Raw genomic sequence first — 72089 nt, forward strand, 5'->3', positions numbered from 1 at the left:
GCATTTTGTACTTCTTAATTAAAAAATGCAGTCAAACAACAATAGTGTACTTATGGGAGGAGACATGGGATCTGTGTGTATGGTGTGCATGCACGCACTCACGCACCCAAGTATGGACCAAGCTAGATCCATGAGTAGGGTTAAAATGAAAATATATTATTGCATAAGTGCAAAAAAGTGCCAAAAAGCCTCAAAAAAGTGCTTGGGACTGCCAAGATAAGGAGGTAGCACCATAGCATGAAAGAAAAGGGGAAATAGGAGGCATCGGCAATGTATGGGTTAAACACCAAGTGGAAGAAATATAACCGAAAATTCTTCCATTAATAGCAATTATGTGAAAGTGCCTACATGGCTTAGGTTGAGGGATAGTTGATTGTATGTTGTGTGTTCAATGCTTGTTGTTAGAGCTTGAGCAAGCTTAGAGGCTACCCATGACTATGGGCATCTCCCTTTTTACATGGCAAATGACATCATCATCCACGTCACACTATGCCCCTTCCCGCACTTAGCAAGGCGCCAGTGTGTAACCGGCCTAAATCTCTAGGAAATCTATGGCTAGATTCACAAGGGTCAACTTATACAATAAATTATGTAGTCTATCACCACCAAGCAGTCCAATGGGGCTAGTGGGGCAAGGTTCAATACACAATCAAGGTAGCTCGCGGTGCATACCCCTTGATGTCGCCATCTTTTTTGAAAATAGCTAACCGTGATGTGTAAAGTCACATTCAAGCATTGGTACACATAGTATAGCATTCCTTCATGAGGCATCATTTCTACCCCTTGCAAACTCACCTTATCATTAGCTTAGTTGGTAGAGCCACAAGCATAGGGGAGGTTGAAGGCCTCAATTTGTGATGTTCCATAAAGCCAAGCATCCTCTAACCTCTATAAGACTCTAGTTATGGCCTTACTTAGGACCATTTAAAATGCCTACCATCCATTGATTCCCTCTCTGATAAGTAACATTCATGGAAAACCACTCAACTACACTACTATTCCAGAGTTACTTTGGGGACCTGTCCCTTTCCTCTTATGCCAACAAGGGGTTACCATGTTTTCATACCGCTCTACTCCACCACACATTTTCAATAGTCTAGCATCACCAAGAGGTCCACTTAAAGATAACATCCCCCCCCCCCCCCCCCCCACCCACCTTTTTCCATGCACTAACCATCCTACAGAGAGTAGACACCAACTCCCACAAACCACTTCAAGATCTTAGACCATGGGCTACACTAGCAAAGATCTTTGGACCTCCCCTCAACTCCTATAGCACATGGTAAACCCTCCTCTGCCCATAAGAGCTTTCATACAGGGGCCAAGTAAACCATGGCTGCAAAGAGCACATGTTGTATCACTAGCACAATGGCATTCTAGCCAAGTCTTGTGCCCTGCCACAATTCAAACGTTGACCAAGGATACTACCCGTGTCCACCTAATTACTCCAAGATTATCTACCCGCCAGCTACAGACTAGGCAAAACACAAAGCCATAATAAATGATTGCACTCCAAAAGGCAAAGCCATACTTTTGATTCTTCCTTCCTCCACACCAAGTTCAAAGTGTGCACAAGAGTAACCTTAATTTAACCTCTTTAGAAAAGGGTTGAGAAAGAGGACATTGAGAGGGAATGTACATTTGCATGCAAGTTTACATAAGGATATGAACAATGATGCTTTACAAGATTCTTAATAAACCTTTATGGATCATGAATAGGTCTCTATTGATTGCCACACATCTTCTCTCTCTCTCTCTCTCTCTCTCTCTCTCTCTCTCTCTCTCTCTCTCTCTCTCTCTCTCTCTCTCTCTATCTCTCTATCTCTATCTATCTATCTATCTCTTATTGGAATGTGCGCAACCATGGTTGCATGACGAAATAAGTTTTAAAAGGGAGAGGGCTTAGGATGACACTCACCTGGGAAGGAAATGTGTATAGAGAAATCCCATAATCAAGTGGAAGTATGGGAAGTATATAAGATAGTGTGGAGAGTGACATAAGTATCTAAAGTGATCACAACCCTTTCAAGTGGATGCATAGAGATCTTCTCCATGTTAATGGTGACCAATTACGAGGCACATGTGTGTGCACTTGGGTCATCACAAAACAAGGTTTGATTTGAAGGGAGATCTACCATGTGGCAACAACACAATAGAGATTGGGCAATAAATGTAGCACAAGTTGACATTTGGACACTTGAACTGATGCACAATTAGATGGTCCATCCCACAACCGAAACATAATGGTGCTTTCAAGTTAGTTGCAGATGTTCCAAGCATGAGTTGGTCATCCGTGTAGGGACAATCCTTAAGGAAGTGAGGCCGCTGGCACTTATAACAAGCTATGGGCTGATTGGCAACTACCTTGTAAGGACACTCACTTGCATGATGTGGGCCTTGACAAGTATAGCATTGGATAGCTGATCCAAGCAATTGAAAAAAGCCAAAGCCATTCAATTTGACTCAACTTATATCCTTTGTTGGATACATGATAAGGTGTTATAGAAGGTTTGTGAAAGAGTTTCCCAAGGTTTCAACAAAGTCGACCAAGCAAGATACCAAGCTTCAATGGATCAAGTTGTCATCTACATAATTCATGAATTGAAGAAACCAGCAACTGAGACATCGATTCTTTGACAACCCTGATTGGATTGTATTTTTCACGTCCATGTGAATGCATCAAGCTATGCAAAGGCTATGCAATTGACATTATTTTGGCATAGCTAGATGGTAGACTAGACTACATGATCTATGATGCCAGTTGGTTGATGATGCCACTCACGTGCTTATAGCACTAGTGAGCATCAAGCTCTTGGGATTATTTATAATGTCAAAAAATTTAGGCACTATTTGCTTGTTGGAAATCCATTCCTTTTCTATGTGGAGTACAAAGCTTAATTATATTTAATCAACAAATCAATTATTCAGTGATGTCTAGTGAGATGGGTGCTATTGCTACATTAGTTTAATTTCAAGATCATGCACAAGCCAAGAAATTCCTATGCAAGTGCAGACTGTTAATCATTGCTGCCTACCTCATATGAAAGCCAAGGAGTCACAACCAATCTCCCCATTGCCTGTGGTGGATGTTTTAAAGACCAAGTATGATGAGAGGATTCAATATTTGTCACAATGCACATTTCTTGAGAGCATGAGCCAAGACAAGTGTAGGCCATTGGTTTTAAAATCCTAGAAATATATTTTTCTTGGTGGCCAGCTATATTTCCAAGTTGTAGATGAGTGTTGCAATGTTCAATCCTCCCACATGAACTAACAATGGTACTAACTGCGACACATATTGGGCTTACAAGAGGACACTTCAGTGTGGTGAGCTAACAACTCAAAATATTCTACAAGTAGGCTTATATTGGAGTACTTAGCTGAAGGATACACATGCTCAATGTAATGAATGTGATGTTTGTTAATGGATAGGACAATTACTCCCACAACATCATATGCCATTGCAAAACCAAGCCAACCATGGGAAGCATTCTAGAGATAGGGCTTGGATTATATGGGTTATTTCAAAGATTTGGATCAGTATACAAAGAATAAGCACATTATTATTGCCACAAGCCAAGTACTTCCACAACATCATATGCGGCCATTGCAACCAAGCCAACCATGGGAATCATTCTAGAGATGGGGCTTGGATTATATGGGTTCTTTCAAAGATGTGGCTCAATATACACAAAATAAGTGCATTATTGTTACCACATGTTATGCTACAAAATGGGAAAAGGCTAAAGCATTGTGAGATAACTCAACTCGCAACACAACCATGTTCCTCTTTCAAAACATCATGTGCAAGTATAGCTTCCAATTAGGTTTGTCAGTGATCAAGGGACACAATTTATGAGTGAGGTTTTTTGGCCTCTAACTACCAATTCATGGTGATGCATTGAGTTTCCTCAACTTATTACCATGGTGCAATGGCAATCCAAGTCTAATATTACTATTCTCACAAATATAGTCAATACAAATCATCGAGATTGGGACACAAACTTCATGCTGCATTCTTGGGGTATTCGATAACTTGTAAGATAGCCACGAACCTCATACCTTCAAGAATGGTGTTTGGATTAGAGGTAGTGGTTACTTTGGATTAGCGGTAATGGTTTCTTTGGAATTTCTCATTTCGAGTCTTCGAGCAGCATCATCTTGGAACCTAAGGCAATCAAGGCGTGGTTGCATCAACTATCCTGCTAGGATAAGTTGTGCATCTAAGTAGCATGGTCAGATCAGGGAATTCAGAGAAGATGAAAAGCCTAGCATGACCGGTAGCATTTCTCAGGGGGGTCACTCATCATATGTAACCATGTCACGTGAGTTCAACAGAAGGTTATTTTTAATGCCTAAATTTTACAAAAGTTAATTTACATAAGGGATTATTTAGAGTAATTTTGGAAAAAAAGTACATATTTGTATAGAAAAAGGGTACCTTTTATTAAGAAAAATTCTACAAATAAGGGATTTTACAAACATGCCTTGAACGCACGTGATATAGAGGGTTTATACATAGTGACCCCCCCGAGTAGCATTTGAAGAAAGGTATGCTCATTTTATTATATAATTCCAAGTTAGAGCTATTCAAGACTAACTCAAACTCATGAATTGGAATGGGAGCTACAAGCTAACTAAGGTCTTTAGTAATAGTATAGTACAGCTTGCACACTTGCAAGGCCAAGTCATATTCGAGCTCTTCAATGAAAGTCTAGTGTAGCCATACCGAGCATTTTCTTGCTTGGAGATAATGTATAGACTGAAAATGCATGCAAAAGTGCCACATGAACAAAAGATCTCAAGGAGGCCTTAACTCATCATCATCATGAAGAGAACATTGATCTCACTCTAGTCTAAGTGTCACATGGAATAATTAGTTTGATGATGTATCTTTCAAAACCACGCATTGGCACAGGGGACTAGGAGAACACTTCAAAGGGTATTGCCTTACACTTTTTAGTATATTCTCTCCCAATTTACATCCTCCACTCCCTTATTGGCATCTCCAAAATTTTGTTGCCTATATCACTCTCATCTACCATTAGGGGAGATTTGGGGTCTTGAAAGGGCCTCATAAGGAATGGATTAGGAAAAGATTAGTCTCCCTAATACAATCCTACATGTAGGGGTCATAAAGGATGACAAGGTGGCTTTAGAAGACTGTACATGGTTTTGCCTTGCATTTATGCTCAAGGATCGACCAAATGAAGAAGCAGGGCTATTTTATATCTTGCATGGTAGGGAGAAGTGTCGCCATTGGCTTGGTAGCCTAGTGGTCAAGGCTCTTGAACAATGTACAGGAGGTTGTGGGTTCCATTCCTTGCAGGTGTGCCAGTCGCGTAATAAATTTTTGGTAGGCACCATGAGCGGGTGGTGGCGGGTTGTGCCATGTGGTAGCCACACAGGGCTACTTACTATTCTCATCCTTACTTTGGGAAGCGAAGTGCCACATGTCACTCTCATGGGTTTTCCTCCCTCCTCCCACTTGCAAGGCCACTTGCCATGTATTAAATATCTTTTTTGGACTTTTGTAGGGGCAAATTTCAAATTTTTGGTGCTCAAGGACACGTGGAAGCACACGCTTCTTCCTCCCCCAACTAGGTGGTTTTCTCCTCAAAATCCATGGTTTTCTTTCAGCACAAACCATGGGTTTTCCAATTGAAACCGCCTATTTCCTTTGGCATTTATTATGCACATGCCACCTCAACATGGCATTGCCCCACAAAAAGGAGCATTCCCATTGGTACATCTCAAATCCCTCACTAACCCCTTGAAATTAGGAAACACTAATTGGGGGCCGTTTGGAGACCCCAATTCTCCCCTAATGACTGTCACTATGGCCCATTAGGAAAAAAGGGAGCTCATTTTGGAGCCCTGTAAGAAATTCGCTATTTTCTCTTTTATCTCTCTTCTAAAATGTGGAAGAAGCAATAAAATACGAATATTTGTCAATTTACGAACACAAGTGTGTCAGTCCAGGGAGGAATAAAAAAGTCCTTACAAATAATTAAAAAGTCGTTGCATTAAACTCTCCATATAGATTCTCTCTCCATATAGATTCCGCATCTCTTTCGATGGTGGCCTCTCATAAAGAACCCATCACGCCATCACTAATCCATTTTTTTTCAAATATTTGAATGGTTACCTGCGAAAGATTAGATGAGTTTTATAAAAAGCAGACAAGATGAAGAACCAACCCTTACAAAATGGCTGCGTGCAACCATGCTATTAAAAAAGAACCTCAAAAGAAGCGACTACACCATTTGCACATTGATTTAAAAGAAAAATATGCGCCGCTATAGAAAAAAGGAAAGGTTCCGCTTGTGAATGCTGAGAAAAAGGAAAACATGAGAAGAGCAAGCTCCCAACATATTAACTTATGGTGCGAGGGACAAATTTACCCAAAATGTCCATTGAGAAATTCGAGCCCTCCATTTTCTAATCTAACAATGCTATTGAGGTTTGTGGGTAACAGGAAAAATGGAATGTATGGATACATTTCGACTCAACATTCAACTGCAAAAATGTACAAGACATTGTATGTCTGAGAAAAAATGGAGAAGGACCAAGAAACCTCGATAAATTCAAACTTGAAAGAGCAGCTGCAAAGGGAAATCAAAGAGAATTCAAAGATAAAGAATGAGCTAAGGAGAGCAAGAATGAAGAGAACCGTTCTTGGAGAGAGACAACGAAGCAAGAGAATTCGAAACATTACGGAGTTGAAAGCTCGCACTGGAGGATGTAAGCACAGAGTACAGAAAGCAAGGTAAGTGTACATATTGTTTAGCCATTGTATTTGTATATGTGTGTCTGTCTTGCAAGAAAATCTATAATATTGCAAAGTGTACTTGTTGCAGGGAAATTTTAGGACCTGAGAAAGAAAACCTTGATCCTAATTTAATTCTCGTCAAACAAATGAAGGGTTTAGTCTCCACTGTTGTTGCAAAAAACATGATGGAGGAAAATTTAATTCCCATCAAACAAATGAAGGGTTTAGTCTCCACTATTGTTGCAAAGAACATGATGGAGGAAAAGAAGTTTAAGAAAGTAAAAAATGAAGTGCTTGAAGACTTTATATCAGAAAGTAAAGCTGATGTCACGAAAATTCAAGAGGCTCTTGATGTGAGCGGAGTGAGCAAAAAGGGGTATGCTTCAATATTTAGCGTTGTGTCATCAACATTAAAATATCAACGAATAAAACGTGTATTGTTACCAACACCAGCACAAGTGTGGAAGGAACGAGGTCATCTCAACCAAGAAATTGATAAGTTTATTGGACAGTACTTTCATATCAAATGTGTATATGAAAGTGAAAAGGGAAGCACTACATATAATGCTTGGAATAATATTTTTGTAGATCTTAAACAATTGTAGAGACTTATGGTTGAGTTCTACATTATCACATTTGAAGAATGTAAAGGAGTTTTGAAGTTTGTTGTGAAGCTTGATGAATGTGAAATCGTCAAGGAAAAAAAGATAGAGAGAGTTTCTATCACTTTGATGAATTGAGCACTTGATCAATCGATCACAAAGTCCAGCTCAAAGTACTTCAGTGTCCAATCGGAAAAGCACGTATGGTGGTTGGGGGCATTTGAGGTATGTAAACTATCGCCTTCCAAATTAGTATTTACTCGAAATGTAATAAATTTTATATCATATATCTTGCAAACCTATGGTTTTAAATTACAGGTAAAGACTGAGGATACTTTATTGGGTATCAAACAAATATACCATCAATTATCAAGAGTCAAGTCCAAGGATGCCATCTTCATGTTCCAGGGAAGGGTGATTTTCAAATTGAATGGCATATGGCAGGTGACTTGAAGACACTGAAGTGTATGTTCAATATAAGCAAAGGGGGTAACTCAAAATCTCCTTGCTTGTACTGCAACGAACCACCGCATGTCCTAGATTCTAAATGGTGGAAAAGAGCACCCAACAGAGATAAAGTAGATAAAAATTTCAAAACAATTCTTGAGATCCCATTATGCAATGTTCACATTTGTACATTGCATGCATTATGTAGGACTATTGAGAAACTTGTTTTCCTATATATTGGATTTGCATGGAAACTTAACCCTGAGAGTAGAATAAAGGAGGTACTACAATCATTAGAAGCAGTGCTATCAGAAATTGGTCTCCATGGAGGAGATGTACATATTACAAAGGATCTTTAAAAATCTACAAATGGAAAAGATGTTCCTATCAAGCCATCTATTGGTGGAGTAAAGCCTAGAAGATTTCTATCTCATCCAAAGAAAAAATAAATAAATGGCAGTAAAACAATATACGTATCAAGGATAAAGTATAACTTGTGGAGAAAAGTACACAATGCTGTCAAAGATCATCAGGCAGATGGACTGGCAAGAGATGTCAAGGCATAAGTGTGGAAATGTTGGGGAAGAACTAAGCCCTTAACACTAATTACTAGGGTGGCTTGGTAGATAACCTAGGAGTAGTTGTGTTAGTAGTATCTTAGTATCACTCTAAATAAGTATTTTGATTGGTTTCAATGGTGCCAACACACATGCCTTGGGTGGAATGCCATGGTGCTCGTGATACACCCATGGTTTGAGACCTTAAAGGATCTAGTTTTGAGATTCTCTCAAGGATGGTTAATGCTTAGAGAAAGGTGGGGGGATGCTAGCTTGAAAAGATAGGAGTGGACTTCTCTCGATGGGTGCACTACTAAGAAATTGTATGTATCACATGTGTTCAAGGGGTATTAAATAAACCCCTCAACTAAATTTTTTCCCTAGATAAAAACACCCCTCTTTACTTATGAACTAAGTGATTTTTTTCTCAAGTTATATTTAAAAACCCCTCCTGTTATTGTAATCCTATTAAATTTTTACAAAAAGTTGAATTAAAACATCTCTCCTTTTGAATGCACTGTGGCACACTAAATGTTTTTTAGGTGAACCCCCCGAGGGACTTCCTCCTGGGGACACCAACCTACTTGAGAATGTGTCGTGGAGTAGAGCAGTAACCAAAATGGTAGTGTAGCCAAAATGGTAGTGTAGCTGCTTGTCTTTTGGCAGATGTTACTTATTGGAGAGAAAAACAAAGGATCATAGGTATTTAAGTGCTCCTAGGTAAGGCCATGGCCAGAGTATTCTACAAGTTAGAGGACGCCTAGCTAAGTGGCACATCACAAATTGAGCCTTCAACCTCCACCCCTACGTGAGTGGTGCTATCAACTAGGCCAACAAGAAAGAAAAAAGCATCTGAGAGAGGGAATGCCAAAGTAGTCTGTAATGCATCCTCAATCCATACTGTATATCATTTTTTACTTCCATAGTTTCTTCCTTTGTACCATATGATTAAAATTAGCTATTTCTACTTCCATAGACCCTCAAAATTCTCTCTCTCTCTCTCTCTCTCTCTCTCTCTCTCTCTCTCTCTCTCTCTCTCTCTCTCTCTCTCTCTTTCAAGATACCCCTCACACAAACAAACAACAAATTATTTTAAAATACTTAGTTTAAGATATGCTCTCTTCCTGCTTTGTTTCTTCACAAACAAAGAAAACATTATCAAGATCCTATATATATATATATATATATATATATATATATCTCCCTCCCACCAAAAACTCTTTGATTACGATCTCTTTTTCTTCCTTCTTTCTCAAATACTTCTAAAATCTAGCAGTTTTTGAAAGACAATCTCTGTCTCTCTCGCTCAATCATCCCCTCAAACAGAAGAAAACATAGCAGTTTGAAATATAATCTCTCTCTCTCTCTCTCTCTCTCTTGCCTTCCTCTATCTATCCCTCCTATACTAGTGAAGAAACAAACGACAAGTTTTTTGTCTCTCCCCCTTAAACAGATAAGAAAACGTAGTAGTTTCAAATATAATCTCTCTCTCTCTCTCTCTCTCTCTCTCTCTCTCTCTCTCTCTCTCTCTCTCTCTCTCTCTCTCTCTCTCTCTCTCTCTATCTATCTATCTATCTATCTATCTATCTATTCCTCCTATACTAATGAAGAAACAAACCGACTATTTTCTATCTCTCTCCCTCACTCATCCCCTCAAATAGAAAAAAACATAACACTTGCACCATAGCTCCCTTCCCTTCTTCTTCTTCCTTGCCCTTGGAGCATCACCATTGTTGTAACTCCCTCTTCCTTCTTTAGTTCCACCGTCTCTACCTCCATTCCTACATTTATAAATCTCTCTCGCTATCGCCTCTGCTATTGCTCTACATCGCCCTCGTAGTTGCCATACCTTGCAACTTGTAATAGACATCATAGCCTCTTTTGCACTCTAGCTCCATGATCACACCTCCATCCCCCGTAGCAATAGGTGTATTCTCGGTGTATTCAATAGTCCAATGACTTCCTATGTCTTTTTCGATAGTGTATGGGTGACTCAAGTAAACCCCGAGTAAACCAAACTCCAATGAGAGATGTACTAGATCAATGAATCAATGGGATCCTCTTGTTGGACAACACTCCATTAATCATACAGTTGTTCCTTTGCTTGGTTTTGTGAATCTACCAACCCCCCCCCCCTTCTCTCTCTCTCTCTCTCTCTCTCTCTCTCTCTCTCTCTCTCTCTCTCTCTCATGGTGAGAGGGGTAGCATGAGATCGTCTTGTAAGGGCAATGCAAAGGAGGAAGGAGGGATGATGAAGCAATGGCGGTCCCCTCTGGCACCCTCACCATTATTATCAATGGCATTACTGGCAAGTCTCTTCTCTCCCCCAAGCGTTTCTTTCTCCCTATCACTTCACAAGTGTCGTTACTCTAACGTTGAGTGTTGGGTAACACAACAAGAGGTTGCAAGGAGGTGGCACCACATAGCACTATCCTCTAAGTACCACAGGGCACCTCATAAATAAGGAGATAAAGATAGAAGATAGATTTGTCTGTTCCTCCACCTGCTTGCATTTGATTATATCTTTCTCCGTGTGAGCACTATCCGCAGTTTCTCCTCTAATTGAGTGTTATGTAGTGGAATACATGGTCTCGTACCCTTTCATTAAATACACCCATTGGATGTTTCTTTAGGTTTTGGCATGCTCCCACACCTAGGGGTGATCTAAACACAAGGGAGTATTGTGAGGAAAATCTACACACAACATTCTAAAGGCAATGATGCAACAAGGGCTTCATTGTGAAAAGCATTGAATCCTAAAATAATAACAATAAAAACAAAGAAGAACGGCCATGTTTGCAGATTTCAAGACTACTATGCCAAGAAAGGGCTTCAAAGAGGAGAATCAAAGGATGGCGAGAGGGAAAATAGGCACTACATTGGTAGCAAAAAAGGTAAGATGAAACATGTGAGCAACTTACAAGGACAAGGCAAGGGAGGAAGGAGGGGTGATGATGATGTGCATACAGAATAAGCATAGAAGAAGAGATAAGATTGCTATGTTGAGTAAGGGCTCCAAACAGGAGAAGCACAGGATGGCAAGAGAGGCAGTGGTCGACAAGGGGGAAAGGGGCACAGCATCTAGGGGGGTCACTAAGGAACATGTAAGATAGCACTTGCAATAAACAGAGGGGCTTGTATATGTTTATGGGGTCACAGAAAATATACATACATAAAGGTTTTTTAAATTCAAAAAGTGAATTTTCATACATAAGGGATACTTTTATCATCTCAAAATTTACAAAAGGGGTGTATATAGGTTATAAAAATCCAAAGGTAGGGGTTTTTTAATACCCCTGGATCACATGTGCTATATGGGTTTTTCCATAATGAGCCCCCTAGGGTACAACATTGGTAGTGGAAGAGCAAGAGGCAAGGCAAAGGAGGAGGGAGGGGTGAAGAAGATGAAGCATTTGCCAGAATTGGAACAAGGAAGATGGAAATGGAGGTAGAGTGCTCAACAAAAGAAGCAGTGGGATCACGATCAAGATAACTATGGTGAAAATTGAGGGAGGATGAGAGAGGAGGGGATTCCCTAGAAGTAGTAGTATGAGAGTCTTTTTCCTTTAAAAAATCATGTGGAAAGTCCCACAAATCATTATCAATAAGTAACTCCTCTATGAGGCACATGCCATGATAGCCCAGTGGTAGGGTGTTTGCCTATCAGGGCAGTGGCTCATGTTCGAGTTGGGTGAGTTCAGAAAAAAAAAATACTCCTTTATGAATAAAAAAAGAAATTAAAGTACAGAGTGCCAGAATAAGGCATATTGGCACAACAAGTTTTTGTTCACACATATAAATTGCTCAAAGAGGCTTTGGCATTTAATATAGGTCGGTGGAGCATTTAATAGAGCTTGGACAAAGGTCTGAGTACTTTCAAGGAGATTTGCACTTGAGAGGTGGGAAGTTCTCATTGGCCCACCCATCCAAATCTCTACCTTTCTGGGAGCATTGAAGGCACTTTAACCCACTCTCAGTTTGAAATGGTGGCCTCCTATTGGCTCGAGGTGAAATAGAGCACTAGTGCTCAAAATGGCACCTTCAAAAAATGAATTGCACAAAGGAACACCAGTGGCACTCCAACTATGCCTCGAAATTTGAGCCAGCCTTCAAAACTCACCACCAGCGGTGCATTTTAGGGAGCATGTCCACTAAGCCTTATTATGGGTGTCACACTTTTTGCAATATTGAAACTTGCTGGTATTCATGCAGACTGCAATGCCTCGCAGTCGAAATTGGGAAGCAAGGAAGATGCAACATGCCTGAGAAGTATGCGATTCACCGTCGCTCTTGAAACCCAATATTGGATATGTCCGATACAATAAGTTGTGCATCTACGGCGCTTTCGAGAATGCCTTTTCGGCACAGTCTTTCTTGCCTTTCAGTGTGAAGGTGACTTCGGTATCCCATGTGCGAAGCTGTCTTTCTCATCCTGCACAGCACAAAGAATTTTGTCGCACTCAACAATATGCAGTTAACTAACTCTTGAGTATACAGGCCTCGCGCTTGATAAAAATGGATTCTCCTAGATAGTTTCCACGTACACTCCAACATGGGCGGCCTGCTCTTGCCTTAAGTCAGGATGGTACGTTAGGCCGTTACGCCTGTACCGTGTTGCCAATACTACTACATCAAATGTTTTGCATTGCCCCTAACTCTCTGACGATCTCCTCCAGCAATCGGCCTTTGGTTTCGGGCACCAAGAATCGAGGTGCGACTGCGGTAAGGACCTGCAAATCCCAAGCGGGCTGGAAGCCGAAATCCTTGACGGTGACACAAAGGCGCCCGGCACCGGCAGAGATGCCATGGCAAATAGAGCGGTAGAGCGCCGGAGGTGGGTGGGGAGGATGAAGGTATTGCTACTACGGCGAAGTCGGAGAAGAAGAAGGTGCAAGCGTAGAGGGAAACGAAGGCGATGGGGAGAGGCTGATAGTAGGGGTAAGGGATGGCGATGGCGAGCACAAAAGCTGTCATGAAGAAGAAGCCTTGGAACTGGATGGCGAAGCGTCCAAGGAGATCAATCGTCAAGAGAGGGTGATGGAGAACTTGGCATCTAAGAGAGCTTCCCCGTGGGGCTAAAATAGCCCAATAGCCGTGGAGGGCCACGGCTGGTTGAGCATGCTTGCAATGCCCAAACATGCTTCTTAGCCCAAAGAGTCTGACTCCCATGGGATTGCAAAACTTGCACTGAGGGTCATTAAATGAGACATTGAAAGAAGTAAACATTTGTGGGGCTGCATTTTCCCAAACACTAGCTCAATAAAGGGTTGTTGAGATTTGAGCAGTCCCCATAGCATGGGTAAGTGCTCTAATAGACCTCTCCTATGGCGCTCATGGTGGATGCTCTTAACAGCCATCTGATGGTGCATGCTTTCAGCAGCCAGCCGATGGCACTTAGCACCTCTTTCTAGAAGAGATTGTTGCGGCTCTACATAGATTGATACTCAATCAATTTGTTTTATATGCCAAGTTGGCATATGGACCCGCTTCGCTAAATTTTCTCGCCCTGCTAGAGAAATTTGCATGCCGGAATCTATTTGTAGGATCTAACAAAACCACTAGGCTCAATAAGGTCCACTCAGAGGCAGGAAGGGAGCACATTTGATGAATGTTCCTGCATGTCATCCTCACAACATGCAAGAAAAGTCATCAAATGTGCTCCCTTCCTATCACATTGATATTGCTGTCACTAATTCTGTATTGTCTAAGTGTGAAAGATTAATCAAAAGTCTTAAGTGAAAAAGTCACCATTTACAACATTGATATTACTATCACTATTTATGTATTGTCTAAGTGTGAAAGATTAATCAAAAGTCTTAAGTGCATCAATACTCATAGTACACAGTGTAAAGAAGTCATCTAAAATTCTAAGGAATAACTTTCACCTTTTATAACACGCATTTTAATTGATAACAAATATTATTCAGTAGTTGATTGAGAAATAAATAATATAATTTTTACATAGCAAAATAAAATATAAAATTATAAAGACATTACATGAAGAGTTTTCCAAGAAACATTCAAGCCTATGGTTTGACCCAATGTCTAAATCTCATAATTTTGTTTACAAGCATCCTTAATGATTGCATCATCAACACTCCTGATGGTGAAAGTAATAGAATTGTTCTTGCAAAAGTTTTATGTGGATCAAGTATCTTTTTTATGGCCGGGAATGTGTATTTCCATAATTCTTACCATGCAACGTGGATGAGTGTTAAAAATATGCATCGGTGTGCTTCTAGCATATGTGTGGGTTTGATGGATATAATAGTTTATAGGAGTCTTAATACCAATAATACCCTTATCCTTGCAAATTTTTGAGTTGATAGGATATCATTTGCATGATTGGGCAGGCGTATTTTCACAACTCTTAAACATGCATCATGCATGAGTGCTTCTAGCATATCTATGTGTGTATGATAGGCATGATACTTTACATAGCTTCAACAAGATAAAAACCCTTGTGCTTTCAAAGTTACTCTTAAACATGCATCATGCATGAGTGCTTCTAGCATATCTATGTGTGTCTGATAGGCATGATACTTTACATAGCTTCAACGAGATAAAAACCCTTGTGCTTTCAAAGTTTGATGGGGATCAGGCATCAATTTCATGGTTGGGCATGTGTATTTTCAAATTTCTTACCATGCACTGTGCATGAGTGCTAAAAATTATGCTACAAATCAAGCAATGAGTAAAAAGCAACAATGTCAAGCAACAAAGCAATCAAAACAAACAAGAGAAATGAAAGAACACAAACAAGACAGCAAGATACCAAGAAATCAACGAACTCAAGCAAGCAAGCAAGCAACAAGATGCAATCATATCAAGCAAGCAAGTAATTGAAAAATTTTGGCAGCATCTCCCTTGGGCTGTAGAAAAATCTCATATTTGCCTTTTGTGCAACCACAAAGACATAAGAAACGTGTAAACACACAATGCAGATTCCAAAGATTATTCTAATGTAGATGAAAGGGTTGGGAATCTTGCCTAGAAGAAGAAATTTAAAGACAAACTACTCAAAATATCATCCACTTCTTTAGTTCCCAAAAGAGATCTTCTTCTTCAAGCTTGAGTGGAGGGGAGTGGGCTAACAGTGGTGTGGGTGGTATAGGGATGGCAGGGGAGAGTAGGGAGATTGTGGAAAGTTCATGAGGAAGAGGCAAAAAGTTGGCAAGATCTCAAACAAGAGAGATGTGGCAAAAAAAGAGGCATTTGGGTTTGCTTTTTGAAAGTTAATCTGAGTCGGTATAGGCATCGATATATACCGGCACCTATACCAATGAAAACAGAGTTTTCCTTTGTTTTTGCATTTCCTAAAACTTTTAGTACTTCTCTCACTACCAATAGTGAGCTACAAGCAGTAAAAACCTCTAAGTGATGTGATATTTGTGCGATGATGGTGGATCGGATATATTTCCTTGTATATAAGTTTGATCCTCTTAAATGCTAGTCACAACAAATCTATCCTTGTTTGATGAACGTAGCACAATAAGTATTCCCTTCCTTTAGTTTTTAAATCAAAAAGGGATTAAGATTCTTCCATGCACAAAAGTCAATGTTAACTAAGGGATCTAATTTCATAAAATTCATCAAGAATTCTGCCTATACAATCAATACTCATGAAAGGGTTAGCATAGTGAACAGAACAACTATGTATGAATATTAAATAATACTCTTCATAAAAAATAAATACTAGTTATTTGGTACTACTACTGATGCCTATTTTAAAAATAACATTAAGAGATTGTTTAATACTAAATATGACTATTTAATACTAGTAATAAGTAACACTAAGCAACTATTTAGTTTAAGATAACTATAGAGACAACTATCAACATTACTATTATAAGTGACACTAAGTAGCTATTTAGTATTGCCAATTATGAAATCTATTATTTAATAATACTAAATAGTGTTTCTAAATCATGATTGTTACCCAAGGATTGCAAATTCATGTATCACGTGGATTTTCTTGTGATTACGTGTTATGATGACATATTTCATGCATTCATGGTTACAATCACAGCTTAACGCTATCAGGTGGCCTTGACTTGGAAACTAGAAACATACTGACGGTAACAGGAACACTACCAGCAGTATCTAGTCTACCGACAGTAGTGCTAATAGTACCACTGGCCTATATGTTTAATAATTTAATTTTTGTTTAAAGATATTGCCAATAAGTATCTGACTAGCAATCGACACCATGGGCATTGGTTTCACAGGCATGCAATGGAAAGAAGTAAACAAGTTGGTCTCCAAACAGGAGCTCCAGGCAATCTAGCCCTTAGAGGTAGATGAAGAGGCAGCCTCATGCAGTCATGCAAGGAGACACTAAAGAACAGAGGGAGATGGAAGCACCCCAACCCAAGCAGCACAGGAGGTGGAAGATAGCCAATTTTTGAGACGAATCGATTCGGGAAAATGCCAGGCAAATCTACATCGAGGTATATGGAAAGCCCCCACACCATAATGAAGTGGCGATGTACTACGCCAAATTCTTATATGCGCATGTCATTAAGGGTATACAGGTGAAGTTCTCCTCTTACAAGGACAAGCATACATGTGGTCGTCTAGAAGTGACGATCACCCAATCACAATTGTCCAGGGCATTGGAGGGTGCGCTTGGCCCATTGGAACAACAAGTGATGCAACTTCGTGAAGAGAATGTGGCCCAGTTCGAGCAGGTCCAACACCTAGAAATTGAAAGACCGCGAACCGAGATAGAGTTGCAGAATGAGATTATTGCTCTACATGCCCAATTGAAGAGCTTGGAGGACCTCAACATGCGGTTGCGGCAACATACCCATGAAGCACGTGCAACACTAATCAGAGATGCAAGCGTGGAGGCTCAATTAGCTATTTCACTCACCATCCATCCTCATAACCATATGTCATGGAACCCCTTCCCTCCGATAGCCCAGACAATTTCTTGTGCCCAATATGCCAATGCTTGTTTGATAATTGTACTGGATATTACTCTCTCCCTTGCAGCCATAAATTTCATCTTTATTGTCTAGTAAATTACTTGCCACAACTAGATCAATTTGTCCACTTTGTAAAGCCCAACTATCAATGGTGTTGGGCTTAGGATAGTCATATCTAGGACCATGACATTGAATGAAGTTATACATTCTCTTTATGATGGAAATATATGTATACAATCTCTTTATGATGGAAATATATGCCTTTCTTTTAAGTTCATTGAAGCTCTATGATGGTGTACTATATGATCTAATGGAATTCATTTATTTAAATGCTTAGTGATTAATTTATATGCATCCAATGTTCATAATTATTTTGCACTATGCAATCCCTAAATCCATCACATGCAATCCTAAAGTCACATGCCTCCATCACATGCAATCCTAAAGTCATCAATTGGAATAGTGTCAATATATTATTTCATAATAAATAATTTAAGGAAGGGGGGATGGGCAAGAAGCGAGTTTTTCGAGTGAGTTTTGACGCGAGTTTTTTTTGGTAACTACCACACTTTGTTCCACCTATTCCACTTGTGACACCTCTCTCTCTCTCTCTCTCTCTCTCTCTCTCTCTCTCTCTCTCTCTCTCTCTCTCTCTCTCTCTCTCTTCTCTCTCTCTCTCTCTCTCTCTATGCATAGCCCCTCTCTCTAAGACATCTGTGTGCGCGTGTGTGTGTGTGTGTGCACGCGCATAACCCCCCCCTCTCTCTCTCTCTCTCTCTCTCTCTCTCTTTATTTCACGAATGCAGATGAAGAAATCATGTGCAAGCACTGGACATAAGTCCATGCTACTTGCTTTTAAACCAAAAATTTAGTACTTCAAGTCTTAAACAATAATAATTTTACTAGCATTTCAAAGCGGCATTACAATTCTATTTATTCTTCCATGGGTGGCACATGGAAGGGGTTTTCGGACACAAAATCCTCAAGTATCCTGTCATGGTTTGCCAATCGGTGTAGATAGGGCAAGAGACTTGAGTGGAGAACTGTATCCATGCAATCCCCCATAAAAGTGGGTGGGATAATGTATGTGTTTGTAGGATTTTGATCCATCTTCTCACATTGTCATCCACAAACAACGCTGCCGAAGGGTTAAAGTGTTGCCAATTGATGTCAGCCAAGTGCTTCCCAAACTTCAGTTTCATACGCCCTTGTCCTCTTCCTACATCTATGGCCTATGTGGTACATTTATCGTGGCTATACTCAAACACAAAGAAGGGTGTGTGGCTAGTGGCTTGGCGACATCCTCCCTTTAGCAGGCCCAACAATCTCTACAGATTCTCTTGTTGTACCGAGCTCCAAATAGCCACATCAAACTACCTCCCCACCTCATGAAGGAACTCGGCCACACCAGGATTTAACAGGACCCAGTGGCTCCATAACTCTAACGCCTTGGCCGGCAAGGCACCCTGATTCTTTAGCCTCCTATGGAGGAACACCCCATTCAAATCAAAAATCACCAGCTTCCTCGAAGCTCGGGGCAACTATTCATAGCCACAAGCTTGATGAGATTACAAAAGTGCAATATTGCATAAAGGAAAAACCAAATTGTACATAGTTGAATTTCAACAAACATTCATGTAGATGTCAAACTTGAATCCATACTCTGCCTCTTAGGAATTGTGCTTCCCTTCCCTCTGTGGTGAGGCACAAGACTCTACGCCCCTCTTGCACTGCAGGTTCTGCCAAATTTCTGCACCTTGCATTGCAATCGAGGAGTGTGTTTCCATGTTCTGAGAAGGCCTGCAACAACCTCATCCAAAACAATCGTCTACATTGCATGCCACCTACCATAACACTAAAAGTCAATGCAAGCCTAGCTTGCATTTCGAACTTTGGCAAAGCTATTACACAATTGCTAAGCAGTACCTCACACGGGGATATCATTCGTATCGCACACCCATTCCGCACTACTAATATCATCCTCCATGAAGTTATCCAATGGGGTGGCCCTATGCTCCTTACCTTGGTGCACGTACACCATTACATGCTCACATGGACCTATAGATAACATACATGGACAAATCAGAATATGTGTAACATATGCATCATGTGATCATGTCTTGTAAAACCCTTTCATAATTACAGCATGTACCTCTCTCTTTCCCTGCACACATATTGTGGTTTCTGAGTGCACCACCTGCGAGCAAAAAAACACGCACTTCTGGCACCCTGTTTCTTCGTGCAGATGCATGAATGTAAGGACACCATTGTCTACAAGCACTCGATCTGCAAGATCAAATATGTTGCAAGCCTTCTGTACAAAACCGTTCCACCACTAAACGACATCCCCTAGTCCAAATATCGGCGATGCATTAGGGAGGCAAACCATCATGATTTTGCATGAGCTATCTATGCTCTGACCATCTACCTCTAAACACTTTTCGTGGTTCAGCTCCTCTAGAGACTCCAATAACTAGTTGAAGTTCTCGTAATTCTGCTCGTTCTGTAGCAAACTTCCTACGTGGAATGGATTGCATATAATAACCCGCCATTTCAGTGGAATGTGCTCGGTGGATGTCTCCATGTGCATAGACATCTCACATGCAACATCAAGATGCCTCTCTTGGACCTCCTCGCCCCTAGCTGTGTTCAAGAAACTCACTGTTATAAGTGCCTCCACAATGGATTATTGATTTGCATGGATCTTGTTGCTTCTAGACCCTACTTACAAGTGGATTATCTGCGATCTCTTGGTAGGTCCTCCTCGTTCTCTTTGCGTCCACCTAATGCTTGTATGTTTGCAGTTGTGGCCACATCAACTGTGGCTGCAGCAACTAATGAAAATTATATTTTAGAATGATGTTTAGGACAAAAATTAAAAAACAAAGGAGCATGCTACTTGTGTGTTTGGGTTGGATGTCTGGACATAGTTGTACCCCCACCTGCACTAGTGGATTGAGGGCCAACTGGCAGTGGTCCCACTTGACTACTTTGTGTGGGTAATTTATCAAGCGCCTGCCTTGCTGCGATAAAAAACAATGTCCATGTGACTCTTAATCCAACTTGATTTTTGTCACAATCTTGTCTCGTACCGTTAGGTTTGGGATTTGTCCAAGTCTATCGGGTTTATCTGGCCTCCTAATCTTTTTTTTTGTCCCCTTGTTCTTTCAGCTGCTTTCTTGCCCACTCTAGTGGATGCAGGCATCCCCGCCTTGCTTGTTCCACTTTCCTGTAGCGTAGAGTCCTTTGTAAGTACATAAAATCACCTAGGAGAGAAATATTTTGGGGGACACTTGAGTTTGTACATACCATCATTGCAAGCTTATGTGGCTCTTTAGGCCCCCTTAGTTTGTTGTACGTGATGTACATTTCTTTCTCCTCTCGTGGGTGCTCCTCTTCAGGGTAATCCAAGAATAGTGAGCACTTCTTGTACACGTCCTCTGGCCACTTTTGATCCAACTGGAACTCCTCATACATTAATGCGTCCAGATCATGTATCGTGGCCCAATCCTTACACTCACCTGGCAAATGGCTCACAGCCCGGTTCGCCACTCCTACAAACATGAAACTGGCACATCCAAAAGGCCGAGCCCACCAGGTTAGTCTCTCCACTATGAAACACAAATACATCTCACAAAAAAACATGTGTCATGAAAGCATATTGATACACATGCCTCCAGCTTGCGAGCTTTGCGCCTTCCTGAGCTGTCAAGGCATTACCGAGCTTGAAATTTTTGTGGACATGCATGAAGAGGCACTCCCTGTGTTTGCGCTTGGTTTCCTGCATGTGTCTAAAGAACTTATTCTCGTCATGCTCAATTGAGTAGAAATTTCTCCAACGCCATAAAATGTGGAGTCCAACTTCATGCATTTTGGACCACAATGTCTCCCATCTCAGCCAGGGTCCTGAAAACCACACTTCCATCTATAGAAAAGTGCCCAAAGCAACTATTCATCAATTGATCAATGACAACACGATTCAAAAGCAAAGGAGCCTATTCATCATGGGTTTAGGGTGTGCTGAAGCATACGCTCAGGAATGCCCATCATGACATGCATCCCCTTGTCGTCACTTGCCAGAGCTTCCATAGAACTTACTTTATCGACCCCGACATTACGAGGCTATACAGCTTCTCCTCGTTGATCGCCCCCGGGGGGCTTCATCCCCCAGTCCAGAGTGGTGATAGTCTTGCAAACCAAAAGTGGTTTCAATAAACAATCACTTCATACACAAGCTTGTCATCTAATCGTTTTGTCATTCTACATGTAATCCCCACAATTCACTTACTTGTACCATCTTGCCCCTAGTGCAGGGTCAGCCAACTTCAAGAGTTGATGGGTACGCTTCAAGAGCTTGTCGTTCACATTGTAGCATGCTTCACTCCATTTCTTTTGAAAGTCAGCATTCGGCAACTCGCTATGGCTATGCATGACGGGACACAAGAGTTTGTCATGGGTGTCCTGCACATGCATTCGTTGCCTTGTCATCAAGCATATTACAAAAACTAGAGAAGCAAAGGGAAAAGTGGCCCATTATTGATCCTTACCTTCCACATCACCTGTGTGATGACTGGAAGAGGGTTTTTATACCAATGCACTTTTGTAGAGCTGCCTTCTTCTTGTGGGCATCTAGCCACTGTTTCTACTCATTTGACAATCTTCGGTGGATTGCCACATGTGATACAGCACCCAACACTCTGGCCTCGCAAATGAGGTCCGAAAAAGTGGTGGTGACAACCCCCTTCTATGCTAGCCTGGAGTCGAAAGCAACATATTAAATGATCCTTGAACAAGGGCGAGGCAGCTAAAGACACAGTGTGTTTATCAGGAATCATCGAACTCACCTGTTCATCCTTGATAATGCAGAGAACAACTCTCCTTCATCTTTTGAGGGCACCTCCACTAAACAGCATTGGACGTGTATATGCCGGCGCTCATCTCATTAGGAAAGGCTGGCACTCAAAAGAAAAAAAAGAATTCATGAGTTGAAAACAAATGAAACGTGGCTACTAATGTTGAATCACCCAAATCAATGGACTACAATACTTACATTTCCTTATTTCAGTCATCCACCTTGTGTGGCGATGGTTCCCATCCCAAATATAAAATAAGGAATTCGACAAGAATTCCCACTCTTTGTTCCTAATTTCTTCCTCAAATTCTTCGTGCTTCTAGAGCCATTGCACATTCCACTCCCTTTTCAGATCCTCGTCCACGTCTCTCTTTTCCATCTTTCGTGTGGCGGTGGACACACGATGAAGACACCCAAACCTGGCAAGTACCCACTTGAGAAGAACGTTTCCTGCATCTCTTGGGTGTGGGATGTGATCTGGCAGATAGTGGGCATTGGGAGCAATCAACACAAGGGGATCGGGGGTAGAGGAATATTTTTTTCCACCTACAAAGGAAATTTTTTTATTTAGCCCAAACATTTGTTACCACCCTGTGCCTTGATATTATAGACCTTCAAAAGACCGAACTACTCATAGTGAATGATTGTAGATAGTCCTCAATGCACTCCCGCACAATTGTCTTGTTGTAGGAGGCACTTAATGCTGTCTCTCCAAGGACACCCTCCTCGTCATCGTCCTCGGACTCCTCTCTGGCCAGTCGCTTTGGTGCACGTCCACCTTTGCCTTTGCCGCATCGCCCCCGAGAAGAGGGTGTGCTCACACTTTTGCTACGCTTGCTTGAGGAAATATCCTCATTTTCCTCCTCCTCCTCTTCTTCGATTGAACTCTCTCACATCACAAGTTTCGTCTTTCCTTTGGAATCCCGCTTAGTAGCCGACAGTAGCCCTAGTAGATGTCGTCAAGGCTCCACAAAGTTATGAGGATAGGCCTCCCATTGATGATACATTGATAAGAGTCTGCACGTCCAAGGAAACGAATCGAATTGTCCTTCTTCGTCTGCCTCCCCCTTGCATTGAAGTAGCACCCCTAGGACCACGCAATCTTCCTCTTGCAGAAGTTGCAGCCCCTGTTGGAGGCATGTCCTCATCATGGGCTGGGCTATATCATCAAGTCTCTATTCACAGAAATTTGTAAAATGGGTTCAGGATTATCCAACAAAGCCCACTTTAAGCTAATGCAAAGAAAGAAGGACATGATAGAAGAGCTCACCACTTGTTTAACGGGCCACGAGAGTAACGTGTTCTCTTTGAGGTCCACTTCAGTCCCATCCTTGTTGATTTCTTTCAATGGGGCCTTATCATACATGCACGAAATGAGGACTCCAACATCGCCGGATTGAATGCCTTCGGACTCATGTGTCTGACAAATACACGCCTGAGCCACGGGATCATATTTGTCATCATACAAGATGACGATGTCATCTCACTTGAATACTAGTGATGCCATTCTTGCTAGGATGCGGATTGAGGATACGGTACAAAGTTAGGGATTGCAAGACCTACATTCATGCACAAAAACCCTCATTACAAAACAAAAAAGAGAAAGATAGGGGGAAAGGTATAGGCCTTTTTGAGGCACAACGAGAGAGAGAGAGAGAGAGAGAGAGAGAGAGAGAGAGAAAGGGGGGGTGGGGGGGGAGGGAGGGAGGGAGGGAGGGAGGGACAGAGAGAGAGAGAGAGAGAGATGGGAGTGTGTGTGTGTGTGTAAGAGAGAGAGAGAGAGAGAGAGAGAGAGAGAGAAAGAGAGGTACCTTGATAGCTTTATATAGACAAAGGGGGGGGTTGCTTTCCCCAAAAGCAAGTTATTTTTGTTTTTTCAAAAGCTTGTTTTTTTTTAATTTAAAAAAAATCTCCAAAAAAAGGGTGAAGTTGGTGCCCTGAGAAGGCCACCGGCGCCCTCCTCTAAGCGCCAACTTCACCCTTTTTTTGGAGATTTTTTTTTTTTTTTTAAAAGCTATATTTTTTAAAGTTTTTTAAATTTTTTAAACCAAAAAACAAAAAAGGGCAAAGTTGGCGCCCTCCTGTGAGTACCAACTTTGCCCTTTTTTTTGTTATTTTCATTCCAAAAAAAATATCAAAAAAGTCCAAAAATGAAAAAAATTGCACAATTTTTTACCCCTAGCAAAGACGGCCCTTTTTTAGGGCCTTCCACTCCGAATTTGGCCAACATCCCTTCTAGTTATGTCGTCAATTTTCCTTCAAATCGGAGTTGGTACGCAAAAGTTCTGGCTGTTTTACTGTTTGGCAAAATTTTTATATAATTTTTACTAGTTTTCATGTTTTTCTATAGGCTTGCTTGCCTCTCACATGAATCACCTACACTTTCTAATTGTTGCATAATTGCAATTGCTATGCCAAGAGCCAAGATGCTCATTTTTTTGAGGTTTTTAAAACCTTTTTTTGAAAAATGCGGGTTTATATTAACATGGTGATGTCAAATATATACAACTTCAAAAAAGGCCAACAGACTTCAAAAAGAAGTTCTGATCTGTGGCAGTGTCTTCCCTAGAGATATCAATAACCATCCGTTCAGCTGAAATACCAATAGCAGTAACGAAAATACACAGCAAGCTAAGCCTCTGTCTCATGCAGCTCTTCTTTGGGTGCCAGGTGTGCCACCACCCCAAGTACAATCATGCCTGGGATGCATGGATGGGGGCACGGCTTTCGGAATCTGGTTCATGGTCTAGGCTCCGTGGTTTGGGCTCCGGAGGCTTGAAGTCGAGAGGCATGAATTCATTTTGGACTTTGACAGTAACTCCAGCAGGATCGTTCCGTGAAACAAGTCTCTTGTAGACAACCAAGGGAGGGCAGGCCAAGGGAGAAGGCATAACGTAAGCCGACGAACCTTGCAGTGCTATCGTGGTGGTGAGGAGAGGCTGTGTCGAAGGGGAGGCTATAGAAATTTGGCCCATAAGCACCGGGAAGGAAAGAGCAGGCTCAGGATTCTTGGCTGTCATCGTTGTTTGGCTGTGAGAAAGTACCAGCTATGGAGTGGAGGTCGAAGGAATATCTTCTTTTCCCAAGTGCTTTTGCAACTGTGCTAGTAGGGCATTCTCTTTCTTTGCAATTTGTTCGTCCTTTTTGCAACATTCCTAGATTTGCTACTATAGTCATGAGATCTTTTCAAGATTTGCACCTCTTTCTTGTGTTCAAACATACATTCATTACAATTTCATTAGTACCAATAGAAAGATTACCGAAAACCTTAGCGCATCTCTGAGCCCATAGAGACCAAAGAATGGAGATGTGCATAGTGTTCTAGTTTTCTAGGGACCTGATTGGTATGTCACCCAACAGAAGAAAAGTATAATTGATAGTGAAAAAGCCAAACTGCTTGTGCACATTGTCCCATACTTCTCTAGAGCATCTGCAATTTATAAACAAGTGGGAGATATCTTCCTACGCTCTATTACATCTTTGACAAAAACCATCCCCCTATCCAATTGTCAATGCTCGTTTGGCTGTCCAAACTCCTTTGTGCATGATGAGCCATAAGAGGCAAGCCTCTTTCTCTAAGAGTTTCCTCTCCCACATTTTTTTGAATCTTTTCGACCACACTCTTTCCGAATCTGCTCTCATCCATTTCCAATTTAGTTGAGCTAAAAGTTCTTCCTGTCTTTCGACAAAGATGGGGATGGGGTAGAGTTCTAACTGGCCCACCCACCTAAATTCTTTAGTAGACAGAGGAGCCCTTTCCCACATCCACGACATTGTTTCTTTGTCCCAAAGTGTGTCGCATGGATAGCATCTCTAAGTAGAATTTGTTTAATTTAAATCTAACTCTTAATATGTCATTCTCTATCCACTTCCTTTGCTCTCTATCCCACATATCTCCCCAGACATGAATCCCTTTCTTGTTGAGACACAAGGCATTCTTAATTTTGTCATCACGGAGTGCGGTGTCTGTCCAAATGGTTGAGAACCAAATTGAATCCTTGGCCGCGAATGTACCTGTTTCCCGAGAGAACCCTTTCCAGATAATGTACAGTCTCAGAGACTCCCAGGCTGGCTGACCACATGCCTTTCCAAAGGTCTGACCCCTTTGCTATCTAGACTCCCTTACTGTAGAGGGCAAACCCTACCGGAAGGTGTTTCCAATGTTTGCATCTAACGATCTTTACCTTACTTATATTTCTAAGGATTAAGTAAGCCCAAACCCATCATTCCGAGCGCAAGGGAAGGCAGCCATTGCACAAGCTACACCCACAATAGATCTCACGACTAGCCCAGGAAGCTCAAGGCCGAGTTCAAGCCATGTTGAACAACCATTAGGAGGCCATGGCACGGTACTGATCGATGATGACAATGATACAGTAGCCGCAATGGAGGGTCCTCAAGCAGTCATTAGCATGTCATCGTACATCAGGTCTTCTAGGGGACGTCATCGATTGCTTCATCAACTATTGCACAATTCAACCACAATGGAGAAGTTGATGGAAGTTTCAACAATGTACAACGGGAATGTTGCATTCGAACTACCACCCACACCACATGGAGCGAGTGCAATGGATAGCATGGAGCGAAAGTATGACAACCATTGCTGGACGAAACCAATGTCGACAACAATGACATTTCCTAGCAAAGTTTGTCACAGTAGGTGTGTGGGGGAGCTAGGGTGTACAAACCCCCTTTGCTTCGGCAAGTTGATTAACAGGTTGTCGAACTGCACTACATGGATAGGTCAGTCCATAGCACACCCAGTGCCCAGAAATTGAGTTGGAGAATGTTGACTATGTCTCTTTGATTGCATGTTATAATCTTTCCTCATCTGGTGTAGGAAAAATGAACAACAACATTCTGACTCTTGGAATGTCTACTACTGGCTTGGGAACCTTGGCCTGTTTCTTTTGTAATAGGTCCCCCATTCTTTTGAAGCAATGCGAATGTGTGGCATACTACATGATGGCAGGGCCCGAAATGACGATACTCTTTTTTCACGTGGGCATGCATAATCATGAGGTAAACTTTTACACTTTGGCTGTCTCTCCTTTTCTTGCATTCTGTTGAATCCCAAAAACTTCTCAAATCAGGATGATCCTGCATTGCTTCCACTCTACATCCAACTACTAGAGCCATGTTGCTCCTTTTGATTGACAACAGTTTGACATGTGTGCCCAAGCCATTTCTCCTTTGTTTCATAGGATACCAACATAGCTAATGTCACCCTCTTTGAAGCTAGTTGATCTAAGCTATGCATTCCTTTTACTTTTGATAGTCTATTTCTCAAGTTAGAGAGCATCGTCTCTTGGGTGTGCATCTCTCGAGGTGTTGGTAGGATTGTCAATCTTTGAATTTAGGGTGCAAGCTAAAGCTTTTGAAGACTCAAGACTATTATTCACTTGAATGTCTTGATGGTGTCGCCTCAAATACTCCCACCAATTGTGAGACCACCACTTGTGTCCTTTGCTCCGATGGCAATGAGCGAATGCATGCATCTACAATCGCTTATTGCTACTGCTTTGCGTGCATCTACAATCAATTCTTGCCAGTGCTCTACAAAAGTGTCTTTCGTTTGTTGTTTCAATACTGTGCCATTTCTTTTATCACCCTTCAATATGTTCCTTATGCAAGTTTTTTATCTTCCCTATCTCGCGGACTTTGTTCGATTCTCTTGCAAGCCATGACAAGTTGCATCTTGCCATTGATGCCATGGAGATAATCAGTGAACCACCACCAAAACAAAGAGTAGCTAGGTTGTGAGGTGAGAAATGAATAGAAGACACTTACCTAAGTAAAGAAGATATGCCAAACCAAAGAACATAGTCACTTCAAGTTGAGTCTGCATGGGGTAGGTTGCAGGGTGATAAGAGGAGGATGTACTATAATATTCAAAGATTTGTAGGGGATAGTGAAATTTTCCATCGTTGTGATTTCCCCCCTCTGGCAATACATGTCACCAAAATTGGATATACTAGTTGCCCTCAAGCAAGTGCAATGTGGCCTAAATTGCTTCAAAATACATATAGGCCAAAGGGCATGCTGTCAAGTTTGATGTATATTATGACATGCAATGACATTTGACATGCTTATGAGCCATATAGAAAGGAATTGCATGGTCCTTATATTCCAAGAGAAGTGAGATCAATGTTTCTTCCTCTAGATTAACTCGCTTGACCTTCACAAGACCATCAAAGCCCTGTTGACTACCTTCCTCTTCTGTCCTCTGAGCTTGCTCAAAGAGTATCTTCTAATCTTGGACCAGATATGCCTTGTAATGGATATGGAAGTGGTATAAATCTACCTTGTCCTCCTCTCATCCTCCAACACCTCTTTGGGTGGCTCTTTGTCCTTAGTTGGGACCTCCTTATTGTTAGCCTTGATGGTTTTGGCCTTTGGGGCTATTCCTTTTTCACATTAATGTGGCTTCATCATGAATTCTAGTTTGATGAAAGTTAGTGATGAGTTGTGGTGGCTCCAACATACATAAGCCAATGCAGGTTAAATTTAACTTGGACTTCACAATTTATAACCTTAGAAGCCTTAAGCATGTTGATCACATTGAGTGGTGCAAACACATCTTCACCTTCTTACCAGGGTCAATGTAGGTTAAATTCAAACTTGACTTCACCCTTCCTATCCTTAGAAGCCTTGAGCATGTTGATCATATTGATTGGTGTAGACACGTCTTCACCTTTTGGCGAGGGTAGCAATTTGTACTCCCCTCTTTTTAGGGATGTCTATGGTTGCAAGTATACATCCAATTGTGAGAGAATTTGAGTACTGGGAGTGGATTGTACCAATGATCATCCCGGTCCACTCCCATATTCCTAACATTACAGGCTTAGAATACTTGAATTGATGTTGTCCATTGAGTAGTATCAAACTCAACTACTATGAATAGATTTCTAGATATAGGGTGAGCCTTCCATATTTGGAAATCCACCCTCATGGCTTTCTCATCCTTCCCTAAATAAAGGTTGTTGGAGTGCAAGGCATCATGCAATACACATGAAAGGTCTGCCCAATATGATTTCATAGGTAGGTTGTACCCTCATGATTGCATTCAAGGACACCGAAGGCACCTAGCCTCTACATATAGGTTTTTAAATTCTATGTGCCAGCTTATTTTGGATAGCAAATGATCCGTTGTGTGGAAATATGCAAAACACATACCTTCCAACTACCCTGCATATTAGATATAGTTGTGTGAGTATGGGGTTGAGTACATAGGCCACACTATATTATTTTTTAGTGTAGAAGACTCTAGAGATGCAATAGAGAAGAGCCCAAGAAGCTCCCTTCCACCAATTATATGTGAGTGTAGCGGCATACATGATACTTATCACATTTGTTGACATGCTATCAGAGCTTGCTATTTTGACCTTCTTGCTTCAAGTCTATACCCCTGTGCTTTGATTTCATGCTTGCCACACTTGGTTGCGAGAAGACAACTCAATTAGCTAGCCTAATTGAACCAATAAGGGTCATCCCTATTGAGAGCTTAGCTATAGCTCCTTTTTATACTTGGGAGCTCTCTTGTGACTCCCAACTAGTTTCTTTTTTTATTCAACCTCAAGGAGACTTCTTCAAGCTAGGAAAAATCAAATACGGGGCCGCTTTTCACTAATTGTTCATGTTTTTGAGATACTTGTTGTTGGGTTTTGACATTTTGCGAGTTTTACGAGTTTTTAGTGAATTTTTTTTATAGCTCATGGCATGCCATCCCTTGCTCTCTGATAACACTAAAAGTTTCTTTAAAAATCAAGTGTAAAAATCATGGTTATATAATGAGTTTCAAGGAGTGACATATGAAACATTACAAAATTCACAGTCATCTCAAGTTGTATGATTAAGCATTATAAATGTATGTGCTTTCATATGTCAAAGGCTATAAATTAGGGATGTTTTTATCGAAACTATGCTTATATATTAATATAAAAATCTTGGCAAAAGTTTTCAAGATCATTTTTCTCGTTTCACACTATTAAAGGAATGTAGTACTTTTTATTATATTTTATTTTGAATTTTGAAGGAAAAAATGTAAATCCTGGTGAAACTTTAAATTTTTTTGCATAAAAGTTTCAAATCCTGGCGAATGTTTCAAACCTTTATTTTTATTAGGGCATACAAAATTTCGATGCCAATATTAAAGTTTAGCTTCTAAACGAAACTAACTTGAAAAAATAATCCATGCTAGTATAAATGTATGTGATGTCATACGTTAAGCTGTATGATTAAGCATTATAAACGTGTGTGCTTTCATACGTCAAAGACTATATTCATTTCAAAATATTGTCATTAAAAATGCCCCATCCATACATACAATATTTTCTACAAAAAATGTTTCATGCAAATCCAATTGAAGCCCTAGAGTCTCTTATTCTATTAAATAGAATTAAAAAACCTTTAATAAGGCCATATAACTTAAAATTGAAACACATAAACTTTTGGCTAAGCAAGGATTTTCCATGGAGCTACAAGTACTTCCAATAGAGTATGTCAAACAACTAGATAGTATCTTGGATGGCTAAGGATTTGAAACAAATCAGTCACACTGAAAGTCATGGTTAGTGAATACACATGTTTGTATCCATATCAAGACCCAACAAGATCACGGTAACAAAACTACATGTGTTTGCATGGTGTAAATGTTTCCTTTTTAGCTCTTCTTGTGAAGTCCAAACATGAACAACGTGGCTTATTAGAGATATGCACCTTGTGCTCACCCTCTCTGAGTTTGTGTCTAAGCTCTTAGGGTGGAAGATTACATATCTTTCTAGTATTTTAATCTCCTCGTGTGACAAAACATCACATATTCATCCATAACATGTCTCACATTGGAAATAGCCTTTGTGGATACTCTTTCAGACACTACATGAGTATGTTCCAAAAAATGTATCACTATTCTTGTGTATTAAATGTCTATAGGAATAAAATAATATATTTTGCATGGACAATGATGCAAAAGAAAAGGCTTTTGTGAGAAATGGAAGTAAGAGAATCCACCATGTGTCTTGTCTACTGCCCCCAAAGGACAATGTTTCCTTTCCATTGGGTAGTATTGGCAATGCCTCTGAGCATAAAGTATCCATGACTTTTATTCTTGAATATGAAGCACCCACCATAAATTGACACTCTCATATAACCCTTAGAAGAAGCAATGATGGTTGTTCAATACTAACCCATGTATGACCATCCTTACTCTGCTCCATTCCTTTCATTGAGATTTCTTTCTCATCCAGGCTTGGGAGCTCAAACAAGTGATCACCATAATATGTTGTTGGTAGCTCAGTGACACATTCCTACTTTTCTATCTTTTCAGCAATCTTCTCAGTTGGCCACTCCTTGGCAAGGCAAGAATCAAGTCTTGAACATGTAATGATGGATTGTTAATCATGTTACTTTCTCCCTATAGTTGGTTATATTTCATAAACAATCCCTTTTAATGCATGTGTTTTGCACAAGGTATCAATAGTGGAACATTCGTACATTCTTGAAGTACTTGATAATGTAGATTAACTGCTTCCTTTGCATTGAAAATAAATCTCAATTGACTCCTCTGGAACCTCTATCACACCAAAGTTAGAACACTCCCAAATCAATTCTTTTCTATTGCAAGATAATGATAATGTCTCGGAGTCCATCTCAGCTCTTTTAATCTAAGAAAAACAAGCAATGGTAGAAACACCAGTCACCTGGAGCAATGTAATGTCCAAGGTTCAATACAATAGCAAACCAAACAATGGTAGATTTGTAAAAATCCATACAAGAATTGAAATCATGCGGGGACAAAAGGAGGAGTTGGGGAGGCAAAAGGGAGGCACTAGAGATGGAAAATAGAAGTAGGAGAGATATGAAAATCTAAATGAAAGGAGAAAAGGGGAGGCAAAAAAGGAGGAAGCAAATTAGGGTTTAGTTTGGTAGCCTTGTACTCCAACTCTATAACTAGGGGTTATGGGTAGGCATGTTGGTTAGGCTTATGGTATTACTTCTTTTAGGTAATTGTTCAAGAAGAAACATTGAAGAGTTACACTTTGTTGGGAAGTGAAAAAGTAATAAAGAATTCATACAAAAATATGTTTGAAGCAAAAAGATGCATAAACAAGATGAATGATGGTCATTAGGCCTGACCATATCTAAAAGCTCATGTTTCCCTTGATATAGATAAGAATTGTCACTGCGATCAAACATCTAGTAGAAACATCAAAGTACCACCAGTTAAAGGAGTTATTTCTCCTCTCATCGGGGTCTCCTTCATCAAACTAAGCAAAGAACATTAGACGTAAATCTAACTAGGGCATACACGAAAGAAACAAGGACGATTGTCCCAATACACATCAACAAAGAATCCTCCAATTATAACCGTCCCACCAACCAATGTGATGCCCACATAGTTGTTTATGTTCTTGATGGAGGAGGCCAAACCCCATGAAGAACCGAGGTCTAGTACATGATCAAGTTCATTACAATGCCATAATATGAAATCCTTTAAGCGAGCTCACCTCCTGAAGTCCAGCCTGTAGATTACCATTATCTACGTAGGCTGATTGCATATGCATTTCTAGAAAATCATCTCAACATCACGAAATCCAATTACCTATGATGAAGAAGGAAACTTCCAACCATTGTAATAGACTAGCCTAACAAGGGTACAGACCTCGGATTTCCATCAATGAAAGGTTGGACTGATAAAGATGTGTTTGACAAAGTTGGAAGGAGAAAATTAAGTAGAAAATTCTCTACATGCCCACAGAAGGAGAAAAGAAGCTATCAATGTACGGAAGAAACTTGATACTCGATTACTTACTTGCAATTGCATCGCCAAACATGGGGATGAAAGTGGACTTCCATCGATAGAAATGCACACGCATATGACTAATGTTGAATTGCACATGACAGATCTCTGGCATGACTGAAGCTAAAGCTATCAATGGTTTGGTGAAGAAGTGAGTGTGGTAGGAGGAGGGCACTAGAAAGGCTATGGAGAAGAGAAGCAGAAAGGAGAAGGCTATGGTGAGGAGAAAGATGGCTAGTATGGCGATGAGAAGCAGCATGGAGATGAGCTTGGCATAGAGATCATTGAAGCTCAAAGCTCTCCATCACCTCTAGAATTGCTCTTTAGATTTGGAAGGAGGGGGTCCCAAATCTGCCAAGAACCATGGGTGGACAGTATCATAATTGAAAGTTAGTAAATTTGGAGGGCCCTAAAGCAATGAGGTAGAACGACACTGCAAAGAATTTCCTTCAGAGAACTTAAACCACCTCTTAAACCCCTCTGCAAAAATTAATCACAAAATGCCACATGGACCTCCACAAAAAGTAGGAAATAAATTAATTTACCTTTGAGGGAGATCAACCATACCTATACCCTTCCCACAGAGCGCAAACAACATATCTCATTTCATCCTCCTTCCTCCCTTCCACATTTTGCCCTCCTTTTGCCCATTTGCGCTCCTTTCATCATTCCTCCTATCCTCATTTGCCCTCCTTCCTCAACTTTCATTTTTCCCTCCTTTCTCATTTTGCCCTCCTTCCTCATTTTGGCCTCCTCCCTCCTTCCTCATTTCTCATTTCCATACTCCATCACTTTGCCCTCATTTCTTCCTTCCACTTTTCACTACTCTTTCTCATTATTGTAGATAAATTCGCACTTCGAAATTGTACAAAGCACTTGGGGCAGGTACAAGCTGTACGGTCAGCTGTTCTGAAAGTACACGTGTACGGAATGCAGGTACAAGTTGTACGACGGCTGATCTACAGGTGAACGTACGGAGCAGATGAACCTGTACAAAGTAGGTACGGTGCGAGTACACTTGTACGGAGAAGAGCGTACGACTATCATTGTAAATGCTTATTCCGTACAGCGATGCGCAGATGTATGGTGACGGGCAGTACGGTGTACGGCGACGGGCAGTACGGTGACGATGTACAGTACGTAGCAGAACCGTACGGTTGTACGACGCGAATGCCACTGAAGGTACGTTGTACGGCGATGCAGCGTGCAGGTACAGCGCAGGTACCACTGAAGGTAGGAAGGAGCAAATAGCGATGAAGAGCCTCGAACCAGATCTGGGAGAGTGTCGACCAGCAAGGTAGAAAACTCTCCAATGAGCAATGGAGTACTCGGGGCTGAGGAGAGCTGGAAGGCTAGAGCAATACCTGCTCTGATACCACTATAGATGCTAAACAAAGAGAGAGAGAGTGAGTGTGCAGTATAGGACGAGTCGAAGAAGAAGTCACGTCAACTTAGATAGATAAGGTTCCTAGATACAAGTACTTTGTTTAGCATCTACAATTATATTTATCCTTTCATATTTCACTTCACCTCCCTATTTCTCCTACAAACCTCACCTCCCTTTTTTGCCTATAGACCTCCTATGGTTATTTTGCTAAGCTTTCTCGTTCGTCATTGTTGTGGTAGTCCTTTGATGGTTGTTTGGTTGCGGTTTGTCATTCATGCCTCAGGTTCCAAGTAAGTCTTATATCTTTACATCCGTACTTTGCATTTCTCTTATAGGTTTTAGGAGTTCTGAGTTAGCCATGCCTAAGCGCCTTCTCTTGTCTCAATTTCGAAGGTGTTGAACAATAGGGAAAAAAAGCAGTTTCATTGTGCCATCTTGAACTTGCATTTTTTGGTCCTCCTTCCATGTTATGTCTTAGCAAGATTCTCAAGAAAACTACAAATAAAATCACAGGATAGTCTTTAGCTCACTACAATGCATCGTGACACATGCACACAGTCACCCACCAGAAATAGGCATTCTACGCATCTTCAAATAGTGAGGACACCATCAATGGCAATGCGTGGGCTATTAGGTCTCTTTCACTAGGTTCCCTGCTATCATCAATCTATTGCGCCCACTTTAATCAACATTGTTTTCTAGGTGTGCCCATATCTTTACCTTCTTAATACTGTAGCATCACATCATTTAGATAGTGAGATGAAGTGATAATGGACACTTTGATCAAGATATATTCACTTGTGTGTCGATTTCTTGGCAACTTTTCATTTCTTGTTTTCCCGTCCATCGTGTTGATTTCTCGCTAGTATGGAATATGGAAATTCATTTAAATGTCCAAGGGAAAACGCTCCATTAGAGAATCCATGAAACTAAATAGTGATGATGAAAGATTTATTAGTGCAAGGTTAGAGAAGTCCGTGCTTGTGAGCAATTGCATGGAATAAAATGCTTCAAGCATTGAACTACATGTACATGGGACAGTGGCCGAAGAGATGGTGAAAGATCCTTCGTTTGAACTATATGTACATGGGACAATGGCTGAAAAGATGGTGAAAGATCCTTCGTTTGACAAGTGCATTCCCTATAGTTTATTGTTTTGGGCTATTGAACTCTAGGGGGGAGGGAGACAAGTTTGATAGCACACCTGTGTGCCATCAAGCATGCCTCTTTTGCTCTTTATTTTTTATGTCTTGTTTTGGCAAGCTTCTTAAGAAAATTGTAGAAAAATCTCTTGCATCATAACTATAGTACTATGGATTGGTCTCCCTAATTTTCTACAACTTGTTGTGAGCAGAGCAACCTATAGCTCATGGTAATGCAATCATTCTGGCAACTTGTAGCTCACTGCAATGTGATCACTCTTGCAAGTTGTAGCTCATTGCATACATACTCATTCTATGTTTGCATTTCCATTGAGACAAGATGACTAGCAGTTTGGACAACATCATGGCTTTATAACTTCTAAACAAGGTTGAGATATAAGTCTTTCAACTCTAATAACAGAGAAGCTTCTCATACATTTTCAAAATTGACTACTCTTCAGGACTTTCTAGAGCATCATTATCATTGGTTGCATTGGTTGAAGTGGAAGAAACATCTTCCTTTGTGCTATCAATAATAACATTAAATAAATGCCAAACATCCAGCTAAGCACTTTTAGAAGTTAAATTTAACATTCTTGAAGGAGTTGAAGCTCGAACTCAATGCAAGACATCGACTACAAGCTTAAAGCCGATGTCCAACATCAAGTCAAAGCTTCAACTCTATGTTCGACATCTTGTTTAAGCTTGCACTCAATATCCGACATCAAGTTCAAGATTTAACTCACTATCAAATTAAAGAGATTTAGATGCACTTTTAATGACATTGACTACAAGCTTAAAGGCAATGTCCAACATCAAGTCAAAGCTTCAATTTGATGTTTGATGTCATTAAGTCAAAGCTTCAACTCTATGTTCGACATCTAGTTTAAGCTTGCACTCAATATCCAACATCAAGTTCAAGATTTAACTCACTATCAAATGATATGCTTTAAAGAGATTTAGATGCGCTTATAATGACTTGGCAAACTAGTGCCTATGAGTAAAGTTATCTTCTATCTCGATGTTTTGCATTGACACAACAAGTTGTCTCTTCCAAAAAAAAAGCAACAATCACTATTTTGAATAACTTTTGTTCCCAAACTTTGTTTGAGGATTTTTTTGATGCATTGGAAATCTTGAATTTCTATCTACAACCTTGTAGAAGAGGTCAAAATCTGAATCCATGATCTATTAGATTGAAATTTAATTTACGCAATGTAAGTCTCCTCTTTGAGGAAAAAGCAACAGTCACTATTTGGATCATAACTTTTGATCCCAAAATCAAATTGAAAATCTATTTGATGTGTTAGAAATATTGATCAGCTCTCTACAACTTTGTACAGAAGGTTAAAATCTAAGTCCATGATCTACTAGGTTGAAAACTTGATTTAGGCAATCTGAGTCTCCTCTTCCAAGAAAAAATAGCCGTCACTATTTTGATCATAATTGTTTCTCCTAAAATCCGATTGGGGATCTTTTTGATGCGTTAGAAAGCTTGAATTTCTATCTACAACTTTGCAAAAGAGGTCAAAATCACAATCCATGATCTTCTAGGTTGAAATTGTGATTTACACAATCTAAAGATGTGCTTTAGGGGATGTCCTTAAATGAAAATCGGTTTGACATCAAGTTGGAGGTTAACTTGATGCAAAATGAAAAATAAAGTACTTTCACACCCAATTTTCACTTAAAGAGAGCCTTTTGCATGCTTTTTGCCATCCCCTTCTCCATCTTGTTTCACCTCTTGGTTGTGCCATCCCCCTTGCCCTGAGCTATGCCATCCCATCCCTTTCTTGGATGTGACATCCCCTCTTATTTGTTCCTTCCCCTCATCGCCCCTATGCTAGCCCTTCCTTGTTGCACTTGCTTGCCCCTGCCCCCTATGTCCCTGCGCCCACTAGGCCCCTACTCGCCCTACACCCTTATGCCCTTGCTCGTCGTGTGCCCCTAGGCCCCTGATCGCCCTATGCCCCTGCACCCATACCCCCTATGTCCTCTAGCTATGCTCTTGATCGCTACCTAGCTATGTCCCTCTGATCTGTGGTTACTCCGCTAGTTTGATTACAATATAAGCATGGAAAACTGATAATATCTCTTTGTAAATCAAATTATGAAACAAAATTTACAATTGAATATTATGTTCATGCTTTGGACAGATCAAATTTAAGCTTTAACCTGAAGTTAAATATCAAATTCTTTAACTTAATGCAAAACATCAAATTGAACCTTCAACTTGATGTTTTACATCAACAATTTGATGTTAGGTTCAATTTGATGTTTTGCATCGAGTTAAAGCTTCAAAAGTTTGATGTTTTTACATGAAGTTGAGGGTTCAACTTGATGCAAATCATCAAATTGAACCTTTAACTTGATGTTTTACATCAAGTTTAAGCTCCAATTTGACGTTTTGCATTGACTTGAAGCTTCAACTCAATGCAACACATCAGAGCGCTTGCGCCACTACTTGCCTTGCAGCTCTGTAACCCTACTCACTCCTATGCCCCCTTTGCCCCTACAACCCCTGTGCCTCTACCTGTCATTGCACCCCTATGTCCCCTGGTTGTGCTACTACTCCCTATGCCCCCTGGTTGTGCTACTACTTAACCCTTGGATGCACCCCTCTGCCCCATAGCTGTGCAACTAGTTTGATTACAATATAACCATGGAAAATTGGTAATATTTCCTTGTGAATCAAATTATGATAGAAAAATTACAATTGCTCATGCTTGAACTTGACCTTAAACATCTCTTTTATGCTTTAACTTGATGTCAAACATCAACTTCAATGTTTTACATTAACTTCAACTTGATCCAAATCATCAAATTGAACCTTCAACTTGAAGTTTTACATCAAGTTTAGAACTTAATATGATGTTTTTCATAGTTGAAGCTCCAAATCAATGCAAGTCATAGAAGTGAAACTTGAACTTGATGCAAAACATCAAATTGAATATGCAACTTGATGTAAAACATCGAATTGAAGCTTTAACCTGATGTTCGCCTTTTCAAAATGATGTATCCAAAGAACAACCTGACCAACCTTTGGATGTTTAAGTTTGACTACTATCAGATATTTGAGATAGTTCTTTTTTAGAAGTTGTGATTGTAATAAACTTGTTTTGAGCAGTTTGTAATGTCTCAAAGTAGCTTTATAATATGCTACTTTTGCATGGAACTCTTTTTCTTCATGCTTTAGCTCTTTCAAACGTTCGATTTTAATTTAAGTGCTTTAAATATCCATGTAAACTATATAGTCTATCATGAAAATTTATTGAATCATGTGAAAACTTGCAAAGATTATTTTTTAACATGGTAGTTTATACATAATAATTTATCATTGTGTTTTTAAAATCAAAGCATGATGTAAAAAGCAGTTAGCTTGTATCATAAGGAGAGTCAAGTATACTTACCATGAATTCAATGAGATAGATATACAACTTGATGCTATAAGTTCAATGTTGTTAATGGAGACTTTAGTTTTGTTTCTTATGTTTTAGATTTTGGTTCTTATCTTGTAAAAATGCAATTTTTTTGGTAATTGTAAATGTTTCCCAAATCATTCGCAATATGTTGCATATCTCTTCTATGTTAAGAGAAGTACTTTGTTTGTGTCTCGAGCATGAATAAGCCAAGACATCCTTGATGTGACAAACAATGTAATATTTAGTAGTTCCAAAATTTAACAAACGTAAATGAGAAGTATAAGATGCATATAATAGTTTCATTCATTATCTTTTGAGTATGGAACTAAAATTTGAATTGCTACACTTATCTTATGATTTCAAGCACGATCGTTTCTTAAATTAAATTAAATTTAAGGCATCATATGTGCATGTCAAAGCAATAATGCAAGTTTAATTCAAATTGCAAGAAATTTAGAGATAAATTATGTGTATGTACAAGCACTAGATCGAATTCAATAAAAGGAGTGAACAAATTCAATAATGCTTCATTTGCTCATATGTTCTAATATCTTTTAGTGTATTGAATTACATACTTTTTCATTATAGTTTCCTTGCATCCCAAAATGAGAAGTTTGAGTGTCTAGTTTTAATGAATATTTTATATTCTATGTAATAAAAATTTTCAAGAACCTAAAATATTGTATATTTTAGCCTTTTGACAAATTGCTACTATAAATTTTGTGTACATTTTTTAAAGCCAACCGAATTTATCCTAAATTTGAGAGAATCTTTAAGGAGAAATATTTGCAGTTTATGTGGGTCCTTTACAATCATACTAATCAAGATAGGGTTCTATTTATTGTGTGTGTCGTGCTTGTATTTCTTAATTTTAAATCAAAATTTGGAATGGTTTTCTAGTTTTGCATACCACCGCCAAGTATACCAAATTGTGGTGAATGCATCTAGTGAAAGTGTGATTTATGAAAGTTGAATTTGTCCTTAAAAACACCCAACACATGAAAGGGAAACGATTGTCTCGATGTTCCTTCTATTTACTTGCTTTTATTTAATCTTGCTTGTTCTTGGTTTTGGAAATGCTCCTAAGTACGTGGAGAAGCATTAAGCAATTTTAAGATTAAAAATGTTATGTTCATTATTGTTGATTAGTCAAGATGTAGTAAGCATGTTTGGTTTTTATTTGCTTAGGATTATGAAAGAGTAGGAAAATATGGTTCTATACGAGATCAATTAGTACATACAAGATAAAAGATTATCATGAGTCATGACCCATCATTGCTATAGTAAATGGTGATGACATGGTATCCGTGCAAACAAGCTATTGGTATTGAGTACTCACACAAGGCATCAAGTTCGGTTCACCAAAGTGATCCTCAGATGGATGGTGTGGCCTTTTCCTTCAACGGATAAGATCAATTGAAAGGAGACAGACACACTATTCATCCTCCATTGGATGAGGTAAGTGATTGAGATTTTCTTTGTGAATTATTTGCTTCTTTTTTTAATTGAAAGGAACCTAAATTAGAAATACATTGACAAGACGATGATGATATCCAAGAAAGAAACATGCAAAGAGTATGACAAGTAAAAGGAATTTCAATTCCAAAAAAATCATATCAATCCATTTTTTGTCAATTCCATCTATGTGTTGTTGAATTTCATCTTGTGAATATCCTACTAAGTTGAAAATTCTTTAACTAAATTCTTAAACTTATGCTGGTATGGCTTGCAGGCTTGTGTGCTCGACTTGTACGTTTTGCGTAGAGCCAGTTGCTCTCCTTATGTGCATGTTGAGAGGGAAATGCTTGTGATGACAAGATGTTTAGCTTGAAATATGATGTTTGGACATACTACCTGGAATGGTCTATTGCAAGTCCAAAGAACCCTTGGCATGGAGGGTTGGAAAAACTGGCTTGCTAATGCAATTCCCAATAGCTACTTTCTAAAAAGCGGGAGGGGTGTTGTTTGATGTCTTTCTTGGTTGTGGTGGTAGCCTTGAGGTAGTTCAAAATGTAGGAGTTCACGTTGTTGGCATTGATTTTGACAAAGTTATGATAGAGTGGGTTAAATACCACAAGGATTAGTACACCACATACTTAGAGTTTCCTTATATTTCATAATGAAATCAAACTTTGCTTCATGGATTTCATAAATTTTGGTTTTACATGCTTATGTATAGTCCTAGGTGAAAGGCAAGTTTTATCAAGATCAACTAATGATGAGTCCTTGCCGGAGTATGGTGAAGAGCCGGTAATACTAGAGTTGTTGGTTGGTGGGTAAAAAATATGGCATTATTGGCAAGCATTCTCCATGGCATTCAAGACTTCAAGATTTTGATAATTTCTAGGACTTTGACATGTTCTGCAAAGGTAGAGGCATCCCACATGGCAAGGCATGTGGAGATCTATGATACACAACCTATGAAGACAAAGAGAAAAATCATTGTGTGTTTGTAGATGACATTGCATTGGGGGATGATGATTCTGAAGATGAACCATAGGGATACATGTGGACATTGTCCAATAATACTGCAAGTATACTTTGTTTTTCTTGGACTATTAAGAGTGTTGGAGGTTTTTAATTTCAAAGTAAGAATGGCTTCTTTGTTAGTTTCAAATTTTGGTGTGATTGAACATACAAATTTTGGGCATACAATCATCAAATAGATTAGAATTTATCGTCTATTTATGCTATGGGCTATGTTTAGTGTTTTACTGATTGCATTAAGCTGTTATATGATGAATTTATTGCTAGCTGATTAGAAAACACATGGACATGGTCCAATATTTTCTATGTTGCATTGCTACATGCACTCATATTCTTTTTTCTCTTGAACAATTAAGTTTGTTGGAAGCTTTTCATTTCAAAAGCAAGAATGGATTTTTTGTTGGTACAAAATTTTGTTGTAAGTGCAATTACAAATTTTGGGCATGTAATAATCATATGAATCACAATTTACATTCTAATAATATTATGCATTCGGTTCAATGTTTTGTTTATTGCATTGACTCTTTTATATGAAAGGTTTATAGCTAGCCACTAAGGAAACACTAAGTCCCATCCTACTTTGTGTTGAACTATAATTTCTTGGAAGTTTTTCATTTCAAAGTAAGAGTGACTTTTATGTCAGTTTCAAAATTATAGTGTGAGTGGACTTACAATTCTGGGCACTCAATGGAAAAGGCTTTGATGTTTGTGCTCTTTTCAATCTTTGAAGTAGAAGGGGTATGTATTCATCGTGGTTATTCCTTTCCTTTCCCCTCGGTGGAAGAGGAAGTCTTAGGCACGAGGATTCCATTGTAGCATTGTTGCTCAGTCTCATCTTCAAATTGGGTGGGGTAGAAAGGCATCATGATGGAGAGGCCATGGCGATGTGGCTCTTATTGGTCTAGGCAGTGAAAGGGGCTGGATATTGATCGTGGCTAATAGGTTTCCTCACACAGGATGATAAATTACAAGTTGCATACATGAAATGAATTTAGAATGATTGGGACATGAATTTAGAAATCAATTATTTGGCTATCACGTGACCAATCTAGAGGATATTTGACTTTGTCCCATGGATGGTAGAATGGCTATGACATGAATTTTTAACAAGTGTCTCATTAGATATGAAATTCCTTATAATTTACTAGGTTAAAATTGTATGGAAAGAATTGCTTTCTTCAGTATTTCTTTTTCAATAGAGTGTTTTTGCATGATTGTTTGCATGCTTGTGATTGATTGTGTGCATTTTGAAAATGTTGGCATATGATAGTTACTGACATATGATAATCTCAAACAATTGCCCAAGCCCCAATACTAACAAAGCAAAAAAGCTCACAATCCCAAGAAAAAAGAGACCCCCTACATACCCTCTACATTTATATTCTCTTTCATAGAGTCGGCCAAGCCCCAATGCGCAAGTGTGCATAAGAGCTCACAACCCCAAGAGAAAGGACATGCTTGAAGCTCTACATAGCGCATAAATCTATACTCTATCCTTTTTCTTAGAATTGGCCAAGCCCCAATGCATAACTAGCATAAGAGCTCACAATCCCAAAAAGATGATATGCTATTGTATTGGCATTGTTGTGTATATTTTATACATATAGAAAACCTAGATTTACTACTAGTATAAGGCATAACACCTGTGGTATAAATTTATCACCTATAAACCCATGTTTAACCATTGGGCAGGTCATCTAGTCAACAGTTACCGAGTCACCATGAATATTAACATGGTTATGGGGTTTTGAATTGTGATTACATTCTCTGATCGTGTTAGCATGTGATCACGACATTGAAAACCATTTGGTGACCTATCATAAGCTAAAACCTTCATGTTTAATTCCTTGAGAGTAGGCAAGGGTTTGCAATGATGCATGCGAAACTGCTTCAGAATTTTTTGAGTGTACTTCCTTATGTTCCCATAGTATTATGTGGATCTTGTCAAATTTCGATACATTATGTTTCTCTCTTCAAATTTCTATACCAAGTAAATAGTGGAGCTTTGCCATGTCTTTTATTTCAAATTTTGATGTGAGCTCATTTCTCACTTCTAAAATAAGCGTGCCATTTTATCTTGTTATATAGAACAACAAGAACAATGTCTTGTGATGTAGATATACAAGGAAAAATTTGACTTGTTATTGCAAATCCATATTGACAAAGTGACCATGAGGGAGTGAGGGGAGCTCTCATGAATGTTGGGAGGGGGGGGCAATCATAGACCACACCACTACCACCGCCATAATGAGCTATAAAATGTACATCTACTAGGAAAACAAAACTAGGACTCCGTCCGCTAGTATACTGACTCAACTCCCCTAGTATACTGACTCAACTTAGACACTAATCTATGAACACCATGAGAGTCTAATACTAAATATTCAAAGGAGTTAGAGCTATTTAAATTGTCATAGCATGTTCTGATGGAAATTTTAATTAAAGCTTTTGAACCAAGCTTGTGCTAAATTTTTGTAGCTAGGAAGCCTACCCGTCGGGACCAAAATAAGGAGACAACCCCTTGGTGCGAGGATAGAGGTCTTAGTAAGCCTTAAAGGCTATTTGAGACTCTATTCTTAACTTGGTCTAGCTGTCATATTCCTAGAATCTTTCATAGAACATGGTTGTAGAATAATTTTGCTTTCCAACTGTAAATTACCATATTGCTTGCCTACTGCCTAGAATTCAAAATGAGCCTTGTTTTTCCATTGACAAGCTTTGCCCTATCATAAAATTTGATTTACCAAAAAATCTATCATATTTATGGCAAAGGGAAAAAATCTCCATGTGTTGATGAAAATTTCATTTTCCAAACTATCATATATGAAAAAAAGCAAAAAATTCTCCATTTCTCCTTTTATCTAGATTTTCCAACCGTTGGTAATGGACAAAAACACACCCTAATGATAGTGAAAGCGATATCAAATTTAGGCAAATTGCCCCACGCTGAATTTAAGGTACTGTGAGAGAGTGCCCAGTCACCGACGCGTTTAGACCAAGCAATGCGAAATAAAATCCGTGTGCGATTAGTCAATAAAAGTTGGAATCTAGTGTTGAACATTTATGGCACACGCTTGAGACGTTAATGATGCCAAAGGTTTTATTTTGGGACGCCAGCAAGGGGGAGGCCACGTGGCAGAGAATAATGCTCTCGCGCAAGGAAATAATGCTGACTTGGCTCGCAGGGAGCGTGTCCTCGTGGGTTGTCACCATCAGAGTTGGCGCACCCTCGCTGTTGTGATTGCTTCTCGGACCCGAAAAGCGAACCCCCAGAAACCCCGTGCACGTGGCGGGGTCAAAGGACCAGCAGTGCGGGCGGGCGGGCCCGCCACGGGGCTCCACCGTGGCAGACGCGTCACGCGGGCCTCGGAAAGGGTCACGTAAAAAAGCCGGGGCCTGCCTGCCTGTCAGCCAGTCTGCCACCCGCCTGTCCTGTAGCTCACCATGGGTGGGACCGACAGCGGGTCCAGCTGGCGTGGCGGGGGTGCACGGGGCCCCGATCTGCGCGCGCCACGTGTCTGGGACAGCGAATAGAGAGTGGGATCCGATGCCGCGACCGGCTGGGTCGGTTGGCGTGGCAGTGTGGTACAGCTCAGCGCCAGGTGGAAGAGGGCACGGTTTGCGAGGATGACGGGCAGCCACGTGGGAGGGTTCGATGCGAAGATGGGATCTAAATGCGGAGCTGGCGGCCACGTGGGACGCGAAGTGGGAGCAAGCAAGGTGGGAGCTGGCAGGAGCCGCTAAAATGGAGGTGAGAGCCGCTAAAGTTAGCGGGAGCCGCTAAAATGATGGCAAATTCGGGGGGGGCCTCTACATTCAATGCGCTGCAAGTTTCTCTGTATCTTCTTCTTCATCGCCATAGCCAAAAGCTTCGAGCTTCTTCATCGCCATAGCCAAAAGCTTTAAAGCTTTCTTCATCGCCATAGCCATAACCTTCAAGCTTCCTTGCCGCCACGGCCAAAAGCTGCTTCTCCCCGCCATAGCAAGCCATTCCTCCTCCTCCTTCCTTCCTCTGCTCTCCGCATTGAGTCCTTTCCTACTCAGATCTCTCCCGATCTCCTCGCCTTCAATGCCCCCCCTTTACTCCTCCCCTCCATGCTTAACTGCCCCCCAGTCCCTGTACTCTCACCTCGAATGCACCTCCCCCCGTACCTAATTCTGCACAGCATGGGCCGTCTCCCTCCCTCCTGGCGTACGATATGAGGCACTAAAGGGCAACGCCGTCTCCGTTGCGGTTTTGATCGCCTCTGGGATCGGTTTTCTCCAGCAGCATTTGATGTTCAACGGAATCCGGTAGCGGTTTCTTCCAGCAAGCTCACAATGTGCGAACCGCACAGCGCAATTGCTCTGGACGTCGACACGATTCCGTGGGGTGGACAGGTACACTCGATTGCTTGGATTGATGTATTCCTTGACCTTTTGATGCCTCGTTTGCGCCTCTTTCCATGGATTTCGCCTCCATAGATGATAGAAGCAGCCTCCGTGAATCGGCGGTGGGCTATTCTCCTCAAATTTCTGCAATGCCGTCGATCGCCAGCCTTCGTAGTATTGTTGAGAAACGATAGGTTCTCACGGTAGAGCACAACAGGGGAGGCCTTGTAATCGGCGCCTGCATTCCAAGTTACATTCTGATCGTTCGGCAGTTTGAGGACCGTGTTGGCTCTGCAATCTGAGCGTAATGCTATTCTGAAAGCGTATTGGGATATTTCATTTCTGCAGGAGCACGTTGTGAAAACCAGTTTCGGTCCGCTCTCGGTTTTCGTTTGTGGAGATCAAGAGAAGCCAGCGTTCATCACCTATTCCGACGTAGCGTTGAACTGTGAGTTCTGTAGCCCCATCAGCAGATAAAACGGTCGTTCAGTGCGATCGCTGCCCTCCCCTGCTTCAGTCCCTCCTACAGGAAACAAGGGGCGCGTTCATCTTCAGTTACTTGTAGTGAGAGCTCATCGTCCTTGTGCTGTTGGTGCGCAGATATGTCATGTTTTCAAGGGCTATTCTTCTGTCCCGAAGCAGCTTCACTTCTCTTCCACAATTTTTGCATTTACCATATCGATGCTCCCGGTCACGAGGTATGCGCAGGTTGCTTTGTGGCATATATGGCAGAGACAGAGTTCTTGAATTAGCAGCTTATCATCGGCCTTCTTTGATACGCCTGTAGTTGGGAGCCGCTCCTTTGTCTTCCGATGGTCCTGTTCCAAGCGCTGACGATTTGGCGGACCAAGTTAGTGAAGTTTTGGACTACTTTGGGTGAGTCCCCGGACCACTTACCTACATGGCTTAATTTCCAGATGCTTGTGCGTTTACTGCAAGCTCACTGCGATCTTATCTACGGAGACAGGTTACAAGAAGTAATTTGTATGGGCGTAATGGCTGGAGCATACATTCTCACGCTTTTCGCAGTAAGTATTAGAAGCACTCAATTACGCAATTGATTAAGACAGTGGAACTGAAATAGGAACTCTTTCTGCTAGAGTTCTCAATCCTCTTCTCCTGATATTGCAGCTGAAGCACAGGGAGAGAGTCCATGGCTTGATACTGGTTTCCCCCCTTTGCCGTGTCCCAAGCTGGTCAGAATGGTTCTACAACAAGGTTGGACTCAAGCTTCTGATTGTGAAATGTCTGCATATCCCTCTGCTTAAAAGTCATCTGACTTTGGAGAACTTTTTTACAGCTAATGGTGAACGTCTTATACTTCTACGGAATGTGCAATCTCGTCAAAGAAACTCTCCTACAGCGATACTTCAGTCAGGTATATTCCAAATACCGCTCCATTTGACTGTGATTCGTACTCTGGGACTGGACAGAAATGGGTATTCTCCAATTGCTGGAATCGCAGTATGCCTGTCAGTGTGTGGTGGTCACGTACTCTTTTGATTCTCAGGTGGTTGTTAATTTCTTTTTTCGTCAGTAACAATTGTGGGAATGTCTTGATTGCAGGATTTGCGTGTGGTTTCTGGTCCCGAGTCTGATATAGTTCGAGCTTGCCGTAGGGTGAGGACTCTTTTCAATTGATAATGTGGTGGAGATTCAAAATTTGGCTATTGATTTCTAAACTGGAATATTAAAGTAATTGATCTTTCATGTAATAGACGTTGGATTTCTAAACTGGAATATTAAAGTAATTGATCTTTCATGTAATAGATGTTGGATTTCTAAACTGGAATATTAAAGTAATTGATCTTTCATGTAATAGTTGTTGGATGAAAGGCAAAGTGCAAATGTCACACGGTTCCTGCAAGCAATCCATCAGTGAGTCTCTTTTCATCTGGTTATAACTACGGTTGAGTGTGTGTGTGTGAGAGATAGAGAGAGAGAGAATCATTCTTTCTCGTCTATATTCTAGGAGAAGAGACCTCACGGATGGTCTGAAAAAGCTGAATTGTCGCACCCTAATTTTTGTCGGGGAGCATTCTCCTTTCCACCGAGAAGCTATTCATATGAGCAAAGAAATGGATCGACGTTTCAGTGCCCTGGTTGAGGTCAGTATCAGGGTGCACTTCTAAACCTTGCAGACATCGAGGCTTAAGAATGTCTGTTTTTCTGTGACGAGGAAGTAACTTTGGGAGTTTGGGTTGCAGGTACAGGCTTGTGGGTCTCTTGTAACGGAGGAGCAACCTCATTCTATGGTTGTTCCTATGGAATACTTCTTTATGGGTTACGGTTTCTACCGGCCCCCTCAACATTCCAATTACTGTCTCTCATCACCAACTAGTCCGCTGAGCCCACCCTGCATTTCACCTGAGCTTCTTTCTCCAGAGAGCCTTGGTTTGAAATTAAAGCCCATCAAAACAAGAGTTGTTGCTGAAGAGCCATAAAGATTTTTGTTCAGATTTTCAAGTAGGCTGCTATCTATTTGAGGAGCCTCTTGCCCCATTTTGTCACGATATTTTTTCCTCCAATTGTAAGCTATGGTGAAGAGCCTGTAAGAGGTGTAAAGGATTGCGGACGTGTGAACTGTTAAACAGGTAGTAAAACAGAGGTGCTGAGGCTGAATTCATGAATCCTGAGCCTTCGTGACCATTTTTACCATGTAAAGAATCAATCAGAGAATATGTATATTGTAGTGGCCCTTGAATGGGTACTGTTTCATCTTCCGGGAGGGAAGGAGAGTATTTTCAGTTACATTTTGTGTAAGCCTGGTATAGTGGAATGATTTGCTGAGCTTGAAAGTTTAGAGTCATGTTTCAAGGATGGAAATGAACTCACCAGGTTCAGAGACTGCTCGGATGGCAGAGGTAGTAGGTAAAACAGAACCATCGTTATGGAAAGCAATCTTCCATTTTTTAAGTCGGTATAGAATTGAAATTAAATATTCCATTTTTTAGAGTTGCCTCTGCTTATGATATTTTTGTTCCAGCCGACGTTTTATTTATAAGGGTCACTTTTCCTAATTCCAAGTAAGGAAATGCTTATATTTTTTTCCTGGCATACTATTGGGATCACTATTTTTCGTTTAATATGCGTCTTGTTTTTGGATTTCTTTCGAATTTCACTTGTGTGCATGCATAAGTTTTTTGTCCTCAGGTTTGGAACTGTTATGGCGCAGATTTTTTCCGTGTATATTTTTGAGTGTTTGCCGGTTGGAATTGAATCTAAGCAGTGCCTACGTGTTTTGAAAGTTTTCAGCCCTTTGTAAAGACACCAAACGTTATGAACCGTGTAAAAGTGCCTACAACGTGTTTTGAAAGTTTTCAGCCCTTTTTAAAGACTCAAAACGTTATGAACTGTGTAAAAGTGACCGTATGTTTGCCACATTAAAATTGTTAAGGCTTTTGGTTGCCTATGTTTTGTGGAGCCCTTGTGAAATGGCAACGTCTTCCCATTCGCTATCTTATTAATTGTGTGTGTATTTGTTGTGATTGAACAGAGTCTAGCTCTTCATTTGTGAATTTAGATGTGCAAAGCTATCAGGATGTTCGATAGTTCAATAGATTCTGCCCTTTTGAATGTTGTTTAGCGTTTTAATCCCATAAGAAGTGATCAGAAGTTATAGCAATGCTCGGACCATTGCCATAGTTTTTTAGGATCTGCCGCTAGGAGAAGGGGTGCATTGATTCATTTCTTAGCCTAATCAGCATATATGTCATAACTCTCGGAGCCAATGGCTCAAATGTCCCTATAGCAGAGGAAGCATCTATCAGGACTGTGAAAGATTGGCATTAGTAAAGGCGATAATGTATAGGGGAGGAATAGTTAGTTAGTTGGAGAGGGGTTGTTTCGAGTTTTTCCTTCAAAGTGAGTTTGTCAAAGGAAGAGTCCGGCATATGTCGTTTGTGTTGCCTGCGTAGAGCTACAAATTTCTCCATGAAATACTTTCTTCATGTACTAGGATCCTTGAGCAAGCGAAGCATTGTGCACTTTCTTTCCAACTCGCATTTGTCCATCGTTCTTTGTCCCTTCTGAATGAGCTAATTGCATGAAGGATCCAATGCTCACTGAACAAAAGCTTTTAATAGGCAGGTTGGAAACACGCATTCTGCCACGCGACATTGATCGGCGTCCCTTTCGGGAAATGATTGATTGGTATATGCCAATGAAGAAGATGGTGGGATGGAGTCTACACTCATTGCGCCAAATGGGGGGAGTTAAATGTATCTACTTTCAGTAGATGGGGATGCCAGTATTGAAGTTGAATGAGTAAACAGTCGTTTAGTAAGTGTACGTGGCCTAACTAGTGGCTTCTCTTCCTGAAAAATTTTCTCATCATTATTCATCAACTATACCTTTGTTTCAGGCTTAAAATCGGATTGTGGAAGGGAAGCGCTTGCATCCTCTTGAAGTTATCGACCTCATACTATGCACTCTTATGCAATTGCCAAGAGATGATCTGGAATCAAACCTACGCAGCCAAAACCTTGTTAGTAATTTCACAAATTTAGAGAGCAGGCAGCCCGAATCAGTGCGCAATGAGTGTTAGTTTCTCAAGAGGATGAGAGAGCTTGTTTAACATTGACACTAGCACAGAAAGTCATGGAGTGATTGAATAACCCAACTCATTGGAAGCTGCATTGAACGATGAGGAAATCCAAGATGGAGTAGAGAGTGGGCGGCCTAATTGAACAAGATGAATTTCATGAGAGAGAGAGAGAGAGAGAGAGAGAGAGGGCATTAAAAGCCCCTTAACAGCTTATAAACTATTAAATGGGCACTTGGTAGGCCAAAGAAGATGTAGAGTCATTGGATGCATGCATTGAAAGCCCCTTACAACAGCCTATAAACTATTCAATGGGCACTCAAGGCAGGCCAAAGGAGTCATTGAATGCATGCATTGAAAGCCCCTTAGAACAGCCTATAAACTATTGAACTAGTTCCGAGCAAGTAGTTGTATTGAGCTAGAATATATTTCAATAAATTTGTTGTGATTTTTCATAAATTTAGAATTTTATTAAGTTTGTATTATTGAACAATTTGATTCTTATTGAATTTATAAAATGAAGTAAGAAGAATGTGACAATAGAAGTACTTTTTTGGGTTTAATGGATGAGGGTTTATCTAGCACACTTCATATCTTAAAATTATAACACCAACGAATGTCTCCTTTGGATTCATATCAACTTGTATTTCAACATATAATAGTTTGCAAATATACAATTTGTATTTTACACAATCACACATTAGTGTGGAAGGAGCGTTCGCATGCTTTCTCTCCTCATTTTATACAATCATATAGCATTTTGTATTTATCACATAACTACACGTTATTTATCACATAACTACACGTTTTTGAGATGATAGAGTTTGCACAGTTCTTTCTTAAAGTTGTAAGACAAAGGAAGGTGCAATTTATAAGGTTCATTTAAATTGCATTCAAGACATGAATTTAAATTTAGTACATAGGAATTTAAATTTAGCACATAAGACTTTTCATTTGGCACATATAATGTTTCATTTAACATAAAATTTTATGTTTGTGTGGGAGGAAGTAGGACACTTCCTCTTAAATTATAAGACCAAGGAATGTTCTTTTCTTTGAGCTCATATTAGGTTGTATTTGGTAAATATCATTTTTCATATACCATGTAGCAATACAAATTTAACACTTTATATTTCACACACAAAATTTATAACATCTCTAGTTTATGTTGATAGCAATTTGAATATAGCATATAGCAATTTGAATGTAGCATATAGCATTTCGAATATAGCACATGGTAAATAGCTCTTTGCATTTTGTACATAGGAGTTTGTGTTTAGAGATATCATTTTGCATATATTTCATAGCAGTTTGAATTTGGGATATATAGCACTTTTAATTTAGCACTTTGTATACAATTGGTAGCAATTTGAATTTGGGATATAGCACTTTTCATTTAGCACATATTACTTTCAACTTGCACTTAGCATAAAGCAATTTCAATTTAGCACATAGCAATTTGATATTTGCACATAGCACTTTGCATTTTGCACATAGTACTTTGCATTTAGTGGATAACCACATGTATAGTGTGGGGGAGAGTTGGCACACTTCCTCTCCAAAAATTATAAGACCAAGGAACGTGCCCTTCCTTGGGTTCATATCATTTTGCATTTAGCACATGGTATTTGACATAGAGGACTTTTCATTTAGCACATAGTACTTTAAACTTGCAATTAGCACAAAGTAGTTTGAATTTGGTACTTCGAAATTTGAATTTTGCACATAGCACTTTGCATCTTGCACATGGTACTTTGCATTTAGTACATAACCACACGTATAGTGTGGGGGGAGAGTTGGCACACTTCCTCTCCAAAAATTATACGATCAAGGAACGTGCCCTTCCTTGGGTTCATATCATTTTGCATTTTGCACATAGTATTTTGGCATATAAGACTTTTCATTTAGCACAAAGTACTTTAAACTTGCAATTAGCACAAAGCAGTTTCAATTTGGCACTTAGCAGTATGAATTTTGCACATAGTACTTTGTATTTTGCATATGGTACTTTGCATTTAGCACATAACCACACGTATAGTGTGGGGGGAGAGTTGGCACACTTCCTCTCCAAAAATTATAAGACCAAGGAACGTGCCCTTCCTTGGGTTCATATCATTTTGCATTTTGCACATAGTATTTTGCATATAGCAAGTACCAATTTGAGTTTGGGCTATAGAACTTTGCATTTAGTACATAGCACTTTTCATTTAGGTCATAATGTTAAAATATATTTTATTATTAAAGACAAAAAATAGGACCTGTATAATGAATAAAGAGATTTTCACTTGTTCAAGAAATTTTTTGATTAATTACCATGAGGAATTTTCGTTATTTGAATGCTAATATAAGAAGTTGCTTTTTTTTTTACTAACTGATGTTTTCATGTTTGTGAAATTAGTTAAATGCTATCGTAGAAGTACCTATTGTATTTTTATTATCCCAGATCATAATCCAATGCACAGCTTGCAAATTACAAATTGAATAGAGTTGCAAAATAAAATTCAAGATATTTTGCAGAGATAAGAATTTAAAATTTGAGATTTTTTCTTTAAATTTTAGAAATGAGATATGCTAAAGTTAAAGAATTTAACAAAGATTGGAATTCAAAAAATGTAACCTTGACTTTGCATTCTAGAAATGAGATAATTAATTATTGTATTATATAATTAATTAGTACTTTGGATTTTAAAAATAACCACATGTTTTGCTTTTAAAAAAATAAATTTAGCAAATTGCAAAATAAAAATAGCAAATTTCCAATTCAAATCCTTTATAAGATTCCTTAAGATAAAAAACTATACTGACATCTTATCATCATTTCTATGTAAAAGTTAAGAAGACCTTTAGTTTTGTCATCACTAATTTCTCATCTAGTCTTGCTTGCACATGCCTCCAAAACTATAGTAATAGTCACTTTATCTAGATTTCCCCCTTCAATTTGCATCTAAAAATACATGGCGACAGCCTCTCAGCCCTTCTCATGGAAGGCATAAATTGAAATCATAGCAATGTAGGATACCACATCCGGTTTGTTCATTCTCTCAAAAGTCCTCTGCACATCCTCAGGGACTCCACATTTTCCATACATATGGATCAAAGCATTTCCCACCACAATATTTGGTGTCAAATTTGCTCTTTAGAATGCATTCATGGACCCACCTTCCTTCAGCTCAAGTTGCTCGGCTACTACATGCATTGATAATGCAAATAAAAGTAACTATGCATGGCATTACTCCATTTTGCTAAATCTCATCCACAAATTCAAGAGCCTGCTTGAATTTGCCATTTTGAGCATGAGTATGCATGAGTTGTGTCCAACAGAATACTCTACCCAAATCTGTACTCTTGGAGTATTCTGATCGCTACGTATGCCCCGAATGGGTGTGGCAAAGATGCTTTACAAATTGAAATGCAAACACAAGTCAAGCCAAACAAGGTAGCTTTCACTTGTGTATTAGATGCGTGTGCTAGTGTAGCAACCTAAGAGAAAGGTTGAGAGATCCATGCTCTTATTGTTGGCAACACATGGGAGTTTGATGTGGTGGTGGGGACAACCCTCGACAATATGTATGGTAAGTGCAGCAGTTTGGATGAGATTCAAGGGCCATGTTTGCATAGATGCCACTTTGGAATGCGGTCTCCTGGAATGCCATGATTGCAGTGTGTGCCCAAAATGGGTATGGTAAGGAGGCTCTGCAACTGTTTGATGCAATGCAAGCCAAAGGCATTAACCCAAACAAGGTCACATTCCTCTGCGTTTTGAATGCATGTGCTACAGTGGAAGTCTTAGAAGTGGATCAATAGATCTATGCTATTATTGTTGGCAATAGATGGGAGTCGGATGTAGTTTTGGGAACATCCCTCATTTATATGTATAGGAAGTGTGGGAGCCTACACGATTCAAGGGTTGTGTTTGCAAAGATTGCACTACGGGATACGATCTTGTGGAATGCCATGATAACAGCTAGTCTCCAGGAAGAGCACAGCGAGGAGGCTTTACAACTATTTGGTCAAATGCAGGCTGAAAGCACTGACCATAACAAGGTCACTTTCATTTGCATTTTAGATGTGTGTGCCAGTGAAACAGCCTTGGAAGAAGGCCAGCACCTGCATGCTAGAATTGTTGGCTGTAAATGGGAGTCTGATGTTGTTGTAGGGACAACCCTCATCAATATGTATGGTAAATGTGGGAGTCTAGATGATTCAAGGGCTGTGTTTGCAGAGATGCCTGTGCAGAATGTGGTCTCATGGAATACCATAATTTCAGCATCTGCTTAGAACGGGTTCAACAAGGAAGCCCTACAAGTGTTCGACCAAATGCAAGCTGACGGTGTGAAGCCAGACGAGGTAACCTTTGTTTGTGTTCTAAGTGCATGCAGTCATATAGGTTTGGTTGCTAATGCAACACAATATTGTCTCTGTATGAACAGGGACCATGGCATAAACCCCTCAGCAGAGTGGGTGCATGATTGATCTTCTTGGCCGACGAGGACTGCTGAAAGACGTAGAGGACTTGATCATTTAAAGATGTAGAGCATGATTGATCTTCTTCTTGACCGACGAGGACTGCTGAAAGATGTAGAGCATGCCATTTAAAGATGCTAGGTAATTACTGGAGTAGATCCATGCATTGCTTCAGGAGCTCAACAAACCTGAGGAACACTTGTCTAAGTTGCCAAGATGTAGAGGCCTTGAAGATGATGCAGATGGAGCATCCAGGCAAGATGACCCCTGCTTAGCAAGCTTCACCACCCGTAAATCTCCAAAAGTGGCCCTTATACCATGTTCGAAAACAGAATTACCATGCAGCGGAGGCTTTCTCACACTAGGAGAACACAAAAGTAGTCGAGGCACTCACACAGTGGTGTTAAATTCAATCAAACTTCTTCCGTCATGTGTATTTAAACAATAGATAGATGTGCAAGCATGTAACTAGACAATGCCAACTAGAGACATGTAGGACCAGCAATATATTTCCATCCAATGAATATAGACACAATACAAAAGATGAGCCCGATGTACCACCAGGATGTGGGCCTCTATACTCTCAAAAACTTGCTGTCCTCCTCCTCCTAAATCCCTTTGCCTGCATGCTCTCGTAGAGCATCAGTAGGTCTCGTGGTTTGCCCTCAATCACACTTCCAAACATCTCGCCATGGATAGCCTACTGTGAGGCAGTGCCTGCTGTAACCTTCATCACCTTCCTTTGAACTCTTCATGTGCTGCTCAAGCAACTCCAATCTGCTTGTGATTTTGTGCATTTCCCTTGCTGCAAAATCTATTCAGGTCCAAGCTCCACCTTGTGTGCTTCTCTTGCTGCAATATGCTTAGTCCAAGGCACAAGATGGGTGCTCTTCCTACTGCAAAATAGGTCAAGTTTGAGCCCCTTAGTGAATGAGTAATGAGCCCATTTGGGGCCAAGTGGCCCCTCCTACTGATCCACCTAGTAGGTGGGCTCGCTTCCATTAGTCTTTGAACTATTCTCCCTAGTGTGTTGTCCGGATTGTGGGGAAACGTTTGGTTTTCCAATGCAAGGTTCTGAATACCTCCATCAAGATGTGGACCCCTGTACTCTCAAAAACTTGTTTTCCTCCTACCTTCGTGGCACTCCTAAATCCCTCAGCGTGCATGCTCCCGTAAAGTGTTAGTAGGCGTCATGGTGCCGCCTGCAATCTCACCTCCAGACTGCTCATTGTGGACAGCCAACTGTAAGGTAGTGCTTGCTGTAACCTTGATCACCTTGTTGCCCTGAATGATGGCCAAGGTTGCCTCCCTTTGAACTCTTCGTGTGCTGTCCAGTTTTACAAATTTAGGCATGCAAGCACCTATCATAAGCAAGATTTTTGTTATTTCTAAACTTACAAAAGATGAGTATAAGGTTATCAACCAAGGAGCCAAAAATGGCCATTTATATACGGCTAGGGAGGTCAAGGTTCATGCCAATCTAAACCTTAATACAACCAATAGAAGTAGGGCCAACCCGGTCAATTTGATCGGACCTACGTGTTGTACCAATTGTCCAATAATGGTGAATTGGTTTGCTGTTTCCTAGGCCAATAAAAGTCCAAGCTAGGGTCTTTATGCAGCCCTCAACCTATACCAAAATCTACTGTTAATGTACATGCATGCTGCTCTAGTCTGCTCCTCAAATGCCATTCTAGTGGATTTGTAGGTAGTGAGTTATGCCCCCTTGAGGGGCTTTTTTTATAGGTCCGAATGCCTTGACCCATCCATATGGACCGACTTAGTAGTATGGGAAATAGGCTACTGATCCAAGTAGGCTCACTGAGCCTCCTAGTTTTATCTTCTTTGGGCTTTGCAAGCCTTGACTGGCCATGTGGCAGACTGCCATAGGCCTTGGCTCTCTTGCCATAACTTTGACATCTTCTAGCAATCCTTGTCCTTTTCCATTGCCTACCAACCCAGGCCCCATCTACCCCTGTTCTAGCACTTGTGCAACCTTGAATCTATTGCTCTATTTCCATATAGCCATCCATACTATAGGCGCCTCCTCAATGTCTATATCTATATCTACCAATGGGGGCTATTTATAGGGTAGCAGGCCCTCCAAAACTAGACAACTTTAGCTTACCAGTCTGGATGCATCATTACTTTACATGTCAGGTCATATGAAGATGTATTTGGACTTGGTAGGGTAGGGTCAGATGTACATAATATATTATGTGAGTTCACTAGTAGGCGAGAGAAGAAATATGCATCGGTGGAACTAGTACCACCCTTTCCAAGACTAGTTGAAAGGGCAAGCACCAACCAAGCCAAACTCGTCCCTAAAACATGACCAACGAAGGTAAAACTGAGGCGACCAGGTCCAAAACAGTCAATCAACAACAAAACCAGCTTCCAAAAGAAATTTTAATGCATTTACTGAGGGTGGCCAGTTCTTAATAGGAGCAACAACTCATACCAATAAAAAAACTAAACTGAATCAGTGATCTTTACTTCAAATGTAACTGACCAAAAGGGTTGTACAGGTCATGGCTCGCAAAACCAGCAAAAATGTTTGGAAACTAGCTCCAAAATCATCCCAGAATGAGACGACCAGATACTCTAGGAATTGTACAAAAGCCTAGGTTGTACGAGGCTCTAGCTTTGCCTTAACTCAAAGCAATTCACAACAACCAACAATAGATGGAACCTGAAAATTTCTTGCAAGAGCTGGTTGTCCATCAAATTGTTCGAACTTTGGAACTCTAGGGAAACAAAAGAAGATACTATAGTTTTGAGCAAGAATATACCTTCGTAAGGTCTAGAACACGTTCTTCAATGAGCACCCGTACATTAAGATACTTGATTTCCGTTCAAATTATCAATCCTTATTAATATGATTTGCTATGTTTAAGAAGATCAGACAGAAGTCAATCATGACAATGCATAACGTAGACTGCAGCACTTGTTGGCTAGAATATCACATGTGGGATCCCAAACTTGTTCGCTACATCTTGTCCCCACAATAGCACATAGTCTTCTATAGTGAAAGAAATAGGAAGATCTTCTTTATTTGTCTGCTCAATGACAAGTTCTATTCTAGCCTTCATACTATTAGTCGAAGTGAGATGTCCGTAAGGCACATCTGCGCATGGGAAGAAGACATTTTCAATGCCCACCTTATGGATATGGGCTCCAAGGTGCTGAGTCAAATCGATTCTCATGTGGGACTGAGAAGATGCGCATAGATGCTTAGGTTCATCAATTCCCAAATCTCTGTATCACCTCTGTTAGTGTTTGCACCACTGGATATTCCCATGTTTTGTTGTGCAACGTGAATTGCAATGGACGATGATTGGAATCGATGTACTCTACCACACTCAGAATTCTTGCCTTTTAGTGATGGGACTTGTCTATGATGTCTATGGAACCGAATCCAATACGTGTGGAGGATAGACAAGAGGAACTCTTCTAAGTGTAGTCATCAGTAGTGCTGCCCTCATCCACCACAATGAACTCCATGACTGTGAAAGTCCTGGTCGGGTTGAGAGATATGTCTCCACTGGGAAAGGGTGCTGGACCCTTTTTGTTAAGCACCATGCTGCTACCATTTTCTAGTCCCAAGAAATCGATGACTAGGTCTACTCTTTCTACAGGTCCCATGGTTATGGTGGTGAGGTTCCAAACCTTGTGCAAAAACCCTCTGTCTGTGCCAATGTAGTAGAATCGGAGAGCCCAATTGCTCAACGTGAGGATCAAGAATGAGAACTACAACCATTGAGCACATGCATTCCTTCCTACAGAGCCGATGTATATCTGCTTATAACCGCGATTGATTTGCATTGGCTTCTTCAATATATAGGAATGATGCCAAACCTATAGCACCAATGGAAATTAGCATCGCAAATTCTTAAGGAGACACTCATTTAAAAATATATGAGCATTGAAGCCTGCAAAACTTTGCCTTGCTTTCTGTTCCACACCTATCTTTTCCCTTCAGCTTGTTGACGATCTACATTTAGCATACATTACTGCGACGATTGAATTCGTTGTATGCATTTGAATTCAATAAAATTTTCACAATTCGTTGTACGCATTTGAATTCAATAACAAAAAATAAAGTGAAGGCAGAATGAACGGCAACCAATAAGGATTAGATTCCACATTAGGACAACATTCCATTGCAAATTAAAAAGAAAGCAGAGCTAGGAACAAAGACTTATAGGCATATAGCCATCAAACTATGTAGCGGGCACAACTTTAGCGATCCTTGCTGATAACTCTTTAGCATGTGGAACGGTTGGACTTGGCGTACTTGGTTCCGAAAGGCTTTGGGGGGGGGAGGGGAGCCATGGCTAGCATAGCTAGGAGGGGGAGGCAAGACATCGGTCATCAAGGATGAGAAACCAATGCAATTGATGGAGCAAATGGGAACAAAGATGTTGGCAAGAAATAGAGACAGAGCCAAAGCTACAAGGAATAAGAAGAAATGGAGGAAAGCTGTAGATTAGGCTGAACACGAGTGGATATCGTGATTGCTTGGAGGTTCCTGGATATGTCAATGGCCAAAATCTTACCATAGAGAAGCTTGTGAGTGAAGAAGGTGACAATTGTATTGGCGCCTATTCCTGTTCTGCCCATTAGAGAGAAGGAGGAGGATATGGTGGAGGGAAGGTTCAAAGATTCAGAACATGTTGGGAATAGAGAAAGCAGTTGCCACATTCAATAACCCTTGGATTAGTGTAAATCCAAGGTTATTACCTAGACACGTGGCTCAACCTCAAGCTAGAATTCATTTTCATTCCACAATGCTACCTGCCTAATGAAGCATACCTGAACCAATCACCTTAAAATAAAAAGAAATGTCTTAAAAAATACATATTTTTTAAGTATGCTTTGGTAGAGGCTCGACAGCTTGGGATGTTGGACAACCGACCAACGTGGTTTCGAAGTATGGGAACCCAGGTACAATCTGCCTTGCTCGAACTATGCTGGTTTAGTGGAGGTACATCATGGGTCTGTCCCCCTTGGGAGGGCAAGGTGGACCGGTCACAAACTATCTCAGATCACATGCCATGCTAGGTTTCATTTGTGGTAGGCAGCAGACCACTCCAGAAAGGTAGACAAGTTTTTAAGCTCAACAATGCTCTCCTCAACGAGGCTAGCTACAAGGTGCTAGAGGAGGCTTGGAGGCAGGGAACTAATGGAGTGCCGGATCCAGTGGATGCATTTGATAGGGCCATAGAGGCTGTAACCAGAGTGGTGGCAAGGAGGCTTGGCAAGTTGGAGGCAAGCCGGTTGAGAGATGCAGAAATGCGGGCAAGAGACAGATTGAAGTGCTTATGCATAAAGGAGGCCTCACAGAGTAGGACATATTAGAACTACAGCAATGTGAGGCTGCTCTTAGACGACAAGAACTAAAAAGAGCTGAAGGAGCTAGGATTCAATCCAGATGGTTGACATTGGGGGATGCCCCTTCATCCTTTTTCTTCAAGTCACTCAAAGCTGACAGGGCCAAGGACAATATCTGTAGGATTTGGGATTGAGAGGAGCAATGGATCACGGATCCAGAAAACATCAGCCAAAACATATCATCTCCTCCTTAGAGGCAATCTTGGGAGCCCCTGAAGTTAGTAAAGAGAACAAGTTGGAGGCAAGGCAGCTACTGCTAGACTATGTATACAAAAAGCTATCTGAAGAGGAGTCGCAGGCCCTTGGTCAACCCTTTACCATTGAAGAGGTGGATTAGGTGTTACTTCACATGAAAAAGAAGACGAGTTCTCCACCATGTACTCTACCCTGAACCTTGGATCCTTCTTCTAACCTTGGAGCCTCTTCTAAACTCTAGAACCTCCTAAAACTCTGGAACCTCTCTCTAAACCTTGGAACCTCCTTCTAAACCTTGGACCTCCTTCTAAACCCTGAACTTCCCTCTAACCCTTAAAATCCTCTTAAACCCCTCAACCCCCAATGAAGGTGAAAGCATTCATTACCTCAACCATGATGATACACATTCCTTTTACACATGCATGCACTAATTGCTTACCACACTTAAGCCTACATCTCTCACTGGAATACGACTCGAGGTCCTAAGCTACACGTATACTACAAACGACAACCCTGATATATCTATAGGTGACAAAAAGCCTCGGAACCCTGCATACTGTGAATACCGTGCTCTTCCTACGGAAGCCATGGGAAAGAGCCAACAAGAATTGAGTAGGGAGAATCCACCAGGCCCAAAGTGACCGAATGTGGTGAAGAGGAAAGAGCACACGAGACTCAACTGAGAATATTGGAAAAGACTCAGGGAGTTAGTTGCGATCCCCAAGAGTCATGAAGGAACTGCAACAAGTACCTGTGAGAAGCGATGGACGTCCCACAGGTTTGTGCGCCACCATTGTGTATGTGAGAAAGCTACAAGTGAGACTCCTTACTTCTCTCCCACTCTCTTCACATGGTATTAGAACTTGGTTCGTGGTAAGGAGCTCAAGAAAGCAAACCAAGTTCGAGGTGTCTTGGTAAGAGGATCAGTGTTGCTTTCCTTTTTCAAGTTTGGGAGCAAATCTCTGTAGGTAGCATAGCCGAAAAGTGCAAGAGTACACTGTCTTAGATTGGGACACCCTTCACGGTGTGACGAGAGGGTAGTATATGCTGCAGGTAAGGTCAAAGCCTAGGATGACATTATTTTTTTGATTCAAGGCCATTTCGGGGCCCGTTTTGGTGGCGAAAGTTTTCCACAGGCACTCAGAAAAGTGCCCTGTTTTTGCTGTGCGACCATTGTTCCGCAGGTTGGTGAAAAGTTGCCACAGAAACTGCATCGTATGCCTGTGTGTAGAGATATTGGGAGTGACAAAATCATTCTTATTGCATGTTGATGCAAAGTCGTCACTAGGAAGCGACTGTGTGGTCAAATACCACTTTCGTCCGTTTTGCAGATTTGCCCTTGTGAGGCAGAAGAAGTGTTTTTTGGAGTGACATAATATTTTGCGGTGTTCTGTAATGGCGTCTAATGCTCTTTCATAGATTGTCACTGAAAAGCTCGACAAGAACAACTTCCAAGCATGGAAGTTTAGAATGACGAATTTCCTCAAGGGAAAAGGCTATTGGGAGTTCATTATTAGAGCTAAACAAGAACCAGTTATTCCTTATGTTCCCAATCAACAGGAGTTGCAGGCATTTAAAGGCTGGCATGAGAGAGCCAGAAAAGTTATGTACTGGCTATCTATCAGTATTTCAGATTCTATGATTGTGCATATTCAGGATACAAGGATGCCGAAGGAGGCGTGGGATACTTGAACAAAAATGTATAGCACAAATATGCAGGCCAAGAAAATGCAGCTCAAGCAAGAGTTGCATAATGTGCAGAGGGAAAATATGAGCATCAATGACTACCACATGAAGGCGAAGAAGATTGCAGATGCACTTGCTTCCATTGGGTCACCAGTGGAAGATGATTTAGTTTCTGTGACCTTGAATGGTCTAGGAATGGATTATGCACAATTCCGGACATCCATTGCAACCATGAAAAATTTCCTGATTTTGAGGAGTTGATTGCTCTTCTAGTTTCTGAACAGTAGGGAAATGGTGGTGCATCTTCTTCAGGAGGAAATTCAAAAGAAGCTGTCTTCTTCTACTCAAATGCTGGAAGAGGTAGAGACAAAGGTAGAGCAGGCTGATCTGGAGGTCATGGTAGAAATCAGAATATGCAGCAAATTCAAGAAAACCAATCCTATGGAGGAGGATGTGGCAACCTTAGAGGCAGGGGGAGCCAAAGAGGTCATGGTGGATGGCAGAGAGACCAAAATGCAAACAGCAATGTTGAATGCTACTAATATGGTAAAATGGGTCATATGGCTAAAGACTGCTATAAAAAGCAGAATGACATTATGAATGGAAAATTGTAGCAAGGCAATTATGCATCCACTAGTAGATAGGGTGGACAGAAATGAGCATTTGTTTATGGTGTAGCACATGACTAATTCTGTGAAAAGTGCAGAAGAAAGCAATGATGTGTGGTATGTTGACTCAGGTGCATCAAACCACATGACAGGTCATGCGGAATGGATGCAGGATGCAAGGAAAATGGAAAGACCAGGATTTGTGAAGATTGGTGATGATACTGCACATCCTATTGTGTAGATTGGTAAAGTTCCTTTGCCTATGTAGGATGGGAAAAAGAAATACATGTCTGATGTATTTCATGTCTCGAATATCACCAAGAACCTGGTTTTTGTTGGTCAAATGGTTGAGCAGGGCTTGCAAGTCAGATTTAATCCTCATGGATGCTTTGTTGAGGATATGAAAAATAAAGGTCATTTGATAGCAAAAGGGAAGCAGAAGGGCAGGATGTTTACGTTGGATGTGGACATGCCTGAATTGAGTGTAGCAATGTTTGCGCATGGGACTGGTGTAGTTGCAAATATTGATATCTGGCATAAATGCATTGGTCATGTTAATGTACAACGACTTAAATTAATGCAGGCCCAAAATATTGTTGCAAGATTGCCTAAGTTCAAGGTTGCAGAAATGCATAAGGTATGTGAAGCCTGTCAACTTGGAAAACAGGCAAGGAAACCATTTCCTAGACATGTTCAAGAGAGTAAGAGGCCATTGGAATTAATCCACTCTGATGTGTGGACTACTAAAGCTGCATGTATTGGAGGCTGTCATTATTTTGTGACTTTTATTGATGACTACAGCAGAAAAGTTTGGGTGTATTTTATGAAAAAGAAAAGTGAAGTGTTTGGGCATTTCAAAGCTTTTAAAGCTATGGTTGAAAAAGAAATAGGCCTGCAAATAAAATGCCTAAGGTCAGATGGAGGGGGAGAGTACCTCTCAAATGGGTTTGCAAGGTTCCTGCAGGAGCATGGCATAAAGCAGTAATATTCATGCAATCATTCCCCACAACAAAATGGACTTGTAGAAAGCATGCTCAATGAAAAAGACTGCCAGATTATTATTGGGCTGAAGCAGTTGCTACAGCAGTCTACATAATGAACAGGGCTCCCATTGCAGCAATACATGGCATGATGCCAGAGGAGAGGTATATTGGTAGGAAACCATGTATTTCTCATTTGAAAGTTTTTGGTTGCATTGCCTATGTTCATGTGCCAAATGAGTTGAGATCCAAGTTGGATCCAAAAGCTGAGAAGTGTATCTTTATTGGTTATTCTCTATAGCAGAAAGGGTATAGATGCTATAACCCTTCTACTTGTAAGTTTACAGTGAGCAGATATGTTGTTTTTGATGAGATGACCAGCTCGTATAAACCAGTAAATGTGATTGATGATGTAGATGCACAAAATGGTAATGCTGCACAGAATTCACAGCAGCAATCACAAAATATTAGTGGACTTGTAGTGTTCTCTAGCAGTGGTTCACATACTTTACCATGGACAGGTAGACTGAGATCAAGAGAATCTCCTCGAAGCAATGCAGATAGTGGTATGCAAGTATCACAAAAAGGAAAAGAGAAAGTAGATCAGCCCATGGTTGATGTGAATGCAGGTCACTCTTATCTGGATGGTGAATCCAGTGGCTCAGAACAGAGCTTTGATGATGAGTTGCGTATTCCTTCTGTTGTTACACCTGGAGTAAGGAAGACAAGGGATGTTTTGAGAGCACCTGGTAGTGAGCCTATTTTGCGTCGGTCTACCACAGTTAAGTATCGTATGGATAGGCTGAAATATGATGGATTTACAGCCATTCACTATGCCTATATGGTCAAAGTGATACAAGAACCAAAACCCACTTCTTTTGAGCAAGCATGGGAAAAGAAAAATGGGAGAGAGCCATGATTGAAGAAATGGATGCCTTGGAAGAAATGCTACATGGGAATTGGTGCCTTTGCCTAAAGACAAGAATGCAATTGGCTGCAAGTGGGTTTATAAGGTGAAGCACAATGCAGATGGTTCTGTGAGCAGATACAAGGCAAGATTAGTTGTCAAGGGGTATGCACAGACATATGGCACTGATTATGAAGAAGCATTCAGTCTAGTTGCAAGGATGGCAACCGTAAGAGCAGTGATTGCTATGGCTACATCAAAGGGATGGTCTTTACATCAGATGGATGTAAAGAATGCTTTCTTGCATGGTGACTTGCAAGAAGAGGTCTATATGGAGTAGCCACCAGGTTATGTGCATGTTGTTCATCCTGAGTTTGTTTGCAGGTTGAAGAAAGCCTTGTATGGCTTGAAGCAAGCACCAAGAGCATGGTCTAACAAGATAGGACAGTATCTTGTCACTACTGGCTTTCAGATTTCCAAGGCAGTTTTCTCACTTTATGTGAGAAAAACAAAGAAAGGTATTATGCTGCTTGTCATTTATGTTGATGATTTGATCATCACAAGTGATAGTGATGAAGATATCCTTCATGTGAAAATGCTATTGAAGCAAAAGTTTGAGATGAAGGATTTGGGAGAGCTGAGTTATTTCTTCAGCATTGAGGTGATTAGATCCACAAGGGGGATATGGCTCTTGCAAAGGCAATATGGATTGGACATGCTGTCCAAATATGGGATGACAGGCTGTAAGCCTATTTCTATTCCTTTGGAGCAGATATGCAACTCATTTGCAAAAACTCACCCACGTATTCTGGGGGTGTCCGTGGGTTTGTAATGTTCGGAGCATTATCCGACAGCATTGTGCCAAGATGTTGGTGTTTGACTTCATTTCCAAAGGTGCTGCTATATTTGGTGCTACCAAGACAGAAAAATTGACATTATGGGATATCATTAGATATGCAATCCTACACAAGATCTGGGTTGCCCACTATGAGGCTTCTGTTAATAGACCTACTGTTTTTTCCCTATCTTGTAAATAGGCAGCCATGGATGTAGTGTTACAGGTTAGATGGCTTATAGTTAGTTGGCTTGATGAGGCGGCTCAAAATAGTCTCCTGAGTCTCTTGTATGACATGTCTTTTGCTAGCTTTTGAGGAATAAATGAGTAGACCACTTACAATAATTTAAAAAAACTATAATTTTCATTTTTTATCACACATCTTCACTAAGGCCTTCTCATGGGCAGGCCAATAATACCAGTCAGTAGAGTGGAAGTAGCATAAAGAGACCAATATCTCTGAGGGAAATCTGGGCGTATCACTGGATAAAGGAAGGGAGATCAAGTTTCACACTAAGCCACATGAGTCCACCCAAAGTGCATTGAATGCATTTGGGCCATTGGTAGGATGTGGGCAATCTTGCCTATCCCATGATCCGTGGGTAGTGCTCATGGTGTGCTAGTTTGTAAACAACCTAAGTAATGCTCTTCCTAGGAAGGGCAAGCAATCTTGCCTATCCATGATCCATGGGTAGTGCCCATGGTGTGCTAGTTTGTAAACACCCTAAGTAATGTGCTTCCTAAGAATGGTAGAAGCAGTAAAGAGCCTACTAGCAACTCCAAGAACCAACTCGCTAGCTATTAATGGTAGGTTTAGAGATAAACAGACGTGTGCATGTGTGCATGTGTATTGAGCGAGTTGATTGCATCATCGTAGTTTGACTTTGCATACATGCATGTGTAGAAAGCATGCTTGCATGCATGCGTGTCTGCATGTTTGGAGTCCATGTGGTTGGATATCTAAGGGCTTTAAAAATGGAGGCAATGAAGATGGGAGCTCTTGAGGTAGGAGTGTAAGTTTGTGTGTGCGTGTGTGTATGTATGTGTGTGTAGACTATTCAATCGGATACTTAAGGGCTTTGGAAAATGGAGGTAGTGAAGATGGGAGTTGTGGAGGTAGGAGTGTAGGACTTGCAAAGAGCTTAAATGAGAAAAGTGAGCCCAAAGCTTTTGGAAGTCTTATGTAATGGGATGTTTAGTGTTTCCCTCCACTTCTGCACATTGATTGCTAGATCATTGTTGTTGACACTCGCCCTTTTGCTTCATTAGATCCTCCCTTCACATGGAATCATGGCCATTTAATGTTGCACATTTTAGGGATCCGTGGATTGATTTTTTATTCTACATAAGTGCATCAAGGTTGCAATGTTAATCTTGACTTGACATGGAAAGAGGATTTCACACTCGTCCACATTTGTCTACAGTGCTACTTGCAACAAGACAGACAAGATTTGTTTAATAATAAATGTTGCATATGATTTACACCGAAAAGGGTTGGGCCAATTGAAAGTCCTTAAACTTGAGGTGGAGGGGTCTAGGTTTGAATCCTAGACACAAAATTTGATTGCCTTCTTTCTCTCGCAAATGCGCACTTGGGTGTTGCATCTAGGCTATCCGAATTTTTTTAAATGCTTGGGCATTGCTAGGATGCCAATGCACTTTTTTGAAAATAGTGGGTGGACAAGTGTGAAGAGCTTCTGAAGATGGTGCCAATTTCAATTGGTTGTCACACCGTTCATTGATTTTGGACTAGTGTGAAACCTTGCTAATGGTTCATTGTTGGGATTTGGCACCCTCCTGGTGGCTCTTTGTGGGTATTATGGTGAATTCTATCCCAAAAAATTGTGCTTGTAGCCAAAACAATTCAATCTTCATCATATTGATTCATTTTGGTAATTCATCTCCTTCTGGGTCTCCAAGGTAACAGTCCCATTGTCCAAGCACTTCTTGATTTGGTATGTTTCAACCCACACCCAATGTAGGTTTTGCTTCATTGCTCCTAACAGGGCATTATAAACAATACAATACGAGCATCCCTTCTTTGAATGCTCTCTATTTTATGTGGTGGTCATGCCATGCCTTTCTCCTCCATTGAATTATGCTTTTAGGCTTCCCTCAGTTGCAATTTTTCTATCCTGGATAATTCATCTAATCATTTCTATTGGGCTTCTTCTTGGCCATAGTAGTGAGTAACCACCCTTAGGCTTGGCACAAGGGAACCACATCTTACTGGTCTTATACATCCCTTCATCACCATCGCAGAGGAGATACATGGAAGCACTTCTATCATGATGGGTTGATTACTGAGGAGCAGTATATCCGGGCTACCCTTAGGCTTGGCACAAGAAATTCCATTGGTAGGATTACTTCTATTTGTTCTTGGGTAGTACATTGTCAACTTCTTGTTCTGGATCAAGATTTCCTTCTTCATGATCCCAATCATTTAATTATGAATTGCATTCCTTGGTTCGATATGATTTCAATGGGACATCCAAATCTATAGATGATATCTCATATAATAACCTTATCATGCTTCGAGTTCTGTTGTCTCGTAGAAGTACATGCCAATAGTGTGGCCACTTGTATAAAATGAGGGGTACATGGAACTCCATTGATGCATGTCTCTGTGCAAAAGCCCAATCGTCATGGACAAAGCACATCAAGGTCTAGCAGGTGGTCTTCCATTGAAGTAATAGTTAGAAAAACCCTAATTGTTGGACTATGGTGGAGTACCATCTACATAGATGTTGCAAAATATTACAAGCAATTTGACGCACATCAATGGGTAGAGAGGCCAACTTTCCACGATCAGATGCCATTAATTGACCTATAGTGGGGATTGGACTTTATCAATCCATTCAAATCCAAGAAGAACAAATTCATTGTGGTGGTGACCAATTATGTCACCAAATGGGTTGAAGCACAATCTTTCACTATTTGTCGGTGCATGCCTCTTTGGGAAATGTTGCTATGGAGAGATGTTGCATGCTTTCTTCATACATCAACACATCGACTAGTTTGGAATTGGGAAGAATATTATCTATCCCTTAGGTGGGTTTCTCATCTTGGTGCAAGACAAGTACTTGGTGCCACAATGAGACAAATCAGGTCAATAGCATCCATCTAATCAATTGTGGCTTCATGATTGGTTTGTTGATCAAATAGAGCAAAGCCTAGTGATCTACATAGAGAACATATGGGTTTCCCAAAAGATAGTGCCAAAATGTTTGAACAATATACACCATCTTGAGGGATTTCCTTTTGGTTGTTGAATGGTTCATGTTTGATTTTGAGAACATTCAACTCATGTAGTATATGGGGAAACATTAGGATAAGACAGAGCTCATTTTGGGGCCTTTTAGGTTAGACAAAAAATAGAGATCCTCCAATGAGAGAGAGGCCAACATTACGTTGGAAATGCTTTTCTTATTTCAAAGATCAATGATGCATTGTCACTTTGAGTGATCTTAAAGATGAGTGAATGTCAACTTCTTTCTGCATTGGTAATAGAGAAGACATCTTTGTTTCCAATCAATCATGAACAATGGTTCTACATCTAACATTCTAGTAATAAATGTGTTCAGAGTTCACGCTCAACATCATGTGATCATGTGTGCATAGCACCATCACGTGATCATATGTGCATAGCACTAACCTTATAGAGTGCTATAAAGGAAAGGGTTAGATCCCCCAACCCTAACCCTAAAAGGGTTTGTATATATTCTATTTTTTCAACTAAATCTAGTGTACAGTTAGTCATTTGTGGTGTGCTCTCTAGCTGTGCCCTCTCTCCTCAGTTCCACTCTTCTCCTCTCCCCTCTTCATATTTTGTCATGGTATCAGAGCTCCCTTGCCTTTTGCTGAGGCATTGCGATTCTTGAGAGTGTGAGAGAGATTGTGAGATTGAGAGTTCTCTTGAGTGTTCTTCGTAAGAGTCCACTTCCGGTGAGAGATCTTCATCCATCCATTTGAGAGGAAATTTCCATCATTCCTTAAGAGATTTCCGTTCATTTCATGAGATTTCCTTGTGAGGATTTCAATTCATTTTGTGAGACATTCTTATTTTGAGAGAGAGAGATTTCTGTTATGAGATAGATATATTCATTCCGGTGTTTCTTCTTGAGTGTTTGTAAGAGATTTTATTCTCTGTCACTCACCACAGCGAGCTTTACCTAAGGCTCTCTAGCAGACTATTAAAGCAGCAAGCTTCTCATTCAATAGCCTCTCCTTAGCCAGACGCTCTCCAATGAAGGCCAAAGCCTCTTCTACAACCAAAAGCTCAACAAACCATTCAGCAGATGGCTTGGCCAGCCCGTCTAAATCCTCTTCTTCAGTGTGGATCTCCTGGACCAAGTGCCTCCTTTCACAAGCCTCACAGTCGACTCAAGGCACCCCTGCACCAGTGAAGCCCTGCAACGAACTGCTCCTACGTCAGTGCTCTCCAGCTCTATAAGGCACTGCTATTGATTGCTGTCAATTGCTTGACAACCAAGCTCCTACGCCTAGCTGTTGCTAGCAATGCTTTGCAATGAACTGCTCCTATGTCAACGCTCTCTAGCTCTATCAATGCCTCTCCATTGCCAACGATCTCAGCGGCAACAACTTCACAGGTGCCTCTTTATCGCCTCACATGCTACGATAAGCTGGCCATGACTCTCCTAGAGCTAGCGCATGCTCACTCTGTTGCTCTCGCAAAAAGACTCGAGGGCCATAGCCTTCCTTGGTAGAGAGACAACGCCAGCAGCAACTAAGTCTTTGGCCGCACATCGCTTTAGAACCGGAGAGGTCTTGCCCCGTTCTTTTCCATGTGACAGAGAAGCCATCCCAACTTCTACTTCAATGCTTCAAAACAGAATGCATAGCTCCAAAGCCACAACAACACGACTGCATGAAATGACTCATAGAACCTCATGCCTCTAACACGGCTGTAGTAGAGCCAAGTGCAAGATGACCAGCGATGGCTCATATTGAAGGACTGCTTGGCATCAACGACCAGCGACGGCTCCTACGCGACCCACTAGGCTCCATAAGCCTCTCCATTTTCTAGCGGCTCACAAACGCAACGTCCATCGACAGACTTCTCTTGCAAAGCAACGAGCCCATGCACGGGCAATGACCAGCTCCGTCGACAAAAATCCTGAGCGGTCGACGGAATCACCAGATTCCATTGAAATCTTGACAAGATTTTGACTGCCCATGATGAGGCACATGGCACACCACCTCATCCTATCCAGTCCACAAACTGTAACCATAGTGGTTAATAGAAGATAGGGTTGGTCAAGCCAAACCCAGGTGAGGTTTAACCTCAGTTTATCTAACCCAGTCTAGGTTAGCCAAGGTGTGATCAACAGGTCTCCATGCGGCACCCTTATCTCCTTATCTACCACATTAACCCTACTAGCTCAATAGGCCACATCATCAACCACGTCACTTGTGCCACGTCAGCAACCTTATCGTGCCACATCATCATCGACTACCACATCATCACCGACAGCCACATCAGCAATCTACATCACCTGTGCCATGTCAATAATCCACATCATCAGTGCCACATCATCAGCCATGTCACCTTGCTGACATCATCATCTATGCCAACTCAGCAGTCCAGTCAGCACTGACCTCTGCATGCACACACAGTGGTCTACAATCACTTCATGTGACCACTCCTACCACCTCAGCACAGGGCTCCACTGGCACACCTCTTGCTAGGCTCAGTGCCACATCATCACTGCATGTGACCCACAGTGACACATCATCATTGAGCACCATTTGCATTCTTTTTGCCCCTCCACCTAGATCAAGTCGTATCTCTTGATCCAGGAAGAATTTAAGGGCACTCCAACAAGGAAAGTCGCTCATTTTTTCATGCTCTACACGCTCGTCACATCATCTGCACATTTTGGCACAAGTTACACTCACATTTTAGCCTCGCCAACAAAACCACTTCCTTCACGCACATTTGCCTCTACATCGATGCATCTGACCCAGCACTTAAAAGAACAAAAGAAAAGGAATTATTTGCTATTCTTTCATCGATCGACGGTTGGTTTAGATCTAGATCAGAGTAGACTAGATCGCCATAGAGGGGACGCTTTGAATTTCCCCAAGTTGCCAATCTAAGCCATGCTCGAAATTCCCGACTAGTACCTACTCGGAGTTAGTCCATACGCTCACATACGGTTTCACATCATTACATTACTTGAAACCTTATGTTCATCAATTCAGTGAGCAAACTTCAGAGTTCAGAGGCATTGCAGATTATTTAACTGGGCAGATAGCATTTGATTTCACACACACATGCCATCATTGTAAAGCCTATTCGGCTATCTCACGGCATCGTGCACATCATTTTAGACTTGTAAAGCCTCTTGGCTATTCCCGGCATCATTGCCACGGGTGTGATTTTTTGGTGAGCTTTTTGTCATGAGCTTTTTTTCAATTTTCATGAATATTGCGAGCTTTTCATTCACCTGAGAGAGAGAGAGGGGGGGGGTCATGGAGTGGGGTGGGTTGAAAGTTTGGGTTGTGGTTGTAGTTAAGAGGAGAGAGGGGGGGGAGGGGAGATAAAGGAAAGGGGGAGGGACGGGCGCATGGGTAAGGTGGCATGGAGAAGGGAGGGGAGGGGAGTTAGAACATATATTCATTATCATAGTGGAGAACGTAGAGGGGGAACTTATAAGGTATGCAAAGAGGAGTGCAAGGAGGAGAGA

The 72089-nt window shown here is 40.8% G+C and overlaps 1 protein-coding gene across 1 annotated transcript; it reads left to right on the top strand.

Annotated features, from left to right (window-relative positions):
• Window positions 1-45232: 45232 nt before the first annotated feature.
• Window positions 45233-48742, top strand: LOC147888389 (protein NDL1-like). The gene is made up of 11 exons (XM_087392207.1): window positions 45233-45776; window positions 46116-46215; window positions 46368-46465; window positions 46555-46643; window positions 46735-46795; window positions 46899-46985; window positions 47068-47145; window positions 47334-47387; window positions 47590-47645; window positions 47740-47875; window positions 47975-48742. The coding sequence occupies exons 1-11, from the start codon at window positions 45717-45719 to the stop codon at window positions 48209-48211; spliced, it is 1056 nt and encodes a 351-aa protein (XP_087248333.1). The 5' UTR covers window positions 45233-45716; the 3' UTR covers window positions 48212-48742.
• The last annotated feature ends 23347 nt before the right edge of the window (window positions 48743-72089 follow it).

The sequence above is a fragment of the Dipteris shenzhenensis genome, chromosome 21 (assembly GCF_047967505.1).
Source record: "Dipteris shenzhenensis isolate YYH24624 ecotype China chromosome 21, Dip_SZ_1.0, whole genome shotgun sequence".
Classification (NCBI taxonomy): Eukaryota; Viridiplantae; Streptophyta; class Polypodiopsida; order Gleicheniales; family Dipteridaceae; genus Dipteris; species Dipteris shenzhenensis.

Excerpts from the sequence above, each read along its gene's own strand:
- LOC147888389 (XM_087392207.1), top strand. The coding sequence starts at position 45,717 with ATGTGCGAACCGCACAGCGCAATTGCTCTGGACGTCGACACGATTCCG. Across the intron at positions 45,777-46,115 it reads CGATTCCGTGGGGTGGACAG|GAGCACGTTGTGAAAACCAG; the intron begins GTACACTCGATT and ends TCATTTCTGCAG. Across the intron at positions 47,146-47,333 it reads TACAGCGATACTTCAGTCAG|GATTTGCGTGTGGTTTCTGG; the intron begins GTATATTCCAAA and ends TCTTGATTGCAG.